We start from the raw sequence: 72,089 nt of genomic DNA, 5'->3' as shown, positions 1-72,089 counted from the left end.
CAACGCATGGTATGCATTGACGCGCTTATCTTCAAGCTCCTCTGCTTTGCAAGACCATCACCCCATCGCATCGAATGCGTCCCGTCGCAAGCCATATCGCATGTCATCTTGTCGGAAGCCATCATCACATGTCATCTCGTCGCAAGCCATCATCGCATGTCAAGATACCAAGTGTTGCAAGACTGAAGAAAACCTCTGTTTTTCTTTGAAAATCTGGGCACTGGACAACTTTATTTCTTACCCCGAATGACTCCAAGCCTCCATCTTCTCTCTAACTTCTATCTAAGGATATATTTATATGGAGAAGGGCCAAGAATTTTCCTTTATACCCTTAGTGCTAATAAATTAAATAACCCTTATTTAATTAATTGACACATTAATTAAACAATCATATATTAAATCCTATTTAATATACATTTAATTAATTATCATAAATATCATATATTTATACTAACCTCCCATCTCCATTATTTCTTAATCAATTAATTAACCGTTAATTAATCAATTAAATGACTATATTAAATCATATTTATTATAGAGTTAATTAATATATAAATATCACATATTTATATGTGTAGATCTCTTTATGAATCAAATTCATATAAATCTAATATTTGAATCTTATTCAAATATATCTCTCTTACATAATTTGGATTATAGATCGTATCTACAATTAACCATTATATATTAATCTCATTAATATAAAATTTCCTCATTTGATTTGAATAATTTAAATCATTCCTCGTTACTATCCTTTAGTGAGCTAAAAAGGGAACCTTATAGACCAGCAGATAAGAAGCTTTGATGATATGAGATTAATTGATTAAACTACTTTAATCAAATTAATCAATATTTATTAACTACCGATCACCCCACTAAAGACAGATAATTGTACTCTTCGCACTGTATATATATTTTTTGTGTCCATGGATATAACCAATCAATATAGCGATGATCCTTCACAAATGCTCATAACTACAGCTGGGTCAAAATACCGTTTTAACTGTTGGGGTTGTTGCCCTAAATCTCGTAGGGTTCTATATTGGTAAACACTTGTATGAACAAACATTTTGTGATGTAATGATATGAGATATCTTATTCACTTCAGTCTTTAAAATATGAGATATTTTAGTTGCATTAACCACAAACCAATAAACTAAGATCCTGTTGGATCTACACCAGCACGCAGCGGAAGAAATCAGGATCCATAAGCATTCTAATTCATTAATTTTGGTTGAAAAGAAACATGCTAAAAACAGAGTATAATGAGTTTCATGAACATACCTTGGCCGAACCAACGAAATCTCCATTTTCAGCTGCAAAATCCTCCGAATCCTTGTGCAGACCACCACAAGATCTTCCCTACTATTCTCTTGGTACTCTAGATTGAGTTGTGAGACTCAAAATAAGCTGGAATCAAAGGGAATATGGAGAAAACTCACTGAATAGAACCCATTGAAGAACACCCTTCTTCATCCGAATTTTTCAGCAAAAATTCAGTCGATTCTCATGCCTTTCTTCACTCCAATCTCTAACATATATTGCAGACTATCATGCAAAGAGATGTGCTGTATGGGATGCAGCTCATGCTTAGTGTAAAGCAAAGGAGTAGGTGGTGGGTTCCTTGTGAGCAAGTTGAAAAAGACTTGAAAAACTCATTTTTCAAGTTTTGTGTAATTTTCATTTCCAAAAATTCATTTTGATTTTAAAATCATATTTTATTTCTAAAATAAAAATTTATTAATTTTACAAATTAATTTCATAAATTAATTTTCTAATAAAATTAATAAATAATTATTTAAACAATTTAAATAATTCTAATTAATTTAATATCTAATATTAAATTAATTTTTACACAAATTCATCTTCATATATTTAAATCATATGTAAATATATTTTTTCCAATTCTGTTTGATTCTAATTTGAACGTTTCAAATTAACTTCTCACGCTACTCTAGAGCTATCCATTTCCGAGCTAGTAGGGAGACCTCGTGGACCTACAGATCATGGGCTCCAACGATCCGAGATTAATCGACTAAATTCATTAGACTGATCTAACCCCCATTCGTTAACTAATGGGTCACTCCACTAAAGCCTATATTTGAACTCCCCTCACTGTAGATATATTATGTCCACACGATATAACCATGATTAGTAAGTTAACCCTTCACAAGTTGTTCGCAACAACGGCTGGGTCAAATATCTGTTTTACCCCCGAAATTACCTCTTGTTCCTTAAGTCCCTACTGATCCCCTAATGAACAATTATTTTGTGATCCAATCACAAAACCGAGTCCCTCTCATGCCAAATATGAGGACGAGGTCCCTTGTTCAAGCCCCAGAATCAACACTTAAGGGAACAACCTCTCTATTATCCCTAAAGTGGGTAGGAGTGAATTCCCTCTTTCACCCTATGTCCCCAGCTATCTATCCAGTCTTACCCCTGAAATGGCAATCATATTGGGCCAGCGTTGTTAAGCCAACCCTCACCTATGCAAATCTAAGGGCAATCTCGAATAAACAGGAATTCATAGTTAGCTCAGGATTAAGGTCAAGTTACCTAGGTCATCGCTTTGAAATAGTCAGTCTTAAATAGTAAACAGCGTTATAAAGTAAGAGTGGCTCATTTCGTGGTCCGATCTTGTACAAACTCTTTTGCACAATGACACCCCCACTCCTCATGTTTAATATGAACGAATTAGGATTACTTCGTTTGTAGCACTATACAACTCCTTGTAACAACTACAGAGTAGGCCGTATCCAATAGTGTTACCAGAATAAGGTACCCAACCTTATTCATGTACTATAGATCATTTTGACTATTTACTCGAACCTGATCCACCTTTATGTCTGCACATAAAGTTCAAGTACTCATCCAATAGTCAAGGGACTTTTAGGTTTATTGGATTTCTATCCAAGCAATAGATCTATTCAATAACACCTTTATTGAATTTTAAGAATAAGCTCCATTGTTTACATACCACGAGTTTTAGGACATAAAACTCAACAAACTCCCACTTGAACTAAAAATCCAGTGGTAACTTATACATCTGATATATAAGACTGAGTTTCTGAGTTTTATAGAGAAATACAATAAGCTAGGGCATCCCATACCCATCTTTTACCATTCGGTATCTCTATACCCGATATTTCTCCCACTTGCCCTAGGTTATCTGGTATTCCTAGTCCTACTAGGTAATTCTCAAACACTTTAGCCGAGAGAATTATTATAAACATTTTAGGTACACAATAGGCTTTAAATAAAACTATAAGGGGATTGCATCTTAATCTCAATAATGGCCAGGAAGCACACTTTCCTCCCACTACATTGAGGTACTCTCAACTCTTTGAGCAAGATGCATCTGGCCTGTCTCAACAACTCTTTGTTAACAGTCAGATCTAGAAATCTTTAAACTTTCTATACTTTGATCTAGCCATTTAGATATCTGAATATCTACAAATGGCTTTTAACAATTTGATTTTTAACAGAGGTTGCTAGAACAAACATAATTTTTGAAAATGAACATTTCATTTATCCCAAAAATATATACAATTTGTTCTATATAAGTTTTAACAATTAAAAACAAGTAGCAACTTCTCCCACTGGATGAGCTGAGCAAATGGTCCCAAGGTCAAGTTAGCCTGGTTACCTTTTCTCTGCTCTCTTCTCGTCAAGAAATTGAGGGCAGTGTCTTCTCCGGTACCCTTTTTCGTTGCAATGGAAACATTTCCCTTTGCAGCGCTATCCTTGCCTTTCAATCCAGTAGACTTCTGCTTCTCTTTCCCTTTGCCTTTCTTCACAAGAATACTCTTACTCTTTGAAGAGGAAGCAACTTCAGACTTGGAGGACATTCCTCACTTCTTGGTAGTAGTAACATTTACTTCTGGCACTAGACCCTTTGTTCTCAACATTGTCTGGTAAGCCTGTAGCTCATTCAGCAGAGTAGTCAAATTTTATTCATTAATGCATTTAGAATTGCAGAAAACTCTTCAGAAGAGATTCTAGAATAAAACCAACTTGACTTCTCTCATTCATGACAGCACCATTTACTTTTGTCATATTAAAGTGGACCATCATGTCCAGGACATGTTCACAAACATTGGTTCTTTGATGTGATTGTTGTAAACGTGCTTAATGGCATCCCTCGTAGAGATTCCATAATCTCTTTGGCAGTACTCATATCCTCATGCTTCTTTTGTCAACACATCAGATAAGTTGGCGAGGATATAAGCACAGGTTATATCATTAGTCTTGACCCATCTGTCATATACATTCCGAACATCTCGATTTGTGTTAGAGCTAGGAATGGGAGGACAGTCCTCAGTTAAGACAAACTGCAAATTGTCTATCACAAGTAACATGTTCAAATTTGATTTCCAATTCACATAATTATCCCCAATAAATTTATCTGTTGCCAACACTTGTATTAATGAACTTTTCATTCTGAAATTAAATATCCAATCAAGTTTTAGAAATTTTAATAACTTGCCCAAGATTATTCTTTTGCAACGATACTACATCAAGACATTCTTGACTAAATACTACCTCCAAAATAACTCATATTTCGATAGTCATTTAGGTACCGCTTTTGGTCAGACATTATTAACAAATAATAATTCTGTAAGTGTAGACCCGCCATTTTCGGACATCAGAGGCCACGAATGACCAAAGAAATCCTATCCATTTCTAAAGCTTAAGTTGTTCTGAATCCTATGTTACAACCCTCCAAGGGGATAGCCGTTGTTAAACGACTAGCAAAGAGCCGCCTAAAGCTAACCAGTAGGCGCAACATAGGAATCTCACGGTCCAAACTAATGGAGGAGACCGCAGGATATATTGACACATTTCCTTCACCCACTATGAACTACTTCCTTCGTTCACCTTGGTATTGACTCATACAAAACACTTTCCGAAGGGAGGTCACTTTCAGGGTGACACGAAGCATCATATGAATCTCACGGTATGAAATATATAGAGACATGGCAGTTGAAATCATACACTTGATCTCTGATCGAACAACTTTCCTTTATTCACCCGAATCTAAATTTAAGCTAAAAAATACTTTCTGAAGGGAGGTCACTTCCAGGGTGACACGAAGTACCGCTTAAATCCAGACTGTGAACTCTTAGGGACGCAAGAGCTAAGAATAACATACCGTGTATGCTATTAATCTTCTGTTGAAGTTTTCTAATAACTCTATTATATAGAAGTTATTCACTACCACTGAAGTGTTCTATTGTTTGGGTAACTACATACTTAGGTTCTTTTCTGGCTAAATAAAAATAACCCTAACTCTATGTAGTTTATCCATGTATAACTCTTATAAATGGGCTTAAACCTACGATGTCTAGGTGATAAACCCTTTTATTACCTCACATCGCTCACGAATACTCATAAAACTGGTTACCAACGCTAAATTATTCAGCCATAATCCCCAGGTAGGAGGTGTTCCATAGACCGTCAACTTAAATACCCCCAACCTTCGACAGGATTATATACCGGTTGAGTTTGTAACCCTAGTTTTACAAGTTTAATGACCTATTTTAACTAATTAAAACAAGTGGTTAACCTATGTGAGCATGCAACTGTTCTTTGTTATGGATTTTAAATGTCTAACCCAATTTTATAGCAACTTATAAAAATTTAGACATGCTAAACATCCACAACATCCAGGCATTCAATATCTAATATAACACTTATGTTAAATACAAGAAACCCTAACATGCATACTTATATTATAACAAATTATAACATACTTTCAATGTATGTTGCATGCTTCCTATGGTGGGATTTTAAATCTAAATGGCATACTATATGCACATACAAGATTTATTTAATTATAATATACATACAATGCATAAATAACTAAACACGTAATGATATGGTTTTAGTTTTGGCAAAAACAAGTAAGCAAAAGCCTAACGATTACAAAAACAGCTTCAACACCGCTCGAACCGCTCCAAAACCACTACAACCAGACCCGAACCGTCTGAACCAGACCAGCAGAGACTGAACTAGACTAACCACAAACCATTTGAAGCTGAACTGGGACCGCAAACCTCAAGAGAAAGCACGATCGAACTTGCGGCTGTGCTCTGCCTAAAACTCTGCTAAGCCATCATCAAGCCAATGACTACCCTTCAGCAATTGGCTATGCATCGCTTAGCGATTTGCTGACGTAGCAACAAATGCCTATTGTTTAACAAAGCTAGACGATCGTATAGTGTTCGGCTTCTAACGTATAGTGTAATTGTCTAGCGCCGGAGGATGCTACACGATCGCTTAGTGTCAAACACTATCGCATAGCTCCATCGTTTAGCACCTCGTCTTGATCGTTTAACGCGCGCCCGAGGTAAGCGTTCACCTAGTGCTATCACATAAAAATCGACGCATCACTCAGCTGCCGCTCATAGGTAAACGATCGAGTAAGCGATCGCTCAGTGCCATCGCATAGCTCTTCACCGCATTGCTTAGCTCCGGATCAAAGGTAAACGATCGTCTAAGTGATCGCAACGCCATCGCATAGCTCTTCGCCGCATCGCTTAGCTCCCCATCAAAGGAAAACGATCGTGTAAGCGATCGCTCAGCGCCATTGCATAGCTCTTCGCCTCATTGCTTAGCTCCCACCCGAAGCTACACGATTGTGTAGTGCCGTCGCATAGCAGAACAACGCATCATTTAGCTCCCGAGGTAGACGATCGTCTAGCACACAACACCTAAATGATTAACGCCCGAAGCTACATGATCATTTAGCTTTTCCTTCATATTGTCTAACGTATGAAGCTAAACGATCGTTTAGCTACTGAAGCTCAACGTCGATATGAATAGAGGTTGATCGTCTGGAATCTGCAACTCGGGCCCTTCGCTTTTTTCTTCGAATTACAGCTTAATTTCAACTTTAATGACTCCAAATAAATTACAAACTCTTGGGAAAACATTAAAGCTCATCAAGTAAGAGTCAATTACAAATTTAAACTCAAAGAGAGATTAAAGGCCAAAACTCAGAAAACCATATCATTACAGCAGTTTCATATTTTCATACAAAACACCCACCAAACCAGAATTAATCCGAACTGAATGCTTATAAGATGCTCTGATACCAATTGTTGGATCTACACCAGCACGCAGCAGAAGAAATCAGGATCCATAAGCATTCTAATTCATTAATTTTGGTTGAAAAGAAACATGCTAAAAACAGAGTATAATGGGTTTCATGAACATACCTTGGCCGAACCAACGAAATCTCCATTTCCAGCTGCAAAATCCTTCGAATTCTTGTGTAGACCACTACAAGATCTTTCCTACTATCCTCTTAGTACTCTAGATTGAGTTGTGGGACTCAAAATAAGTTGGAATCAAAGGGAATATGGAGAAAACTCACTGAACAGAACCCATTAAAGAACACCCTTCTTCATCCGAATTTTTCAGCAAAAATTCAGTCGATTCTTATGCCTTTCTTCACTTCAATCTCTACAATATATTGCAAACTATCATGCAAAGAGATGTGCTGCATGGGATGCAGTTCATACTTAGAGTAAAGCAAAGGAGCAAGTGGTGGGTTTCTTGTGAGCAAGTTGAAAAAGACTTGAAAAACCCATTTTTCAAGTTTTGTGTAATTTTCAATTTCCAAAAATCCATTTTGATTTTAAAATCATATTTTATTTCTAAAATAAAATTTTATTAATTTTACAAATTAATTTTCTAATAAAATTAATAAATAATTATTTCCAAACAATTTAAATAATTCTAATTAATTTAATATCTAATATTAAATTAATTTTTACACAAATTCATCTTCATATATTTAAATCATATTTAAATATATTTTCTCCAATTTCGTTTGATTCTAATTTGAACGTTTCAAATTAACTTATCACACTATTCTAGAGCTTTCCATTTTCGAGCTAGTAGGGGGACCTCATGAACCTACAGATTGTCACACCCCGCCCCAGACTACCCTTTAAGCCTGAGGAAGGGCATGACTGTAGCAGTTATCAACCCTTTCGTTGACACTTACTGCCTAATAACTCTTTCAGAAATAACTCTGATACCAAATTCAACAACCAACTGATTAAGTCAAGGAGGCAAATAACAACTGATTAGGTAGGCCCATTTTATTACAACAATGTAACATTTATACAACTCCAAGACTTAACTACAAAGTTTACAAAAACAACTGTAAAACCCTCCGGAAGTGTAACTGTGGCATGTGGCAGACCTTGACCTTAGCAGCACCCTAGAACTCCTTAGAATGAGTTTGTTCTCACTTCTATCTACACGCACGGTAGATAGTTAAACTGATAACTACTTAGAATGAGTATGTTGTCTACCTACACACACGGTAGATAGATAACTGCTACTAGCTACAACGCTTACTCTTTACGTTCCCTCTGTCTCCTATGTGCACATAGCTCCCCGCTCATGGGTTTAGAAGCTAGGCCTGTTGGCCCTCTGACCATCCCATACGAGGATCCTCCCAAAGGCTCAGGAACTAGACTTCTCGTATCCCTGACCATCCCATGAGGTTTTGCTTACGGGCTCAGGCACTAGGTCTATTGACCCCTTGACCATCTCGATCATATAATCTCATTCTCACGCTAGATACTCATTCATAACTTAAGCATATACAATTTAATCTAAAAGATATGCTTTAAGACTTAAAGGAAAGTACCAAAGTTACCACTCACCTTGGTCGTTTAGGAACTTTTCTCTCTAGAAGTTTCTTGGTCTTCCCGGGCTCCTCTTTTGAACCCTAAATTCCAGATTCAAGTTAAAGCTCAAACTACTCATATTTCTAAGCTTTATCTCGAGTTACTTCCTTCTACAAATACGCTCTAAAATGTCTCAGGAAGCTTACCTTAAAATTTTAGCTCATAACTCTTCATGGTTTGGCCGGAAACATCAAAACATCAAGACTAGCCCAGCTTATCCGACAGCTCAACCCTTCTGTCTTTTCCTCATTCTCCAGTCCGATTCCTTGGAGCTTCTTCTCCAGAAGCCCTACCATGAAAACTAGACTCTCATAGCTTTCATATTTCTTTAGAATCACTCCAAACGCACAAGTAAATTGGGAGAACTCTTCGTCCCAAATTGATACTGTTTTCCAGACTTCACTGTCCAATGCGTTCTCTTTGAAGCTCTATGATCAACGCATGGATTTTTCTCTCAACGCAAGGTTTACTCAACTTTCCCACTCTTTTTAAACATATTTTGAGTTGTGATCTGAAAAATGAAGTCTTTGGCCCTATTTGTAGGCATCTAAACCTTCTCCAAATTCGACACCTCCTACTTGGCTGCATGTCCAAGTGTATCCTCCTCACACTAACAATACAACTCTTTGATCAACGTAATCTAAGTGTCTTTCTCCTATGTAGCCAATGCATGAGCTTCGAATTGCACGTCCTCTGATGCAACCACCTCAAATGCTTAAGGCCTAAGGTTTCCTCTCAAGAAGACACATGTTTGATGACGTTTTCTATGTGATCTCATCCTTTCTATGTGTCCAACTCTTGGATGTTCAACGCATAGCAAGCCAACTCACTGCCATCTCAATCCAACTTAGCCATCGCAAGAGCCAACCATCACCAACGTATAGGATGGCCGCTCATCCTCGATGCATGGCTTACTAGGTATCATCGCACGGCTTGCTTGGCATGGGCGCATGGTGCTTGGCATAGGCACTGGCCACTGACACATGGGTGTGTGGCATAGGTGCTGGGCATTGCTCGCAGGGCTCACTCGGCCGCATGGGCACTTGGCAGGGCACTCGACGCATAGGCTGGGGTGCTCGATGCATGGCCGCTCGGCAGGGCTCGCTCGACCGCTCGACACATAGGCTGCATTGGTCCCTTCCAACCAATGCATGCTTTGCCTACTCTTGTGCTTTCCAATGCGTAACATCCATTACACTTCCTTCAGCCGCATGGATGCATACCATCCTTCCAACGCATCCTTCGCATCCAACATATCCAATGCATCCATCATATAGGTTTATACTTAGCCAATTTCCAAGTTTTTCCCCAAAAGTCAAGCTTCCAAATTCACACTTTTTCTTCTCCCTTTGCCCAAGTAATCTCTCCAAGATCTTATGGCCAATGCATGGCAATGCCTAGTCCAACACTTAGTCAATTTTCATCAATTTAAGCTTAACTCAAAGCTACTTAAGGAAAATCTATTCAACACTTAGAAGTTTCCTTCACTTCAACATAGGATTTAACTTTCACCTAGTTAATTTCCTTAACCACCTGCTTAAGTAGGAATAATGGAAATCCAGGTTTCACACAGATCATGGGCTCCAACGATCCAAGATTAATCGATTAAACTCATTAGACTGATCTAAGCCTCATTCATTAACTAAAGGGTCACTCCATTAAAGCTCATAGTTGAACTCCCCTCACTGTAGATATATTATGTCCACTCGATATAACCATGATTAGTAAGTTAACCCTTCACAGGTTGTTCGCAGTAACGGTTGGGTCAATTATCTATTTTACCCCCGAAATTACCTCTTGTTTCTTAAGTCCCCAATGATCCCCTAATGAACAATTGTTTTGTGATCCAATCACAAAATCAAGTCCCTCCCATACCAAACGAGAGGGCAGGATCCTTGTTCAAGCCCCAAAATCAGCACTTAAGGGAACAACCTCTCTATTATCCCTAAAGCGAGTAGGAGTGAATTCCCTCTTGCACCCTATGTCCCCAGCTATATATCCAGTCTTACCCCTGAAATGGCAGTCATATTAGGGCGACGTTGTTGAGCCAACCCTCACCTATGCAAATCTAAGGGCAATCCCGGATAAACAGGAGTTCATAGTTAACTTAGGATTAAGGTCAAGTTACCTAGGTCATCGCTTTGAAATTGTCAATCTTAAACAGTAAATAGCATTATAAAGTAAGAGTGACTCATTTCATGGTCCGATCTTGTACAAACTCTTTTGCACAAGGATACCCCCACTCCTCATGTCCAACATGAACGAATTAGGATCACTTCGTTTGTAGCACTTTACAACTCCTTGTAACAACTACAGAGCAGGCCGTATCCAAAAGTGTTACCAGAATAAGGTACCCAACCTTATCCATGTACTATAGATCATTTTGACTATTTACTCGAACCTGGTCCACCTTTATGTCTCCACATAAAGTTCACGTACTCATCCAATAGTCAATGGACTTTTAGGTTTATTGGATTTCTATCCAAGCAATAGATCTATTCAATAACACCTTTATTGAATTTTCAGAATAAGCTCCATTGTTTACATACCATGAGTTTAAGGACATAAAACCCAACAGATCCCTTGTTATTGTTGTAACTTAAGCATGTATGTGGAGACATACATGGATCGTGCTTTAAGTGATAACCTAAATGGTCTGTAGTATATGGATAAAGGAGGGATACTGATAACGGGCAGAAATGCACGTTATTACATTGCTAAGTTATTAAACAATGAAGGTTTGCATTGATAAAATATGTTAGATTGCGTCCAAAAGGCATTAAGTTCATAATATTGCGGCCACATGCATTCATCGCATTAGAACAGTTAACTCTGATATTTTTATGTAGAATATGCGTTAACGCAGGGTGAAAAGCGCGATCACAAGAAATCATTGGTCGAGCGCAGCATTATCGCAAGGCTTTGCGGTGATTTGTGCTCGCAAACATCTGCTCAAGAAGGATTGCCGCAATAGAGCCGGCGCAACTTGGTGGCGCATTAGGGTGAAGGGCATAATTAATCATGATGGGACAGAAAGTTGATGATGGTCGAATCCGAATTAATTTGACAAGCCACTAACGATAACAAGTACACTCAGCTTTTCGGTGATAAATATCGGCGCATCAGACAGAGAATTAAAGCCATCCCATCTATGCAATCATAAGAGAAGAAGCCGCCCTTTCACCCCGAAGCTCTATAAATACCAAAGGCATCCTTCAGAAAAGGGGTTCACAAGTTCATCTATTCAAGAGTTCAGCCAGTTCAGTAGTTCTTAGCTTTAGCCATGTTCATAGTTTTTCTTATTTTTTAAGGCGAAGCAAGAGAAGAGTAGAGAACGCCGAAAGATCGCTCAGATAACTCGAGAGAGAACCTGGAGGCGTAGAAAGCAGAGAGTGGGCCAACTCTGTGAGAATGAGATTATCTTTTGAACAAGAGTAGAAAGATAGTGTAAATGCCTGGGAAGCAAGAGATTGCTACCAGGCTCTTTATTCTCTACTTGCATTATTATTTTGTACTTCAACTTTATATTTATGCAATGGAAGTTCTTATTCTACATCTGTTCACTCCCTTAGCACGCATGAGTAGCTAAACTAGTCGAATGGGTTGAGAAGAACTAAGCTAACATGACCTAAGATCTTCATTGCTTGCGATTATCTTGTTTTATGCTGTGCCAAACATCCCTTTAGAGCTACTCGAGAAAGAGTCTAAAAAAAGAACCTAAGACTTGAAAGAGCTAGGTTAGAATCTAGACTCGAGAGAGCAAGATTAGAACTGCATAAACAAGAGATAGGGACTTAGAGATAAGCTCTGTTTTCCAACCTGCATCGCATGCATCCTAGAGATAGGTATGATATTATGTGGTCGCCTTATTTATGTGTGTGTCAGTTTGTCAACGCATAAATAAGAATAGAGGCTTATGTGTAGGTCCTATAGACTTATCGCATATATCGCATGCGTTCTAGCCTTAGAAGCCGTAGCATTCGCACCGAGAGGTGGTTTACTATTGTATGCATGTTGCATGATTGCATAGCATGAATGCATCCTAGGAAGTGTTAACTGAAACCCTTATCAACCCATTCACTGCATACACATCACACCTTCCGTCTTATCAACTCTTCGAACTCCGCCGCATTTGTTTATTTTTATTACTGAAAACAATATTTCCAACAACTACTTGATTTATTTGGTTACTGCAAAGTCTTCTGAGAAATTACCACCGCATATTGTTTTTCAAGTCCCTGAGTTCGACCCTGGACTTACTAGGAAACTCAGTGGGGTTTACACTTGGATTCCACTGAGAAAACTTGAGTACTCAATACATTTTCATCACTCCATTTCATCCATAATTTCACCTCATAAAATAACGCATCAAGTTTTTGGCGTTGTTGCCAGGGACTTCGGCAAAACAGTGTGCTAATGGTAATCATTCTGATTTCTTTGCAGACTCTCAATCTCTGGCGAATTATGACCTAGAGATTGAGAGGACATTCAGATGAAGATTAAGAGACAACTGCCAACAACAAGACAGAACCCCAAGAATGGCAGAATAACCAGAAGCAAGGGCCGCAAACGCGAACAATATAATAGCCAACCCCATCCTTCTGGCGAATGACCGCAATAGACCTATTCGGGACTATGTGTCGCCCAACCTCTATGATTTCTCTCCAAGAATCATGAGATCAGCGCTAGATGGATCGAAGTTTGAAATGAAGCTGTTAATGTTGTAGATGATCCAGGCTGCTGGACAGTTTGGAGGGAGGCGTGGTGAAGACCCGCATGCCCACCTCCGGAGCTTCATAGAAATCTACAACACATTTGTATTCTCGAATATCTCTATCGAAGAAATTCGACTAACTTTGTTTCCATTTTCTCTATGTGATCAAGCAAGAAAATGGACGTATTCCCTTGAGACAGGGGAGATCACTTCGTGGGAATAAGTGGTAGAAAAATTTATGAATAAATATTTCCTACCAACCGAGAATGTCAGAAGAAGAAAATTAATAACAAATTTTGAACAAGAAGATGACGAATCGCTCAGCGATGCTTGGGCGAGGTTCAAGCGGCTAGTAAGAGACTGTCCACATAATGGCTTACCAGACTGCTTGCAGATGGAGATTTTTTACCAAATCCCTCTCTTCGGCAGACCGCCTGCCAATGCGGCAACCGCTGGTGGTCTGGCTAGAAAAAACTATGAGGAGGCTCAGAATATCCTCGATCGCATCTCTAAAAATCACGAGGACTGGAGAGAGAGCGATCGAAGATTGAGAATTAAATATAATGATGCAAACAACGGGGCCATCGCATCTCTGGAAAATCAAATGACTGTGATGATGAGTTTGATACAAGGCATCGTAATTAACAGCACGGGATCGAAGAAAGGGCAGGTCAATACAATTTCTCAAACGACTGCAAGTTGTGTCATTTGCGGAGAAGCTCATTCGATTAAAGAATGCCCAGAAAATTTGCAGTGAGTGTGTTTTATAAAAAAATAACCCCTATTCCGATACAAACAACCCCGGTGGAGAAACCACCCAAATTTTATGTGGAAAAATCAACAACAAAACTTCCAACTAGTGGCAAAGAGAAGGGCCACCTGGATTCATCCCGCAAAATAGCGGTCCAATGCATAACCAAGCTAGCAGCTCACAAACACCGCAATCTTCGTCCTTAGAGAGCTTGTTGAAGTAGTACATTGAAAAAAACGAATCAGTGCTTCAGAACCAAGCAACATCCATTCGAAATCTCGACAAATTGCGGGTGAGCTCAAAAATAGACAGCAAGGAACGTTGTCGAGCTCAACTGAGCTCCCTCGCAACACTGGGGGTACCGGGAAGGAACAATGCTTAGCAGTCTCTGTACTAAGCGACAAAATGACTGCAGAAGTAAGGGAGTAACCCATAGTGATCAATTTGAATGCAGTGATAACCGAGGACCCGTTGACCTATAGTTCGGAAAAGCCCGAGAAAATGAACCCTGAAGTTGCGTCCATCCTCAACCCTCCAGAACATGAGACAAAAGAAGCCCAGCTACCACCAGCTCCACAAAGATTGAAAGAAAAACAAAATGATGAAGACAAGATCTCAACAGTGGCAGCAACACAAAATGTCATTATCCCACAAAAAATGTGTGACCCAGGAATCTTCACGATACCATGTTCAATTGGAGGGGTCTATAGTGGCCAAGCACTATGCGATCTTGGGGCGAGTATAAACGTAATGCCGCTATCAATCTTCAAACAATTGAATATTGGCACACTCACGCCCACAAAGGAAACTCTTCTGCTCGCGGACAGATCTCGAATACACCATGAAGGAGAGTTGAAAAATGTCGCAATCTCAATTGATAAATTCATCTTGCCGGTAGACTTCCTCATTTTGGATTACAAAGCAGACAAAGATGCGCCCATCATATTAGGACGACTATTCCTTTCGACTGGTCGCGCTCAAATTTATGTGCGCAGGGGGGAGATTGTATTGAACATTCATGGGGAAAAGCTCCGGATTAAGGCAGTCAAGATCCCAGAGGACAAAGAAAATAAGGAAAAGCCATCAGGGACGTGAAAAGATCAGCTTGGAATAAGCAGTCCCTGTGTTACTATATAACTCAACCTCATCAGGGACGCAACTCTTTTGAATATGCTTTTTCCTACATCAATACTTCATGAACTTTCATCATACTCGTTATTATCTACTATCGCAATTACTTTGTTATTATTGTTTATCTATCTGCACTTTTCTTATTCTTAAAAAAAAAACGCGATGGTGCTGAACGATTGCGGTAAAAGAGTTTGTTTGTTTAATATTATTTGACCCTCTCTCTGTTTTTCTTGCAAACGATCGAGGCGAACGATTGCGGAGGCGCCACGCGAGAAGCAACTTACTTTATTCCATCACCGCAATCTAAAGATAGTAGATCACCGCAAATCAGGATGCGTCAACAAACAATGCGGGCGACAACGCAAATTTGGGAGTTGTATTTTTCCTTCACTTTATTCCAAATTCTGCACTATCGCATCGCATTTTAATTTTGAAAGCTTTATCACCGCATCCTTTTTGCTTACTGCAACCATTTAACATTGATGAATTTAGTAAGTCACCGCATGTTGTCTCTTTGCCAATTATGATTTCAATGATGAAACACATGTTTCTATTTTTTTCATATATACTAGAGTCAACTTAATCTTAGAAAAGTCACCTCATGAAATATTTCTAGAAGTTAGAGGTCTGCTAGCTTTCTTTCAAACTCTCTTTATGAAGCTTTCTAAGAACATTGCATGACTTCTTTCAATCTTTTGGCAATGTGGGCATTGCCGCATTTTAAATTTGGGGGTGAGGTATTTATTTTCGACCTTGCTATTTTGAAGGGAAAAAAAGGAAAATTTGAGAATAACAACTCCACTGTCAACGCAATGGGGGAAACCCATGTTGATAAGAGTTAAGTTGTGAAGAGCACTTACCCGTAGTTGGATGTCCGCATGACACACGTGGAAGCAAGCCAAAACGAAAGTAAGTCACCAGGATCAACGCATAAATAAATGATCGCAACTTTGCTGCCAAGTAGGTATGAGTTTAGTTTGAGAAAGAGTGCATTGCTCGTAGTTGGATGTTTGCATGACACACGTGAGGGCAAGCCAAAACGAAGGCAAGGCACGTGGATCAGCGCAAGGTCAAAAAAAAAAGAAAAAAAAAAGAATAATAATATGCAAGGATGAAAATCATTTGACACCCCGGTAGAAAAGTTTTCTTTTTGAAATAAATCATGCGATGTCCTGGAATTGAGTAAAGTCCTTTTGAAGGTTAAGCTTGCGGTCCCTAGGTCTTAGAAATATTTTAAGAGGATACTTGAATAAGACTTGAGGAAATTTTGGTAGGATTTAAATGAAGTATCCTTGAGAAATCTAGGAAAATAAATTTGCGGTCGACTTGCTAAAGGAAATCTTTAGCTTATGCTTGAGGACAAGCATTGTTTAAATTTGGGAGTGTGATAACGGGCAGAAATGCACGTTATTACATTGCTAAGTTATTAAACAATGAAGGTTTGCATTGATAAAATATGTTAGATTGCGTCCGCATTAAATTCATAATATTGTGGCCACATGCGTTCATCGCATTAAAACAGTTAACTCTTATATTTTTATGCAGAATATGCATTAACGCAGGGCGAAAAGTGCGATCACAAGAAATCATTAGTCGAGCGTAGCATTACCGCAAGGCTTTGAGGTGATTTGTGCCCGCAAACATCTGCTCAAGAAGGATTTTCGTATAGAGCCGACGCAACTTGGTGGCACATCTAAGTGAAAGGCATAATTAATCACGATGGGACAGAAAGCTGATGACGGTCGAATCCAAATTAAGTTGACAAGCCGCTAACGATAACAAGTACACTCAGCTTTTCGGTGACAAATATTCAATGCATCAGTCAGAGAATTAAAGTCATCCCATCTGTGCAATCATAAGAGAGAAGCCGCCCCTCACCCCGAAGCTCTATAAATACCGAAAGCATCCTTCAGAAAAGGGGTTCACAAATTCATCTATTCAAGAGTTCAGCCAGTTCAGTAGTTCTTAGCTTTAGCCATGTTCATAGTTTTCTTTTATTTTTAAGGCAGAGCAAGAGAAGAGTAGAGACGCCGAAAGATCGCTCAGAGTAACTCGAGAGAGAACCTGGAGGCGTAGAAAGCAGAGAGTCGGCCAACTCTCGCGAGAATGAGATTATCTTTTGAACAAGAGTAGAAAGATAGTGTAAATGCCTGGGAAGCAAGAGATTGCTACCAGGCTCTTTATTCTCTACTTGCATTGTTATTTTGTACTTCAACTTTATATTTATGCAATGGAAGTTCTTATTCTACATCTATTCACTCCCTTAGCACGCATGAGTAGCTAAACTAATCGAATGGATTGAGAAGAACTAAGCTAACATGACCTAGGATCTTCATTGCTTGAGATTATCTTGTTTTATGCTGTGCCAAACATCCCTTTAGAGCTACTCGAGAGAAAGTCTAAAGAAGAACCTAAGACTTGAGAAAGCTAGGTTAGAATCTAGACTCGAGAGAGCAAGATTAGAACCGCATAAACAAGAGATGGGGACTTAGAGATAAACTCTGTTTGCCAACCTACTTCGCATGCATCCTAGAGATAGGTATGATATTATGTGGTCGCCTTATTTGTGTGTGCGTCAATTTGTCAACGCATAAATAAGAATAGAGACTTATGTGTAGGTTCTAGACACTTATCGCATATATCGCATGTGTTCTAGCCTTAGAAGTCGTAGCATTTGCACCGAGAGGTGGTTTACTATTGTATGCATGTTGCATGATCGCATAGCATGAACGCATCCTAGGAAGTGTTAGCCGAAACCCTTCTCAACCCGTGCACCGCATACTCATCGCATCTTCCGTCTTATCAACTCTTTTTGAACTCCGCCGCATTTGTTTATTTTTATTACCGCAAACAACATTTCCAACAACTACTTGATTTATTTGGTTACCGTAAAGTCTTCTGAGAAATTACCACTGCATATTATTTCCCAAGTCTTTAAGTTCGACCCTAGACTTACCAGAAAACTCAGTGGGGTTTACATTTGAATTCCACTGAGAAAACTTGAGTGTTCAATGCATTTTCATCACCGCATTTCATCCATAATTCCACCTCATAAAATAACGCATCAGATACTTTATCCTGATGACGCTACGAGTGTGGCCCGCTTTGTAAATATTACAAGTATTGTAAAGTGTTACAAATGGTCTGATCTTGACATTCATGTATTAGACATGTGAGCGGGGATGCTCTATATAAAAGAGTTTGTATAAGACCGAACCATGAAATGTTTAGTCTCGTTATATAACGTCGTTCATGACAGAGACTTTCATTTCACTAGAATGACCATAAGTAACATGACCTTAATCTTGAGTGAGTTGGGAACTCCTGTCTATGAGGGCAGTCCTTTGATTTTCATGGGTGCGAATGGCCAAATCGCCGACTCAAACCTACCACTTTGGGGATTCATCTGATTGGGAAGCTGGGAACTCAGCTACACAAGACGGAATTCACTCCTTCCCTGATTCAGGGGTAAGTAGATAAATTTCTCAAGTAGATAAATTTCTCCCTTAAGGGCTGATTCTGGGGCTTGAATAATGTGGCGCCATACATTCTCTTGATCTGAGAAGGGTTTACTCATAGTAGGACTATGAAGTATTGTTCATTAGAGGAATTACTGGTACTTAAGGAGTTAGATGTAATTATAGGGACAAAACAATAAATTGGCCTGGTTATACTTACGAGCGATTTGTGAAGGGTCATTGTACTGTTGATTGGTTATATCCAATGGACACAGAAATATATCTGTAACGCGAAGAGTGTAGCTATCAGTCTTTACTAGAGTGCTCGGCAGTTAATGGATGGTGGATATTGTGATTAAAGAGTTTAGTCAGTTATTCATGTACCGTTGGAGTTTCAAGCTATAGGTCCATAAGGTCCTCTTGGTAGCTCAATGAATTCATATTGAGAATTAGTTTTTAGGTTAGTTTGAAGTGTTCAAATTAACAAGAGGGAATTTGATTATATATAATATAATTAAATTGTTTCAATTATATGTGATATAATTGATTTGATGTATTAGATACATTAATTGGAGGAATTATTATTAAATGCCATAAAGGAGAAAAAGAACTATGGTTTATATGTTGCATGAAATGTGATATTAGAACTATAGGTTATGAATATATTATTTATTTGTAATTAAATCAATTATGGAATAATTAGTTTCTATTTTTTCTCCTAATAACCAACTTAGTGGGAAGTTGTGATCAGTTATGGTAACTGATGGATAAAATAAAAATTGTTTTCGATTTTTCATTACACGATTGATAATCGTACGCACAAAAGGAAAAAGCTATACGATAGCTTGAGAGCATAAACGATCGTGCATCGAGTTTGCTATATGATAGGCAATTGTTTTCTAAACGATCGAATACCCAATCTATACGATAGACTCCATATTTCTCCCACTTACTCGATCTTCTACACGATCTTTCAATTCCTCCTTCCCTCTACCAAATCCATATAGAGCCCACAACTCCTGGATTCTCACACCGAGAATACCAAGGTTGCCTCGTGGTGGTGTCTGCTTATTGCTCGAGGGTCAAGTGTTGTTCGTTGTTGTTCAAGGAAATTGCTGAGGCGTGACGTTCGTGTTGTTAGATCGAGGGGAACGAGAAGAAAGTTCTTCAAGGGTAAGTTCATTTGATTATTAGTGTTATTTTTATGAAGCATGTTGTAATTTAGAATTTATGCGTAACTAGTGTTGTTTGATTGTAAATGTGTATGTTCTATCACAATGGGGTTTGGAACGATCTTGTTTCCGCTCACTGGTTCTCTTTGGTAAGAATTCTTTCATTAAAATCTAACTCCTTAAGTACTACTGGTTTCTAATGAACAAATAGTTTATAGTCCAACTATAAACTAGCACCTCTCGAATCAGTGAGAGGTTGAGGCCTCATTGTTCAAGACCCGGAACCAACTATTAAGGAAGCAATTTATCTACTTTCCCAAGGAATGGGAATGACTGAATTTTATCTTGTGTAGTTGTATTCCCAGCTCCCTAATCAGACAAATTTCCAAAATGATAAGCTTATTGAGTTGGTTATCATGGTCATTTTCACCCATATAGGTCAAATGACTGTTTTCATATACAGGAGTTCACAACTCACTCAAAATTAAGGTCAAGTCTCCTATGGTCATCTTAGTGAAATATTAGTTTCTTCAAGTAATGGTGTTATAAACAGAAACTAATTATTTCGTGGTTCGATCTATATATAAACTTCTTTATACAGGATATCTCACTCACATGTCTTTACATGAACAATATGGTTCATATTGTTTGTAACACTTGCATCTCATATAACAATTACAAGGTGGGTCGTATCCGCAATGTTACTAGGATAAGGCACCCAACCTTCATCCATTTTATTACTTGAACATGAACTACCTATATATCAATCACATACGGTTCAAGTGACATCATATAACCTTGGATCTTAGTTTATTGGATTGAATTAATGTTGTCTACTTGTCAAATAAAATACCTCTTATTTTATTAGATAAATAATTTGTGTTAACAAAACTACAAAGCACAAGATACACTAGATTTAGGACATCAATCTTAACTCAATTCAAAAAAAAATCTTTTTTTTTTCTAAAGATTTCAATCTTGAGGAAATATAAAATCAGTTTTAAAAAACCTAGATAAAAAAAATATATTTTTCTTCAAATTTTTGGCGTTTTGAGACCATTTTTTAAAGATATCTTTCCAAGACTTTTTTTCTTTAAAAGAAAAACTCTTCTTTTTATTTTTATTTTTTTTATTTTTTATTTTATTTTATTTTATTTTATTGAAGATCATAGAAAAGATTCTTTTCCAGAGAAAAAACAATCAATTTTGGAATATTTTAAGACTTTTTTAAACTTTTGATTTTTTAAAGAAAAGAAGTATATTTTTTAACTGTAAAAAAATTTACATTTTTAAGAAAAATCTAATTAAGACTCCTATGATTTTTTTTCTATTTTTTTTCTAAGAATCTCCTTTTTTGTAGACTTTATTTTTTTAATAAAAATACTTTTTACATGAAAACTTATTTATGATTTTTTTGCTTTTTTTTTACCATAGCCATACCCTTTTTAGAAAATATTTTTGTTTTTTTTATAGGCCATTAAATTTTCTTCTTCTAAAAAAAATACAAATTCAAAATCTTTGTGAAAACTTTTGGTTTTTTATTTTTTAAGATTTTTAGGACCTTTTTCTGAGGAAAAACTTTTTTAATACTTTTTATTTTTATTTTTTGGTTTTTTTGGTTTTTGGTTTTGTTTTTTCTATTGTTTTTATTTAACAATTGAATGTTCTCCCTAATCTAAGTACTACATTCTTGGGAACAAAATCCAATTTCAAAATCTTTACTAAACAAATGTTTCATTCTTTTTGGAAAAAACCCCTTTCTTAATAAAATAAAATAAAAAAAAAAATGGAAGACTGTAAAACTCTTTTTTACAAGAGACCGTGGTCTAAAAGAAATTAGAACTCTTTATGAGAGAAAAAAAAAATCTGAACTTGTTTTTTAGACTTCCTTTTTATTATCCTTTCTTTTTTTTGTAAATTGCAACATCAAAGATGTTTACAGCAAGCAAATCATGGAATAACTAAATGGAAATAATGCATGTGATATAAACAAATCTATGTTTCCTAAAATTTAAATTTTGGAAAATCATTGATTGACTCCATAATGTATGATAGCGTAGGTGTGGGCCCTAATATTCTTAGAGTAATGGTCCCCAAGTCTTCCAACTGCATTTACAGCATAGTTGACTTGAGTGGAGATTTTCATGCGCCTGCACACGAACCAAGTTCCACGAAGGTCACACTACTCAGTCTCTGAATCTAATCCTATAGGATATAATCAGGGTAGGAGGCTTGTGAATGCATCTGGAATGCATGACAATACTAGAGAGAACTAAATGCATTTTAATTACCTAGATAATTATAAAGACAAAGTATAAACATGGAACAATGACTAAAATAAGATAACATCACAAAGAATCTTACCAACAAAACCAAAATAAAAAAAAATAAATCCGCTTTCACAACATAGTTGATTTGAGTAAAGATTTTCATGTGCCTAAATGGGAATCAGATTCTACAAAGGTCACATTACTCAACCTTTGAATCTAATCCTAAAAGGTACTGTCCGGGTAGGAGGCTCATAAAAGTGTGCGAGAAGACAATTTAACCCTTTTTTCTAGGTCAATAACATGCATGTTGGAAACCGAACATATATTTAATAAAGGGAAAATCGAGATATATACCTTGTTTTTGTGATTTTGTTTACTGAAATGTGTTGCAAAGAGAAAAATAAACCCAAAAATGGGGAGGAAATTTTTAAGACTCAAAATATGTAGAGCAAACCAATATGTGGGTTTCTGAAACAATAATGTAACAATAATAATAATAAGATAGTATAATATCTGGAGGCATTATGGTAAGATAGACGTTTTATTAATAAATCAAGGCACGTGATGGAGTACAAATTTTCACATTTTAACTAGATCTCGATCTCGACCAAGATGGCTCGACAAAAAATCTTTTAACAAGTTTTTAAAAAAAGTGCTTTTTGGAAATATGAAAATTGTATAATTTTTGCAATTTCCCCAAATTAATTAAAGAGATCATTAATAAATAACTAAAAACAACAGGCAGATTCAAGTTCATAACTTATTCATGTTCCATCACTAATGCATGGCCATTACAACATACCAATTGTTAATGATCTTGAAGGCTTCTTTCTTGACGTAGCCTTCTTGATACCTGAAAATAAACACCTTAAAGATCCAACAACGTCATCTTACAAACAACTTCCTAACTCTGATTCACAAAAGCAGTCAGAGTACGCAGTCTTGCAAAAAATAATCAAATCTATTTCTATACATAACTCAGGACCAAGTATGAACATGGACTATCCAAACCGACCCTGTTTAAGCCATATTCTTTGAAAGTTTTCCTAAAAAACTCAAGCGTGTCCAACAAACAAGACCCTTCAACTTCAAGCTCTGCCCTGCATCAACTATAGTCTCCTCAATAATTTTTGCATCTTCAGCTTCAAGTTCCATAGAGCATAAAAAAGGGAGATTTCTTAACTGCTTGCTTCAAGAATGGACATATCACATGTATATGACTTGATAATACCAGAGTCTCACTTTAATGAATCTATAAAAAGTCTTCACCAGAAGAAAATGGAGGGGACAGTATAGAGAGAGAACACATGGACCAGCAAAAGAAAGAAATGAAACTTACTGTGTTGTTAGCACTGGCACTCCATGGTAATAAGATTAGTAAATTACCTGTTTCAAAATAAATAAATAAATATGACCTGTTAAGTTTATAAACATCACTCTTCCATATAACTTTTTTTTATTCCCTTCCTATCGATGTTTTTCAGATAATAAGCCAATTTTTTGAAAACTATAAAGTATTTTTCAAAAACTTATTGTTTTTAGAATTTGACTAAGAATTTAAATTTTAAGAAATGTGAAAACTATACTAAAAAATTTAGAGAAAACAAGCATAAATTTCAAAAACAGAAAACTAAAGACAAAATCATTATCAAATGAAGCCTAAATAAACAAGTCAACGAAGAAGCAAGATTTCGACAAATAAGAACAGAACGGGTATTAATTATGAACTTCAAACAAAAAGATAGTTTCAACCGATAAAAAAGTTATAGGACTTCCCAACTGATAGCACCTAAAATGTGCTATCTTACCCAACTTAACTCAGATTCATTGTGTGATTTAATATGTTTAATTGATGATTTCATAAGTTTCAAGTACTGGAGAGGTAGATTTGAGCATTTGGAAGAAAACCAAGCTAAAATGGAGCATTTGAAGCCTAAAAGGAGCATCTAGGTCAAAGTGCATCAAAATTACGAATTTGCCATTGAAGGACCTAGCGCCGCGATGCTAATGGAAGGCGTTGAAGGAAGAAGCTATGCAAAGGGTATGGACTGCAGCACCATTATATATGGAAACCGTCACACTTGCATTCTTTAACATAGCACCGTGGTGCCATTCCACAACTGACTTGCAATGAAGATTTTGACATCGGGATTCGAGATTCGAGATTCGAGATTCATTGATTGACTAGGCCCTAAACATCGATTTAGAGGTTTGTTGGCACTTTGTTTACAGATTTTGTGAGATTTTGATAAAATGTTTACAGGTTTCTCTAGTTTCATTGTTTTTTACTCCCTTCTTGAATTTCTAGGATGAGTACGTTAGGTGTATTAAATTGACAATTTATGTTCATGATGCTTGCTTTAAGTGTGCTCTTCATTCAATTGTCAACTATCCCGAGACAAAGGAAAGCTGACTAAGAAAGCAAACTTTTAGGCCGCACGATGTAAAGGTAAAAATTTTATATTTAAAATTTAACCCCGTGACGGTATTAGAGCATCGTTGAACACTTAACACTTGTTCGAGTTGCTTCACTACGTAGAATGCAATGGGTGAAATGCTGATTTCTTTTGATTGTCTTTCTACAGATGGACAATTCAATGGAGTCAACAATATCAAAGTTGGATCAGGAATTCAACCAACCAAAAGGCAGATTCATGAGTGTGTTGAGAGAGCACCGGAGCGTAATCTGCTCGACTCATTCAAAAACTGCAAAACGAGAAGCCATAAGCATCAGATCAAGACTTTTGAGTCATCACTTGATCGAGGTAACTGCATCTTTCATTTCACTGGAGGATTTGTTGCTAAAAGTGCAAGAGCAAGTGGCAGCGTGTTGGAGAGGTGGAGATTTTCGAAGAGTTCGCAAATCCATCTCCTGTGCACGTACAAGAAACTCTACAAGAAGAACATGTCTTAAGTACCAGAGCTTAGGCAGAAGCAAAAAAGTAACACTTCTGAGATATCGCATCCAGATGATGAAGAAATGGAGGACCCCGAAATGGATCCTAAAGAGAACATGTTCGAGGCTATGTTCACATTTAGCGAGTGTCGACCATCTAACTTTATCCATTCTGCAACAGAGTGTCCAGGAAAGGCAGCTCCAAGATTCTACTATGGAGGAAACAATCTACTCCACCCCTAACTGAAAGGAGTTGTATAGCCTTGGGGCTCTTCTTCATTACCGTAATATAAGAAATAGTAATGAGATACCTTATACATTGGTATCAAAGCCGTCATCCTGGAAAAAATCGAGAACATGGCCCAAAAACAAATTGAAGAAAGGTTGGAATCAACTGATCAAGAGTTGTTGAGCATTAAGTGCAGTGTAGAGAAGTTAAAAGTATAGAAGAGGGAATGGCTTCATTAACAGAAACAGATGCATCTTTGGCCCCCGAAATGGAGTTCATGAGAGGTAACTTATGCGTGTCTGAAGGAGTGCCTCTAAAACGAAGAAGATGACTAGAGATGAGAGGGATAAAGGAGACGAGGAAGGAGAACAGTCCCCGTAAAAGACAGGAAGAAAATGGCAATCATAGTAAGTTCAAAAAGGAGCAAATGCCAGTGTTCGGAGAAAAATTTTGTGGGGTTTCCTTTGTGGAATTTGCAAGAGGGTAGCCCTCTCGAAAGTTAGGTTATCTTGTAACTTTTCTTCAGATATTACCACATATTTTCATGAATTTCCATATTGAGTGTTCTTGAGTTTTCTGTGTGTTCTTGAGTGTTTCCTACCTGCAACCTCAAGTAGCCAAAAGGATACACAATCCAACACCAAAATACTCGAACCCAACCTAAACAAACACCAATCATCAATAAAAAAAATGGCATCACAGAAGCATGAGAATACTCAAACTTAGCTACCAATTTCCAAAACGGAAAATAACTCAACTAGAGGAAGGCATTTATATCACCATCTTTAATTTAAGGTCCAATCCAGTAAGACAAAATTAGAACTTTTTTGGCCCGATCAGCCCAGAAATGAATTCTCACCTATTTCCTAATGAAGCACATACTACTTTAACAAAGATCTTTCTAATTCCCATCAAGAATCTGTTTTAGTTTCCTATTGGCACGAAAATAGTTAAGAGGTGGAAGCAATACCATCAAGTATCAACTGGTTGTGGCAATCCCTTGCAAGTGATCAGAGTCCTTAATTAATGGCTCAGTGCTTTCAGGATCACGTTGAAATGAAACCCTTGATGCCTTGATATGATATAATACAAAATGTTGATAGAAGAAAATCAGATCAAACCCTATAGAGACCTGCAGCACAGTCTAGATGTAGTAAGCATATAATGCAAACGAAAATTACACGAAAAGGTTTAAATGCCATATTTGGCTCCTAAATGATATCATCAGCGATAACAAGGAATTAGAATTCTACAAGAGAGAGAGATCATACCAAAGCTAGCAAGGGCTTCCCTATGTTTCCAAAAAAGTTCACCCAAGAACCTGGAAAGAATCTGATGTCAAAATCTAGATGGAATTTAGGATAACAATACCAAGTATCAATTATTTAGTCCATCAAACTTAATATTTGGTTAAAAAAATACGTCTGGTCCATCAACTTCTTAGCATGTAAGAGACTGAGTCCATGTACCTTAAAGTTTGTGATAATTTAATCCATAAACTTTAATATACAGTTCAAAATTCGTAGCAATCTAGTTTTAGCTGCATGAAAAATCCAGTCAAGGTGCAAGGAATTTGTTAAAAATAGAGAATAGGGAAGAGAAGAATAACAAGATTACGTGGAAACCCTAGTGCAAGGAGAAAAACCACGATATGAAGTCTTTTCTTATTTGTTTTTAAAACTGATACACTAAATACATAGAGACTCACTGTATAAATAGATAGTAGGAAACCCTAGGGGTCTTACACAATTACATAAATGCCCCTAGGTTAAAAACCCTATTTCCAACACTCCCCTCAAGTTGGTGCATAGATATCAACAAGCCCCAACTTGCTTACACAATAATTAAAATTTTGTCTCAATAACCCTTTTGTAAGTACATCGGCAACTTGTTGATTCGAAGGAATATAAGGGATGCATATGTTTCCACTGTCCAACCTCTCCTTAATTTAGTGTCTGTCTATCTCCACGTGTTTAGTTTTGTCATGTTGAACTGGGTTGTTTGCAATACTGATGACAGCTTTATTATCACAAAATAATTTCATTGGAAACTCATTATCTTGCTGGAGATCTGATAATACTTTCTTCAACCAGATTTCTTCACAAATCCCTAGACTCATGGCCCAATACTCTGCCTCAGCACTACTTCTAGCAACAACTCCGTGTTTTTTTACTTCTCCAGGCAACTAGATTTCCCCAGACAAACGTACAATATCCAGACATAGATCTTCTATCAACAACAGACCCTGCCCAGTCAGAATCAGTGTAAGCTTCAACAGATCGTTTATCGGTTTTCCTGTACATTAGGCCTTTACCAAGAGTTCCTTTTAGATACCGAAGAATACGTTCAACTGCTATCATATGATCCTCACAAGGAGCTTGCATGAATTGACTCAACACTTACTGCATAAGAAATATTTGGTCTTGTGTGAGACAAGTATATCAACTCCCCAACTAACCGCTGATACCTTTCTTTATTAATAAGAATTCCATCATTCTTATCACCGATTTTCACATTGTATACTAATGGCGTGTCAACAGGTTTACACCCAGTCATACCTGTTTTCTTTAGCAAGTCCAGTGTATATTTTCGTTGAGAAACTGATATACCCTCTTTTGAGCGAGCCACTTCCATTCCCAGAAAGTATCTTAACTTCCCAAGGTCTTTAATTTCAAACTCTCTAGCCATCTCTGTTTTTAGTCTTGTGACTTCTACATCATCATCCCCAGATAAAATAATGTCATCAACATAGACAATAAGAACAGCTATTTTCCCTGATGTTGATCTTCTTATAAAAAGAGTGTGATCGGAATGTCCTTGAACATATCCCTGTGCTTTCACAAACGTCGTGAACCTATCAAACCAGGCCCTTGGAGACTGTTTCAATCCGTATAGTGATTTCCTCAATCTACACACTTTATTTTTAAATTGACTCTTGAACCCGAGAGGGGGACTCATATAGACTTCCTCCTCGAGTTCCCCGTTCAAAAACGCATTTTTAACATCAAGCTGGTGTAGGGGTCAATCTTTATTCACAGCTACTGACAGAAGCACTCGGATCGTGTTAAGTTTAGCCACAGGTGAAAACGTCTCAGAATAATCCACTCCATATGTTTGGGTGAAGCCTCTTGCAACAAGTCTAGCCTTGTATCGGTCAATCATCCCATCTGACTTGTTCTCTTATACACATCTAGATGTGTATAAGAGACAGGTGTTAAGTTTAGCCACAGGTGAAAACGTCTCAGAATAATCCACTCCATATGTTTGGGTGAAGCCTCTTGCAACAAGTCTAGCCTTGTATCGGTCAATCATCCCATCTGACTTGTACTTTATAGTAAACACCCATCTGACTTGTACTTTTATAGTAAACACCCATTTACATCCTACTGTTTTGTGCCCTTCAAGCAAAGTCATCGATTCCCAGGTTTTATTCTTTTCCAGAGCCCTTATTTCTTCCATAACAGCAGACCGCCATTCTGGTTTTTTCATTGCAACACTTATGTTATCTGGAACCACCTCAGTGTCTAAGCTAGTAGTAAAAGCCTTGAACTCGGATGTCAGATTACTATATGTCATGTAACTATGCATAGGATATTTAGTACATGAACGGGTACCTTTCCTCAGGGCTATAGGAAGATCAAGTGACGCATCACGTTCTTTCACCTCTTCAGGCTTCTCACCATGTATCAGAAACTTCAGTAGTATCTTCCACATCATCATTAGCACGGACCATTTCATCCTCTGTAGCTTCAATCATTTCATCCTCTACAATTTCCCTTTCTATCACTCTCTTAGTATCATTGCTCCCTTCCCCCTTGTCATGCCTGCCTTCATCATTCTCCATACATAAATCAACATCATTAGGAATATACGTACCTGGACCTGATGACAGTTCTGACTCCTGCACTGGAGCCGACAGTTCTGGTTCAACAAGTGACACTGCTTCTTTCCTGAGATTCTTCCTGTAGTATGTTTTCCAAGGAACTTGATTGGTAGGAAGAACTAGACTATCATGCTCAGGACTAGGTTTAGACAAGGTTTGAAAGGGCGCTGACTCTAAAGGAATAGCATAAGATGACCAATTAGTCTCTTCATTTATGTTCTCCCCCTGAAGATGATTAACAGGGAAGAACGATTGATCCTCGAGAAAGGTGACATCCATAGAGTCATAGTATTTTCGAGATGATGGGTGATAGCACTTATATCCACGTTGATGGAGTGGATATTCAACAAAGACACACTTCTGAGCACGAGGAGTAAATTGCGTGCGGTTTGGACCATGGGAGTGAACAAAAGCAACACAACCAAAAACCCAAAGAGAAACATCAGAAATCAACCGAGTAGTAGGGAAAGACTCTTTAAGCAATTCTAAAGGGGTATGAAGATTAAGAATACGAGAGGGCATCCGATTAATGAGGTGAGCAGCAGTAAGAACTGCATCTCCCCAGAGGTATGACGGAAGGGTGGCGGATAACATAAGAGATCGGGCTACTTCAACCAGATGCCGATTTTTACGCTCAGCTACTCCATTTTGTTGCGGAGTGTAAGCACATGAGCTCTGGTGAACAATACCTTTAGAGTCGAGAAATTCTCTGAAAGAGGCATTAAAGAATTCTCGCCCATTATAACTTCTTAAAATCCCAATCTTTGTTTTAAATTGAGTTTCGACAATTGTGTAAAACTGTTGGAAAATAGGGGACACTTAAGATTTATCAGTGAGCAGGAAAACCCAGGTGAGACGGGTGTGATGATCTATAAACGTGACAAACCACCGTTTTCCCATGGAAGTAGTAACCGGTGCGGGACCCCATACATCACTATGAACAAGAGAAAAAGGACTTGAGGGTTTATAAGGTTGAGAATGGAAAGAAACACGATGTTGCTTGGCACGAATACAAACATCACAATTAAAAGAAGAAGTACTAGCATTACGAAATAAATGAGGAAATAAATATTTCATATATTGAAAATTCGGATGTCCTAAGCGAAAATGCCCTAACATAACATCATTTGTTAGAAATTTAAAGACATAAACCCCGATTGGTGATCATTCCTAGAGGAAGTCTCGTCAGAAAGGAAGTAGAGTCCCCTATCGTGCCAGGTAGTGCCAATCGTTATCCCCGATTTCAGATCCTGAAATAAAACTGAATCTGATGAGAAAATCACTTTACACCTCAAATCTCTTGTTAGTTGACTGACAGATAACAGATTATATGATATTTTAGGCACATGTAAGGTATCACGTAGAATTAAACCATGAAATGGAGAGATATTGCCCTTTCCTGCAACAGGGGCAAAAGACCCGCCGCAATTCGAATCCTCTCATTACTAGCACTCGGATTATATGACATAAATAACTCTGAGGAACTCGTAAGGTGATCAGTAGCCCTTGAATCCACAATCCATGGTTTCTTACCATTCACACTAATTAGGTCAAAAAGAAGGACAATTACCTGACTATGCAATTGCACTCACCCCAACTATACTCGAGCTGTGTTTACCGTCACTAGGAGATTTCTTCTGAGTTTGGTCATCTACTGAATCACTTGCCAGGGCACGACTAGTATTAGATTTTTCATGAGACTGTCGTCGCCTGCTATTTGGGGGCTTCCCGTGTAATTTCCAACATTGATCCTTCGTATGCCAAAGCTTTTTACAATGTTCACAAACGGGAGGAGGTTTCTTATCACCATCAGTACCGGACGGCTTGGCAACGAAAGCGGCTGCATCAGTAGTTGAGGTGGTATTATTCATGGCACACGACCAATCTTCTTCCAGCCATATTTCAGAACAGACTTCTCGAAGTGAAGGAATCGGGCGCTGGCCCAAGATCTAACTACGAACCCCATCAAACTTTAAAATAAGAGGTAACATCCATAGACCCTTGCTTGGATTCATGAACCTGTTTATGGAGTGTATATAGCCGAGAGGCATTCTGTCGTTTAGAATATAAATCTTGCGTCGCCTCCCAGATATCCTTGGTTGTGGCAGCATATAATAGCGGTCTTCCTATCTGGGGTTCCATACTGTTTACCAAGACAGACTGTAGCAACGAATCTTCTCCTTTCCAAATTCGTTCTTGTGGATCACCTGGGGCTGGCTTTGGAATTTCCACTGTCAAATATCCAAACTCTGTGAAGCGCCCTTCCAAGGCCATCCGGATAGATTGAGACCAAGAGAAATAGTTCTGGCCATTTAATTTTTCTCCGACGATAAATCCTGCAGAATTACCCATCGAACCAGATAAGTAGGAACGTTAGGCACTATAGGAATTAGTTTATCGGATTTTCTGAATAAACCGGTTAAGGATTTGCATCGAGCATCATATCCAAATCAGAAATCTGCCTGTTGCAGGTAAGCCAACCGTTGTCTCACATCGTCTGGTCTGGATAACGAGCTGAACCACAATTGATTGGAAACAGATGCTGGTTGCTTGGGCTGCTCGAGACCTCGCCTGTTGGATGTGAAAACAACCATCGGGTCGGCTGTTGAAGGAAACCGGATCACTGGGTCGGGCTGGATGGGCTGAAAGTGGATCGGCTAGCGCAAAAAAATGGACAGATGAGCTCTCGGGTCGGGCCAACCATGGGTCGAATCGCGGGTCTGAATTAAAAGCTGCGTTCTCGAGTTGGGCTAGCCTTGGGTCGGACCGGTTGCGGTCGATATTAAAATCAAAATTACCGGGTCTGGCTGGTCTGCCCTAGTCAACCGAACTGGTCAGGTTTGCTCAGACCGGTACTAACCCTAATCAAAACACTCCTCTGCTTCTTCACCTCCGACGCTGCTCACTCTGCCTCTGATAGCTCCGATCGACGGTCAACATACTCCTCGCGGCCAGCCTGTTCACGTCCAAGACAGCCGACTCTGCGTGACCGCCGCCGACTCTGCCATGATCATGATAGCTCCGATCGTGAAATCGTTGGTTCCTTGCGGCCGACTCCAGCTCCGATCGAATTCTGACTGGTTCCGAAATAGTGATACCGCGATTGGCTAAGGGCGATTTCCAAGGATTGTACCTGAACGGCAGATATTAATTCCAGTAGGGCATCCTGAAACATTCCTTTACCGCTGCTCGGATTGCCGTTCTCATGTCAAAAACTTGAAAACCCATCAATAGAGGAGGATTGAGGTTGATTCTCTTCCATAATGGCTAAGTTTTCGTCACCCGCTCTGATACCATGTTAAAAATAGAGAATGAGGAAGAGAAGAACAACAGGATTACGTGGAACACCCTAGTGCAGGGAGAAAAACCACGATATAAAGTCTTTTCTTATTTGTTTTTAAAACTGATACACTAAATACACAGGGACTCACTGTATAAATAGACAGTAGGAAACCCTAGGGGTCTTACACAATTACATAAATGCCCCTAGGTTAAAAACCCTATTTCCAACAGAATTAAATCAAAACAAGCTAATATTAAAAAATTAAAACATTACAAATTTTAAATTTCAGGAATTTAATTTTTATCTGCTAAACTTCAAATGGATAAAATCATTACTTCAATAAAATGATGAAAGTATCAGGCCAAATATGTTTATTTAACCCTATAGTACAGTTAACAAAAGAACATAGATAAATATTTTTTTGGAAGAGACAAATTTTATTGAAGAATGAAACAAAAGGAGCAATAGCTCTAAACACCAATTTTTTAGATGATCAACTTTCATTGAGAAAAAATGAATGAATACAAATGCATCGAAAAAGACAAGCCCTAAAAAGGAAACCCTATTCAAGGAAATGGCTCTAATTGTGCAAAATAGAACCCATAGAACAATTACAAAAGCTCTTTAAAATCGAAATCCCAAGAGAAACATGAAATCTAACAAAGGACGACACATCCTCAGGATCCCTCTTCAAACTTCTAAAAATTCTACCATTTCTCTTCCCAAAGATCTCACAAAATTGCAAACACCCCAAGAAACCATAAGAACCGGTCCTAATCGCAAAAAGGCGGATTGAGGAGACATGAAGGCTTTCTAATTGAAAAGCAATTAAGAAAGACTAAAAACGGAGAAAGAAGAATAACGTTTACACAAATAAAGGTTATACTGATAAATATGAATGTTGCATATAATAGGAACACGTTCAAAATAGTTTCTTGTAAACTCATCCTAGCCTTGGGATGAACAACCATATTAAAATCATAAGCTTGGTGTATTTTGCATTTATCTTGTGATAGATTAATATGTCATATGATTTAAACATTAAATTCACTTTTTCATAATAAAATTATACGGTTGAAATAAAATATGGCTCTCAATACCAAGCTAAGCATAAATATAAATTACGATAAAAGTATTTGGAATATGTTTTGTTAAAAACCATTAGACGACCTTGGTCAATTGATTGCACACTCATCTGAGCCAAAGTTCCCACTCCTCCAGTGAAGTCAAGAACTATATTACCAATGCTAAATCCCACTGTACTCTTTCTGGTGAAGTTCAAAAACGCCTGTATGTAAATCACAGAGACTTCATGAAATGCAAGCTTCTTTGTTCTTCATATGCAAATTTATATCAGTAGCATACATATGCACAAATTGTTCTCTCAAATCACTTTACAAGTTAAAAGAGCAACATGGTCATGATGCGTACGTTTGGTTAGCTAAATAATCCCATGACTCACCGGGCTAGATAATTCTATGAGCTATCAACTTACTTGGGGTTGGACATTTCTTGTAGTGTTGGAGATCTCAAATGTATGCAAACTTTGTGCCTTTCCAGGGAGATGACTAAATGTAAATTTTATTTTCATATACTCGGCCTTTCTGTTACCATACAAGAATACATTAAAACATTTAATCTTGTTCTACTACTTTTTAATACATTGATCCATTAGTTTTTACCAAAACTAAGCATAACTAATGGAAACTGGATCAATGTCAAAGAATTTAGCTATCAGAGATGAAAACTGTTAATTAAAAAGATATGAACATAAGTGTGAATTGTGCCAAACTTTTTCTCCATTACCTTCTCTTTGTTCTCATCTACAAGACCACACACATGAAAATTAATTTGAAATGTGTAACTTATTGTGGAGAGAAAAAAAAAACATTATCAATAAAAAGGTTAGTATATATATCAAGTTGAGTCGGTTTCTTACAAAAGAATATATAAATTAAGTTGAATCATGGAAAAAGTTAGTATATATATCATGAAGAACTAAATGTGTGGTTTAGCCTACTTTCTACTGGGCAGAAAGCCAAACCTGAGGAGAGTATTTGATGAATGTCATAAAAACTTGAATTGAACTGCAACACATTGACAATGATCCTCACTGAATTATTAGGAAATCAACCAACATAGCTTCACAATATTTTAAGAGATGGGGAAATGATTTACTTGAATATGGAGACGAGCCAAAGCCATGAATGGGTTGGCAGAGCCATAAAAAAGCAGGCTGCTGCGAAGAACCATACTGCAACAAAGATAGCAATGGATGTCTTCGAGACTTTCTGGTTGCCACGCTGCACCAAAATCCAATCAATAGAATGCAAAATAGTTACCCGTATTGAACCAAAACAAGATACAAATCCAAAAGAGAACAAACCACTAACGTCAAAAAATACAATTTGAACTGAAACGACGGAGATCAATAAAATCGAGTGAAAGGGGAAAAACACATCGCTTAAAGCCACCGGTATCATCTGCAAGAAGCAATGAAATCTGTTCAGATTCAATGTAACGCAAATGCCTTCAACACAACAGCACAATCATAAAACCATATCATTCTTCTTCCTTTTCCCTTTGCTATAATGCTAAAATTTCTCGAGAAATCAACGCATGTTTGCAGATATGTAAATCAAAATAAGAGTTGCTTCAATCCGAATTCATCAATTTGCAGCAAACCCCTACAAACTACGGATTATTTATCATGGTAACTTATTGGGGTTCAAATCATCAGTCTCAAATGAGGTCCATTACAATCGAGGTAATTGATAAGTAACAAAACTAAACCCAAAGTAGAACCCAAGTAAAAGACCTCGTCCATGGCTATATTTCTCCAAGTAATGCATGACGCAAAGCAGAGTAAACATGACGATTGTTTCGTCAAACTCAGAATCTCGTAACCAGGAGCTCAATCCTACAACAAATTGGGGGAAAGAAAGGTGAGCGGACATGGAAATCGAGCTCCGGAAATTCGGAATTACCTTATGAGGATAAGAAAGCACGCGGGAAGTAATTTTTATTCTAGGGTTTCATCGATTTTCCTTTTGTTTCGAAGTTTTAATTTCTGGATTTGCAGCAAATTTCCAGCAATTGAACGTCGTCAATCCCCGCAGTTGGCAAATGGGTATAGTGAAACTGAATTCCATTTCCAGGAAGCCATAGCCATCTCTTTCTCCCTCTAAATCAGCTTCAGCAGCGAGGAGAGATGATTGTAATTTGTGAGTTTGGGATCTCCAAGGCAGCGTAGCCATGAAGTGGTCACGATGAAGGCTGCTTCAAATGCTGTTTGTAAACTTAATTAAAAGACCCAATCTCTATGAACTATATCAATCATTCCCCACTTTAAAAGTTTTTTTTTTACATTTTACTTCATTTTCAGGTAATTCCAAAATTACCCTTATTTCTCTTTTATTCTTCTTGATGCAACCAACTTCCACAAATCCACATAAACAGTTTTGGTCGTCGTCTTCTTTCCTTCTTATTCTAGGAGAGAAAAGGGAGCAAGGGAGCAAGAATGCTAGAGCGAGAATAAGAAGACAAAAGAACCCGATACGCTTGTATGGAGTTTCTTTTTATAATTTCACTCAAATTTGATATCATTGAAATCTAATGAAATATCATTTTCAGAAACTTGAGCAAATTCCATTTCCTCCTCAAATTAGATCATCATTCGATATTTTGGGACTGAAATTATGTTTTCTTTATTTGGTTTGATAAAAATATAAAAATAAAAAAGTTTAGGTTGTATTAATTATTTTTTCCATTTATAATTTTTTTTAATTAAATTAAACAAAGAACACATTAACTGAAATAAATTTTAAAAACATAGACCTTAACTGAAAACATGGACAAAAAATTCGGCTTAGAATTTTGAACTTTTGGAAATAACTTTTGGTTTAAGAGGTTGAAAAGAACGTTGCAGATGGTTGGTGAAAATTTGAGGAAGGGTCATCCTAAGACCCTAAAAAACAAATTTAAAAAAAATGGGTCCATAAATGAAAATGGAAAAGCCCATTTCCATCAATTATAGTGTTTTCACATAATCAAGAATTTGCTAAATTTGTTTTTCTAAAAAAAGCTTGAAATTTTGTCTCCCTTTTCAAAAATAAATAAATAAATATTTTTATACTTTCAAAAATTACAATATTACAATTATAATTCATAAATAATTTAAAATTATGTATGGAATAGTTCTTCACAGAATATAAATCTTTTGGAATTTAAGACTTAAAATGATGTGGTAATGATCTAGAATAGAAATTTAAATTGTCACACTATTCTAAATCACCACCATATCATTTCAAATCCTAACTTTTGTTTGAAATTTTTGAAAAAATTTTGAAATGTTAAAGAAAAATTAAGAGTAATATTGAAACGTTTAAAATAATGAGGTACTTTTGAAACTTAAATCATGGTTCATGAGCACTTTTCATAATTTAGCCTTAAGAATAATATTTAATATGATTCTAAGTCCTAGTTTGATAAACGATATTATAACTTATAAGATTCTCAATTTTAGTTGTTTAACATGTAGACCTCAGCTTTCAAATTTATTAAATTGTACCTAAGACCATGGTTTAAAATGTCGATGTCGATAGAAATAACGATGTCTTAATTTTACGAAAGTTCCGACAGAAATATTGAAAAAATGTATGATTTCGATAGATATTTTTGAAAAATTATAAAAACAAAAAGTTTAAACGAAATAAATTTAAATTAATAAGATGTATGATTTCGATAGATATTTTTGAAAAATTATAAAAACAAAAAGTTTAAACGAAATAAATTTAAATTAATAAATAAAACATTTTATAATTTTCAAATAAGTTAAAGTGTCTGTTATTTATATTATATTTATATTAAAAATATTTTGATACTTATTTTTTGTGTTTCATAGATTTTTCTATGAAATAATGGAAATATCGATTCACATCTCATGTCGATGTTAATCCATCAAAACATAGAAATATCAATGTGTTGTTGAAAATTTAATACGATGCCTAAGACATAAATAAGACTCGATTTTATTTATTAAAGCATATTTGAGCGTTTAGTTAAATGATGGGGTTTGGGTGCATAATTATTCTGTTTCAATGGGGTAATAAATTTCAGCTTTGAAGATATGTGGATAAAAAATGGATGATCAAGGAATCGCAGTGTATTGAAACAAAGAAATTGAAAGAAAGGAGAAGAAAAACCTGATCGTAGCCATATTTGTCGAAGTATTGCCTTTGAACAGTGGAGCTAAAGAATAGAGTAGCGTTGTAAATCAAATATGACGATTGTTTCGTGCAATTCAACATGACATAATCGAAGCTCAATCCTACAACACTACCAAATCAAAATCTCTTTAATTTTTTCACCGAAAAAGAATAAGAAAGAAGAGGATTGATTTCGATGAAGGTGGTTGAATTGATGATTAAAATTAGACTTGTTACCTTTTTCGTCGAAAATTCAAAATGACCTGTGGATACGAAGCAAGTGCCCAACATATGATGGAAATCCATCCTAAGACCTGATATATGATCTCCATTGAAATTGAATTCCATGAACCCATCTTTCTGTGTCTCTGAGATGAACTAATGGTGTGAGTGTGATGAGACTGACGTCTTTTGTACTATATTTTTCCTTTCAACTTCCTTTCAATCTGGACCATTCATTTTCTTTACATGGCCGACGTAGTGACATCATCCTTCAAGTCTAAAACGGTGTGTCCTACTTGAATATAATTTGGATATTTTAATTATAGAAATTTTAATAATAATATAAATTTGAGGATTTAATTTTTGTGGAGGGTCACATTTTTACCATTATTATAAATTTAAAATTTAATTTTAACCAACTTAAACATTGATTTTTATAACTAAAAATTTGAGAATATAATTATAACTATCACCATAATTGGTTTATATTAAAACAATTATCTACTTTATCTTTTTTATTTTAATTGATAAAGCAAATGTTCCCATTCTTATTTTAATTAATAAAGCAATTGTCCCATTTGATTTTTTTTATTTTAATTAACAAATCAATTGTCATACGTTATATATTTTTTTTAATTGATTAAGCAATTGTCCTACTTTATTTTTTTTTATTTTAATTGATAAAGTAATGGGTCTATTTTTTTTTATTTTAATTGATAAAGAAATGGGTCTACATTTTTTTTTTAATTGATAAAGCAATTGTCCTATCTTTCTTGCTTATGTTCCATTTTGTTGGGTGTCTGATTATTTAATTTCATCAATAAATATAATATTCTATTTTGTAGGGAAATTTAAATATTTAATTGTTAAGGTTCTGTTTGCTAAACATTTTGTTTTTAAAAATTAAGTTTATGGACACTACTTCCACATCCAAATTTCTTCCTTTGTTATCTACTTTTCATCAATGGTTTAAAAAACCAAACTAAATTTTGAGAACTAAAAAAAATTATTTTCCAAAAGTTATTTTTGCTTTTGAAATTTGACTAAGAATTCAATCATTGTACTTAAGAAAGATGAAAAACTTTATAAAAATGTAAATGAAATAAGCTTAATTTTCAAAAACAAAAACAAAAACAAAAAACCAAATTGTTATAAAAAGGGCATAAATAATAAATATGCATTCCAATCCTTCTCCATTTAGTAGGCATATAGTGTAAGCTTTCAAATCTTGGATCAACTCCCCTTATATAAATCTGGCTGGAAAGAGATACACTTTAGCTTAAAGGACCTAAGATTGAACTTAGAAAAAAATAAAACAAAGTGTTGGATAGGGTTGAACTCCACCTATGCCGCATGCATGGAACAATTAATTGAAACGTATTTGGATACTTCCTACTCAGTGGTTAGTTTATATTTGTTTAAATTGGTTTCTATAAAAGTAATTTGTTAGCCCTTCTTTCCTAATTAGTTACGCTTAAATTTCACTTAATTAGAATTAGAAATTGAGTGGAATTAATTAAGTGGAGGTTGGGAAAAATTGGGTCTTAGAAGTTGGGAGTAACTTTGGATATAAATTATTCGAGTGGAATTAATTAGGATAAATTAAAAAAGAATTGATTGATATAAAATAGGATAGAAATTAAGTTAGGAGAAAATTAGACTAAGTGTTTGGAAGTTAGATGGAGGTGGCTAAGTTTAGGTAGGTGTGGAAATGAAGTTGTTTTAGGTTAAAGACACTTCACTCATGAGAAGTAGGGGTGGAAGACTTAAATGTGGGCTGAGGACACCTCAAGGAGGTGCTAGAAGAAGGGTATGCATGAGGGAAAGGAGGAGGTAGCAAAGTGATGGAAGTAGAAGGTGGATGAAGATTAATTTAATTAAGGACGCTTCACCCCTTTGAAGTAGGAGGTGGGGGGATTATTTTTGGATTAAAGACACCTAAAAAAGGAGATGGAAGATGGTTTTGCATGTTGAAGCCATGTGGAAAGAGAGAAGCAGAAGTTGCCAGCATATTACTTAGGGTGGTGCATGTTGAGTTATGTATAAAAGGGAGAAAGAAGGGGTTAGTTCTTCCAAACTACTCATGCAAATTCAAAAAATCTTGAGCTAAATTGAAGAACAAGGAGTGAGGATGCCAATCATGGGATACTGTTAAAGATTGAGGCTGGAAAGATTGAAAAAACTTGAAGAAATCTGAGGGTGGTCGGTGAAAAAGGCAAAACTAGACAACGTTGATTTATAGGGTTATTTAGGGTATTTTCAATGGGTTTCAAATCCCCAAAAATTAAGGTTAGTAAGTTCAAAGGTCCCTCTTAGTTCTATAAAAGTTATTTGAAGTGATGTGGCTAAATTTTATAAAATTATAAAAGGTTGCTGAAAAATCAGGGTCAAGGAAGATAGCCCAGGGTGCCTAATGTAGACACCAAACCTCATGCACATGCCACTCACCCTGCACACCCACGACCACCCACGTGCACACACGTCCCGTCCGTGCATGCACCCTATGCCCACATGCCCGCACTCAGCCCAACGCGCCCACAACCCCAGTGCCCATCAACCATGCCCGTGCGTGTACCCCAGTGCCCATTAGAATAAACTAGATTTTATTCTTGGATATATTTGAGAAAATTTGTGATCATATCTTTTACTAAGTTGATACATTTATCTATTGATGCTCGTGTTTTGGAACTTGAATTAATATTTCAATACTGTACTGTTGGCTTACATTTAAAATGATTTTCTAAATGTTTAAAAGAAAAACCTATCTTCGTATTAAAATACCACTCACTAGGCTTCTCAGCTCATTCTTTATGTTTTTATTCCCCCTCCCCTCCCCCCAGGTAGCGGAAGATGAGAGTTTCGGGTGCCACACAAAGTCGAGTTTTGCCACACTACAGGGCTAATTCTTTGTCTTAGTTGTTAATGATCTTGGGGTTTAGGTTGTATGCATTTTTTTTTTTTTTTGGAGTTTAAAATCATAAATTGGATGAACATTAAGTTTGTTTTTAATCAAATAAGAAATTGAGTTAAGTTGTTACTTAGTTATAAAAGTTAATTGTTAAAACAGGTTAAGGTGGACAATAAGTATCACAGGAAGATGATATATGTTGTCTTCACGTCCCCTTCTAAGTGAAAGAGGTAAATTTGGGAGGGGGCGTGACATATATACTCTATGCTCTTTAATGACGTTTGGTTAGTGGCCTAAAAAAAATGAAAATAAGGGTTTAATGAAAAATAGTGTTGTATTTCATATTTTATATGTTTATAGATTGCATTTTTTCAAACCAAAAATTCATTGAATCACACTAGATACAACCACTTCTAGTTTCCTCATTAAGAACAGAGGTAAGTCATATTAGGATAGGAAGTTCGAAAGCCACCTAAAAAGAAAAAACTTCTTCATCCAAAGTGGAATTAGAAGATTAAAAAAAAAATCAAAGCCTAAAGACTCTCCAAAGGAGATTTAGTATACAGGAGACTTAGTATACATTCACACCCTCCCTCAAACTCAAGTTGGTAAGGTAGGAATCAACTCGAGTTTGTTAAGTAGTTGGAGAAAACGACAGGAGGCAAAGCTTTGGTGAAAATTTCGGTGGGTTGCTCAGCGGTGGAAATAAAGCGTAAGAATAGAGTTTCGCTCAGGAGATGATGACGAACAAAGTGATAATCATTCTTAATATGCTTGGTGCATTCATGAAGACATCATTGTGAGCAATCTGAATGACACTACGATTGTCATAGTGAAGTATAGTGGCAGACGAATGAGGGACTCCCATATCAGTAAGAAGCCAACGAAGCCACAAGAGTTCTGACATAGCATTAACCAGAGCATGATATTCAGACTCCATACTAGAACGGGAAACAACGTTCTATTTCTTATTGCGTCAAGAAATGAGAGAATCACCAAGGTAGAAACAATAACTGGAGATAGAATGTCGGTCAGTAGAATCACTAGCCCAATCAGCATCAGAATAACCTGATAAAACCAGGGAAGACTAGGCAGAAAACCGAAGTCCATGCCCCAAAGTACCTTTGACATAACAGAGGACATGAAGAACAATAGTAAAATGAATGATCCGAGGGGTAGCCATGAACTGACTAACAATGTGAACAACATATACAATGTCAGGACGGGTGACTGTCAGATAAATAAGACTATCGACAAGTTGACGATAGAGACTGGCATCCTCAAGTAGAGTTCCATCAAACAGAGTCAAGTGAACATTGGGATCGAGTGGTGTTGGAGCTGTAGTAGAGTCAGTAATACCAGAACGCACTAAAAGATCCGAGGCATACTTTACTTGAGACAACGAATAACTGGCAAAGCTCAATGATACTTCAAGGGCAAGAAAGTAAGTGAACCCAAGTCCTTCATCTCAAAGTGTTCGCCAAGATAGCATTGTAGATCAAAGATAGCTTAAGGATCATCCCCAGTAATAATCATATCATCAACATATAGGAAAAGAAGAACAATACTATGAGTTGTCCGTCACGTAAATAGTGCTATGTCATGAGAACTGGACGTACATCCAAGTTGAATGATAGTGGAACTAAAAGTTGCAAACCAAGCTCGAGGGGTTTGTTTCAAACCATACAATGCTCATCGGAGGAGGCATACTTTCTGGGTTGGACAAGAGACACCTGGGGGGCGATTGCATGTATACTTTGTCACCATTAAGGAAGACATTCTTGATATCCATTTGAAAAAGTGGCCATTGTTTAGTTGCAGCAATTGCTAAGAGAAACCAAACAGATGTCATTCATGCCACAGATGCGAAGGTCTCTTTGTAATCGATCCCATACTCTTGATAATATCCTTTTGCTACCAATCGAGCTTTATAACGCTCAACAGAGTCGTCAAAGCGAGTCTTGATCTTGTAGACCTACTTGCAACCAATGAGTTTCTTTCCGAGGGGTAAATCTATTGAGATTGATGTCCTAAATCTCGTAGGGTTTAGTAGTTTATAAATACCTGTATGAACAAATATTTTGTGATGTAATAATATGAGATATTTTATTCACTTCAATCTTTGAAATATGGGATATTTTAGTTGCATTAACCACAAACCAATAAACTAAGATCTCTGGTTGTCGTTGTAACTTAAGCATGTATGTGATGACATACAAGTGGATCGTGCTTTAAGTGATAACCTAAATGGTCTGTAGTATATGGATAAAGGAGGGAAACCTTATCCTGATGACGCTATGAGTGTGGCCCACTTTGTAGATGTTACAAGTGTTGTAAAGTGCACAAATGGTATGATCCTGACCATTCATGTATTAGACATGCGAGCGGGATGCTTTATACAAAAGAGTTTGTATAAGACCGGATCACGAAATGTATAGTCTCGTTATATAACACCGTTCATGACAGAGACTTTCATTTCACTAGGATGACCATAGGTAGCATGACCTTAATCTTGAGTGAGTTGGGAACTCCTACCTATGAGGGCAATCCTTTGATTTGTATGGGTGCGAGTGGCCAGATCGCCGACTCAAACCTACCACTTTGGAGATTCGTCTAATTGAGGAGCTAGGAACTCAGCTACACAAGATGGAATTCATTGCTTCCCCGATTCAGGGGTAAGTAGATAAATTGCTCCCTTAAGGGCTGATTCTAGGACTTAAACAATGTGGCGCTACACCTTCTCTTGGCCCGAAAAGGATTACTCATAGTAGGACTATAATGTATTGTTCATTAGAGGAATCGGTAGTACTTAAGAAGTTAGATGTAACTACAGGGAAAAACGGTAAATTGGGCCGGCTGTACTTACGAGCGATTTGTGAAGGGTCATCGTACTGTTCATTAATTATATCCAATGGACACAGAAGTATATTTGTAACGCAAAGAGTGCAGCTATCGGTCTTTAGTGGAATGCTCAACAGTTAACGGATGGTGGATATCGTGATTAAAGAGTTTAGTCAGTTATTCACGTATCGTTAAAGCTTCAAACTATAGGTCCATAAGGTCCCCTTGGTAGCTCAATGGATTCATGTTGAGAATCAATTTTTGGGTTAGTTTGAAGTGTTAAAATTAACAAGAGAAAAATTGATTATATATGATATAATTAAATTGCATCAATTATATGAGATATAATTGACTTAATGTATTAGATACATTAATTGGAGGAATTATTATTAAATGTTATAAAGGATAAAAAGAACTATGGTTTATATATTGCATGAGATGTGATATTAAAACTATAGATTATGAATATATTATTTATTTGTAATTAAATCAATTATGAGATAATTGGTTTCGACTTTTTCTCCCAATAACCAACTTAGTGGGAAGTTGTGATCAGTTAAGGTAACCGATGGATAAAATGAAAATCATTTTCATTTTTTCATTATGCGACCATTAAGCGATTGATAATCGAACGCACAAAAGAAATAGCTATACAATAGCTTGAGAGTATAAATGATCATGCAATGAGTTTGCTATACAATAGACACTTGTTTTCTAAACGATCAAGTAATCGGTCTATATGATAGACTTTAGTAATCTTCCACTTAGTCGATCGTCTATACGATCTATCAATTCCTCCTACCCTCTATCAAATCCATACAGAGCCCATAACTCCTGGATTCTCACACCGAGAATACCAAGGTGTCAACCCCGTACTCCATTTTTCCTACATAAGTGAGTAATAAGCGTGTTAAGTAAAATTGTGAAAGAAGGTAAAGAAAGTAGGCAGATGGAGGAAGAAAATTCTAAGTGTTAGAAATACTTAGTCAAGGGTGAGTTTTAGATAATAAAACAAGTGAAAATTGGCTAAGTTTGGAAGCAAAGTGTAAGCATGCATTGATGGAGAAGTGTGGACGCATGGGGTTGCGTGTGTAGCGACCAAGGCTTGTAGAGGCTAAGTGTTGAAGGCAGGGATAAACTATGTGTTGGTACTAAGGATGAACGCATGAGTTGAAAGGCATGATGCATTCATAAGGCTTGTGGCAGCCTCAAGTATGTACGAGTAAAGGCGTTGAACGATCATGTAGCAGATGAGCGACACTATACGATTGGGTATGCGATCGTCTAGTAAGTGAACGACACTACACGATGAGGTAGGCGATTGTGTAGTAATTGCGTGGAGCTAAACGATAGCGCTATACTTTGGACGATAGCGCTAAGTGATAGGGCATTGGCACTGCACGATTGGCATCAGCGCTAGACGATGAGCTGCACGACAAGCGCTAGATGATGAGCTGCATGATAAGCACTAGATGATCGGCATCAGCGCTAGATGATAGATGTTGAGCGCTAGACGATAGACATTGGGCGCTAAATGATGGAGTATGTGATGCATGCTAGAGTTATGCTATGAAAACGAGGAAGGCCTAACGATGGTTGAATATGATAAGACGAGCTATGCATGGGCTAGGACATGCGTTGGCTTAGAAGTATGCAACCAAAAGAGGGACACAATAGCCTCTAAGTGAGCTATGCGTTAGCTAGATTGGGCGATGCATTGAGGAGGAGGTATGCGACCATGTGGTTGCAAGCGTTGGCTTGGGAGCTAACCCTTGCATCGATAACCAAGAGGGAAAGATCATCTTGGTGATTGATCAACTAAACCAGCTATCATACTCAAGTTTGATATTATCTTTTAAGGATGAGATGGCAGCTTGATGTTAAAAGGAGAACATACAGCTGCTAGTTTAAAAAGGGAAGCTCGACTTCAAACAGAGGTTTGGAGAAGTTCGCTCGTGCAAATGAAGTAATTCCAGAGCCATTCAAACCTCGAGTATGTCTAGTTGCTGAGGTTGAAATGTCGGAGGGTGATTCTAGCGGAATCAAGTTGGAATATGAAGAATCCGGTTGGAGGTCGAATTCTCGGGTAAGTTGGGCCAGTCTTTATAATCTGAGGATTCCAGCATAACCACGAGGAATTCTGAACTGAAATTTTAAGTTAAGCTTGCTAAGACATTTCACAGAGTGTTTGTAGAAGGAAATTTCTTGAAAAAATTCCTGAAAAATTAGTTATTAAAATTTAAATTTAAATCTGGAATCTTGAGCAAGCAGGCAGCTGCTTGGGTTGAACAAGCAAGCAACTTTAAGGGCTTGACGATGATGTTGAGCGTATGCGTTGGAGGTTGAATTGGCGCAAGGACGCGCTGAGAAGCATTAGACTATGCAACACATATTGAAGCGGTAAGTGCATGAATTGAATGATGGGCGCAAGGTTGCATTGGAGTTTATGGGCGCAACTAGATGAACGCATGGGGCATGCGTTAATGTGCCACAAGATGGGCGTATGAGCTGAACGATGGGCTCAACCAGACGAGCCCATGGGGCATACGTTGATGTGCCACAAGATGGGCATATGAGCTAAACGATGGGCGTAAAGGTTGCTATGTGATGGGCAATAGGTGTGAGCTGAAAGCTTGGTCGCATAGGAGACTTGAACGCCTAACGCAAGGCATGGACGTATGGTAATGAAGTTGTTGCCTAGTCAAGTTAAGGCCTAAGAATTTGGCTAAGTGTTCAACGTACAGTAAGCATATACATGAAGAGGATTTCCAAAGACTATGAGTGACTCTAAATGCTTTAAATGTTTTAAGTAAATTGTTAATGCTTATGAATGTTTAGCATTGCATGTTTACTGAAAGCTATTTATAACATCTATTTTCAAATAGTTACCAAGCAACGCATCTCACATAAATGTTATACTTATACTATGCTTTTCAATGACCATGAGGATGCGTTAGTATAGAATGTTTTTGGGTAACTAAGTCATTAAGAGATAAGAATATGCAAATTGAGTATGAGTAGCTCAGTACTAAAGGACTAGATGAGAAGGTACTGAAGCTCAGTCTTAGAATTTGAATAGCTCAGTACTGAAGTACACAGAGAAGGTACTGAAGCTTAGTCTTAGAATTTGAATAGCTCAGTACTGAAGTACATGGAGAAGGTACTAAAGCTCAGTCTTAGAATTTGAATAGCTCAGTACTGAAGGACACGGAGAAGGTACTGAAGCTTTGTCTTAAAATTTGAATAGCTCGATACTGAAGTACACGAAGAAGATATCCAAGCAGCTCGATACTGAAGTACACGGAGAAGGTATTTGAGCAGTAATACCTAAGGTATGACGATACTTAAACTAGAATCACATGAATGAAAGAAAACTTGTTATTGGTAGTGTCGAGATCACTCCACACTAGCTATGGAATGACGTGGAGGAATTGAGTAAAGGTTCTCTCTCAACTAAGGATGCAAATTATGTTTTTAGGAAGTGTACAAAATGGTTCTTTCCCAGTTAAGTAGTAATGTAGTAAAGAATGATAAGGAGTGAGCAAAAGGGCCACTCTAGACAAATAGACTAAGGCATAGTCTAGCAAAGTAAGAAAAGTGTTATGTGATGTTGATGATGACATGAATAATAGTTGCCAAGGTTATGTTTTCAGTTACAGCTTTCAGTTTTAATATCAAATTTATGTATGAAATTTATGAATTAAATGTTAGTCACTCACTGGGCTTCTAACTCATATTTTCAAATGTTTTCCTTTCAGGTAGTGGTCAGCTCTCAAAAGACTTTTCTGCTATTGCTCTACCACTCAAAGAAACAGATTGAAGGAAACTTAATTGAAGACCTGTATTAGTTAGAACACATGTGTCTGTCTAATGACTAGTATTCTAGATGGGGCTCACTAAGTTGTAATATTTATGTATGAACAATACTGTGAAACCCTATAATGTAAATGTGTTAAGTTTTGAGTTAATTTGTTCGTATATTGATGAAAGATACATATTCAGGATTTGAGCAAAATTTAACAGGTTAGATAGGCAGTAAGTGCAGCAAAAGAGTTGGTAACTGCTGCAGTCACCATTCCATCCAGGTTAAGAGGGTAAGCTGGAGCGGGGTGTGACACAAGGTAGCATTCTGGTAGTGTCTACTTATTGTTTGAGGGTCAAGTGGTATTTGTTCTTGTTCGAGGAGATTGTTGAGGCGTGACGTTCGTGCTGGTAAACGATCGTGCTGTTAAATCGAGGGAACGAGAAGAAAAGTTCTTCAAGGGTAAGTTCTCTTGATCCTTAGTATTTTCCTTTTGAAGCATGTTGTAATTTAGAGTTTATGCATAACTATTACTGTTTAATTGTAAATGTGTATGTTCTGTCACAATGGGGATTGGAATGATCTCACTTCCGCTCACTGGTCTCTTTGTAAAGAGTTCCTTCAAAATCAACATAGTCCCATATGCGCATTTTATTGAGAGCCTGCAGTTCTTCTGTCACACCCCCTCCAAGATTTCGTCTCTTAGCTAAGAAGAGGCGTGAAAACAAAAGATGTCACTATTTAAGGGCACCTATTGCCCATTCAGTACTAGTTTCCTTTTAAAAACATTTCATATTGCAGTGGAAAACTTAATAGAATGAATGAAATCACATACTTTGTTTAGGAAACCAGTTTACAAGTTTCAAAATTATATTTACAACCGTAGCCCCATCCCGACTACAAAACTTTTCTTTAGTAATAATTCTATCTTGTGGCAGACCTTGACCACTCCCTGCAACCTAGACTCTTCTGCTACCTGTAAGGAAAACACGAAAATAAAACATGATCCGCTTGGGATTGCTTTTCCTTCCCAGTTCACCCGGTTTCCCTTGATCTCCTATTGAACCCTATTTCAAATTCAATTTCAAGCTTAGATTACTCATCCTTTCGGACATTATCTCAAGACATTCCCTTCTACAAAGATGTTTGAAAATGTCTTAACTAGCTTACCTTAAAGTTTTGCCTTGAGTTTCCTTTTTGAAAGTTTAGAGTCTCAAGTTAACTTTACCTGGTTTGACTGTTTTCTCACTGGTGAACACCTATCGGTTTTCCTTAATTTTGACAGTCTTAGAGTTAGAATTTCCTCATAGCAGCCCTCAAACCAAAACTACCTTCAACTTAAAAGCTTTTGGTCCAAAAATCACCTGATTTGCACTAGTTGTTTGGAATAACTCCTCGTTTGAACTTGGCCCAGGCGTCTGTCCGTACACTCTGCTCCGTCCAACGCCACTGTTTTGATCACCGCTCCGATCAGCGCTGCTTCTTCTCCATTCAATGTACGGATTCCTATTATTTACTCTCATTTATTCCATTTTAAGTGATCTTTCAGAATAGAAATATTTTATGAATTGAAGTGAAGTATCCTGCCCTATTTATAGGTGTTTCACCCTCCACCTTTGAGCATATCCAGGCGTTCTCCTTTCAATCTGCTAATGCCCAACCTCACCACCTTCTATTTGAAGTGTCTCCTTCCTCTTTTTCCAGCTTAACTTAGCCGATTTACATGTTTTCTCCTTCGCCCAGCTCAATCTGCATGGTCTTCAGGCATTTCCTTCGATCGCCATATGTCTGATTAACTTTTTCAGCCCACAGCTCTCAGAACCTTGTCGTGTAGTACATCGTATCATACCAGACCATCGTATAGTTTTATGCCCCATCGTATAGCTCGATCGTTTAGTAAACTCTCGCTCTCAACGATTTCGCACAACCCATCGCATAGTTGTTACGCCCATCTTGTAGCGCCGATGCCTTATCGTCTAACGCATCTGCTTATCATCTAATGCGTCTGCTTATTATTGTTGGGTTTTATGTCTTAAAACTCGCAGTTTGGAAAATAATAAACATTTTCTATAATCAATATACTTATTATTGATTTCATAAATTGTATGAAAATCTAAATCCAATAAACTAAGACCCATGACTATTGTATGAGTACTTGAACTTTATGTGGAGACATAAGAGTGGATTAGGTTCGAGTAAATAGTCAAAATGATCTATGGTACATGAATAAGGTTGGGCACCTTATTCTGGTAACACCATTGGATGCGGCCTACTCGTAGTTGTTACAAAGAGTTGTAAAGTGCTATATACGATGTGATCCTAATTTGTACATGTTATGACATGAGGAGTGGGGGCGTCCTATGCAATGAGTTTGCATATGATCAAGACCAAGAAATAAGTCACTCTTACTTTATAACGCTGTTTACTGTATAAGACTGACTATTTCACCTAGATGACCTAAGTAACTCGATCTTAATCCTAAGCTAACTATGAACTCCTATTTATTCGAGATTGCCTTAGATTTGCATAAGCGAGGGTTGGCTCAACAATATGCAATGAGTTTGCATAAGATCGGGACCAAGAAATAAGTCACTCTTACTTTATAACGTTGTTTACTGTATAAGACTGACTATTTCACCTAGATGACCTAGGTAACTCGATCTTAATCCTGAGCTAACTATGAACTTTTATTTATTCAAGATTGCCTTAGATTTGCATAGGTGAAGGTTGGCTCAACAACGCCGGCTCAATAAGACTACCATTTCAGGGGTGAGATCGGATAGATAGCTAGGGACATAGGATGCAAGACGGAGTTCACGCCTACCCAATTTAGGGATAGGAGAAAGGTTGTTCTCTCAAGTACTGAATCCAGGTCTTGAACAAGGAACCCCACCCTCTCATTGGGCTAAGAGAGTTTGGTTTACTGATTGGATCACAAACCAACTGTTCATTAGAGGATCAACAAGGACTTGAGGAATAAGACGTAATCTCGAGGGTAAAACAGATATTTGACCCAGCCATTATTACAAACAACCTGTGAAGGGTCGACTTGCTGATTATGGTTAAATCATATGGACATAATAGATCTACAGTGAGGGAAGTGCAACTATGGCTTTAGTGCAGTGACCCATCAGTTAACGAATGAGGATTAATCTGGTCTAATGAGTTTAGCCAATTAATCTCGGATCGTTGGAGCCCATGATCTATAGGTCCACGAGGTCCCCTTACTAGATCGTAATGGACTAGCTCTAGAATAGCGTGATAAGTTAATTTGAAACGTTCAAATTAGAATTAAGGAAATTAGTAATTATATGAGATATGATTACATGTTTAATCTGAGAACTAAACGGAATATGAGAATTTATATATTTAGATATGATTTAAATATATAAAGATAGATTTGTGTAAAAATTAATTTAATACTTTATATTAAATTAATTAAGTTTTATTTAAAATTAATTTTATTTTTCAGTTTTAAAATCAAAATGAATTTTAAAATCAAATTTTGATTTTTGAGATAAAATTGAAAAAGAGAAAACAAAACATAAAAATGGAAAAAGCTTGTTTTCCATTATCCATCTTTCAAGTTGCTCACACAAAATGCATTCTCTTTGCCTTGTATTCTCTAAGCATGAGCTGCAACTCATGTAACTCTCTCCTTTGCATGTTGATCTGCAATATAATGAAGAGACTGGAGTGAAAATTGGGCATGCAATCTATAGAGAATTTTAGAGAAAATTCGGGTTGAAGAAAGGGTTCTTCAACAAGATTATTGCAGTGAGCTTTTCTCCTTCATCCCTTGATTCAAGCTTGTTTTGAGTCCCACAACTCAATCTATAGCTCCAAGAGAATAGTGGGGAAGATCTTGAGGTGGTCTACAATAAGATTCGGAGAAGATAGCAGTTGGAGAAGGAGCTTTGAAGAAGTTCTACAAGAGGTTTGTCTTGAAACTCACTTCTTTTCTGCAAGAGCATGCTTTATATTTTGCCAAAATTAGTGAAGATCCGAAAGGGACACGACACGAGATGATGATGGGTCAACCGCGACTGTCGCAGCTGGTGGAACTGCTGCTTTCGCTCGGTGAATAAGAATCAATCCTCAAATTGTTCTTTGGATAAACGACTGGATTTTGATCTTCTACTTCATTCCTATATGCTTCGTGGATTAAGCGGTGCTCTTTCAGGTCTCATTTTCTTTCTATCTGACAGGACAAAAAAATAGGAAGGGATGGTTCTTTCATTGCATTGATAGAAGTCTAACTAGAAAAAGATCTCTCTATTACTTTGAGAGGAGAATCTCGTTGGTTTGACCGACGAACTACGTGGGAAAATGGACCTTCCTTCTTTCGTTGATTTTCAACAAGCATTTTTGTATAGAGTGCTTAGATGATCCTTGTGCTTCCGCTATTGCCAATACAATCCTACGATCATGCAACGCCATCGCCCAGTGTTTGTGTCTATCGCGCATGCCCATCGTCCAACGTTTGGCCTATCGTGTAGCATTCACACTCATCGTGTAACGCCATTGTGTAGTCTATCGCTCAGTGCTAGCGCATCGTCTAGCGCTCAGCTTATCATCTAATCCCCATTCATCGCTTAACGCTATCATTTAAAGCTATCATATAATGCTATCGTCTAGCTTCTACGCTTATCGTCTAGCACTTACACTGATCGTGTAGTGCCATCGCCCATCGTATAACTCTATCGTGTGGTGCATTGCTTCACATTGTTTAGTGCCGCCTGAAGCTACACGATCGTCTAGCGCATCACTCAGCACCTGCACATAGCTATATGATCTTCCACCTCAGTGTTTTATGCTTATTATCTCGCTCTCGTAGCCTCAACGCATGAGCAACTCTTGGCAATGCCTTTTGCCAATGCTTCGGCCAACATGCGTCCAACGTCACAAACGCATGGTTGTCTTTGCTTCAATGCTTAATCCTTTTTAAGCTTCTACTAACTCAGCCTTATCTTATGCGTTTAATGTTTCCTAACACCACACGCATGGTTTCTTTTTTACTTCACACTTAGCCAAATTTTCACTGGTTAAGGCTTATCTTGAAGCTATTTCAAGGAAAATCTATTCAACACTTAGAAATTTCCTTTTCTTCAACATAGGATTTAACTTACACTTAGTTAATTCCCTTAATTACCTGCTTAAGTAGGAAAATTTAAATTCGGGTGTTACATTTACCTCCCCCTTAATAAAATTTCATCCCCAAAATTTGATCATTACTGGAAACATTACTTTATTACTCCTTTCAAAATATTTACAGGATTTATTTTACTCAAGTAGAGTTTCTTTACAGGCACCCCTTTTTCCACCGCTATTTGACTACCAAAAATCCTTCCACACTTGGTTCCCCCCTGAACCACTGGCAGAACTATTGGTTGGACAATTTTTACAGTGATGCCCTGGTTGTTCACACTTTAGGCACAATCCCCCTTTTCTCTCTTGATCTTTTATATGACTTCTATGACATCTACGACAGGGGAAATCCTTCTTAGGTTCGAATGTTGGTTCCTAATGGCTGAGGAAATGGAAAAACTCTGGGCATTGCTTCTCTTTATGCCCTGCTCGTCTACAAATATAACATTTGTCTGTTCCCTTTAGGCATTCCCCGGGATGGTATTTCCCACATCTCTCACATAGAGGATTTCTTTCTTAGCTTGATCCCATCTAGCTGGTAATTATTTCAACAAACAAACATAGATTGTCAAAATATACTTTATTTATCATAATGTAACAAAACATATTTACATGAGAGTAATTTTAATTAAACATGTATAAACAGAAAATAGTGTGCATCTTCCTATGCTTCCGGGGATTTTCCTTTTCCTTTGTCCCCTTTTCCCGTCCGAGGGCAGTTCCGTTTGTAATGATTAATTTCTCCGCAGTTATAACACACATTTTCTTCTCCATAGCAGCGCTCAAAATGATACCTTCTACAGTTTGAACACCATGGCCTTTGGGTACTTGCTATAGATTCCTTGGAAATGTGTACCTATTCTTGGATAGGTTCCATCTTTGTCTTCTGTTTCCCAGAATTGGTCTTACTTATTTTCTTATTTAGAATTTTTAAGAAGAATTTCTAATTCTTTTCTTTCCATTCTTCGGATTTTGTTTCTGTTGGTTCTTCTAGGTAGGCCTCTACCCGTAACGTCGTTTCCATTAACTTTGGAAATTCTCTCCATCAATACGGGCAGTTACGTGTGTTCGTATCTCAGCTTGCAGCCCCCCTTTGAATCTTATGCATCTTTCATCTTTGTCTTGAATTATGCTAGTGACATATTTGCTAAGTTTGGTATACTTTTGCTCATACTCGGCTACTGATAATAAGCCTTGTATAAGTTTTAGAAATTCATTTCGCTTTACATCGCGAAATGTCCCTTAAAGGCTGATTCCAAGTATCGAACATAATGACCACAACTTCTCTTTGGAAGAGAGAACTCAGTCATAGTAGGACTATGACTTATATTCATTAGAAGGATCAAAACGCAGTAAAGCGGTAAGATCAGGGTCGAATGCACAGAAAGACTATTGATCTGCTAGGATAATTTAATAATTCCACATGGAGGGAGGTTGTTGGTTTTGTGAAATAAATTGACAATCAAATAGAGAAAATAAGAATTAGCACAAAAAAAAGTGTTTGAATCAAATTGATAGAAAAATCTTGGAAATAGTTTGTATGCTTTTTGTCTTCTATATTAGGCACTAGTTAATTTTACTAATTTTGTGAACCCTTCAACGTATCAGAAAATCTAATAGCCCAATTAGCCAATTTTTATAAAAATCTAAACCAGCACTAATTCAGTTCAAAACTTTTCCATTTTAGCGACATACAAGTTAAAACTGAAAAACATCACGAAAGGGTTCAATTATTGAGACATACTACAAGCCGAAAAAGCCATATCTTATAGCATGATTTATTGGGAAGGATTATACTAGGGTATACATGAGTTTGGCCAGAAAAATTCTAGACCCTAAACATGCGATTCTAATACGTGCAACTCAATCAATCAATATTGCATAGGTTATGATGATTTTACATACAAGAACTTTAATAAATAAATTTATCAGATCAATTCAAAGAAACTCTATTAAAATTAAAATAAATCCACCCAAAGGGTTCACAACAATTAAGTAAACTTAACTAGCAATCCTTCAAGAATTAAGACATATAAACTATCCCAAGAAAATTACCTAGCCTCTAAAAGACATATCGGAACTACAATGATCGAAAGAGAATCGATGTTGACTATGACGACAATTGTTCAACAATTTGACATCAAAGGCTCCTAAAACTAGACTAACTCTTTAATTTTTGCTCTATTCTTCGTTTTTCTGAGATTTTGTGAATGCTTAACTCAGACGTCATATTTGTAGGCTTGTCGCAGCGTCGCAATGCTCTGGGAGAGCGTTGCAATTTGCGGTGCAAATTGGTGAGCGTCAAGGAAGCGTCACAGTGCTCCCCCCTGACGCTCAGTTGCGCGCGTACGGGCATAATCGTCCTTTGTCATCTCAGCTCAATTAGGTGCGTTTGACTCTTAGCTTTTCCTTCCTTTTTGCTTGATTCTTCATCATTGCAACGTGCTTGCTCCATGGGATCAATTCTCCTACAAAATAAGACAAATATAACACAAGAATTACCCAAATATAGGAAAGTTAAGGCCATAAACTTAACTCTTTTTTAGAGCTAACAAACACCCCCAACTTTAGACTCGATCGCCCCAAGCAAGATTATAACACTCAATCATGAAAATTGACAAGAAAATGTTCACTCCATCCATCGAATCCTTTCCTAAATCTCAACAGTCTTTAGGGTCACACAATAAATCACATATCAAAATTAAACAATCACTCAATTGAGACTTGTTATAAAAGGTCTTTTTTCAATCACTCATCGAAGGGATTGAATCCCACAGGCGAAAGCGATTTATTGCTTTTATCTTGAAATTGGATGAATGAGAATACATAGTGAAAAATAAATTTTAGGCTAAACATATATTCAAGAACATAAATTAAGTTGAGAGGAATTACCTTTGAACACTGTTTTCTTAAAAAATTCTCTTATTATGAACAAATCAACATGGCACTTTCGAGATGCCTCTAATTGATCTTTCCTACTATATCTCTATCAAGGACGGGATAATGGGATCTTCTTTTTAAAAAGTAAAGATAATTTTTATTCTTGGAGAGATTTCACAAAGAACTCATTTCTCTAAAATCATTGAGAGAGAAGAGAAGGAGATGGAAGTCATTTCTCTATCATAACCAACCACTGAAAACTAACATGAAGTGGGGTGGTTTCTCTAAACTCACACTTCACATTTTAATTTAATAAAATTGAACATATTTAATTTAATTAAATCAATTATTAATTACAATAATTAATAATTAATTAATTTACAAAATTAAATATCTTATATTTAATTTATTAAATATTTATCTCTCTCATAACCTATAGTTTTAATATGAATCTTTTTCACATTAAATTTTAACTTATAGTATTAACATCAATCTTATTCATGTTAATTATTTGAATCATATTCGAATAATAAATCTCCTTTTATTTTAAAATTTAGTTTTGAATCTCATTCAAAATTAACTTTATATTACAATGTATCTATATACATGATATTAAGTGTACCATATATGATTAATATTATTCCCTTATTTAATTTGAACAATTCAAAGTCTTTCAAAAATTTTGGTCCTTATTTATCCATTGTGAGATAGCAGGGAGACCTGATGGACCTACAGATTAGAAGCTCAAATGATTCAATATTAACCAATTAAACTCTTTAATTATGTTAATGAATATTCATTAATTGCGGGTTACTCCACTAAAGACCCATAGATGCCCTCTTCGTACTGAAGAATATTTTCATGTCCATGGATTTAACTATTACAGGAAGTCAATCTTAATGGAATGAACATATGCATAGTGGAAGGGAAAATGGATCTAAAGTACTCTAATTAGGTTAATTTCAAAGAATAAGCATGGAATTAAATAAACTGCAAAGGGACAGAAGAAATACAACCTTTGTAGACTCAAGTCTTCTCCAAATGAGCTTCAATCTCCTCACGAACGGTTCGTAGACTACCCCGAGAGTCTTCCCAACTATTCTCTGGCCTTAGAATAAAATGGTAGGATTTCATGAGTGACTAATTTGGAGAGGAAAAAGGCTAAGTATTTGAGATAAAATGAGGGTTGAGATTATCAAATAATCTCATAAATTTCCACTTGGCCAAGAGTTGTAAAAAACATAAAACTCTTCATTTTAAAGGCCATTTCATGCAAAACATTCAACTTTGAGTTTGATGAGAATTTGACACTAAAAAATTCACTAACTTAAAGTGAGATTAGTGGGGCAAGTGTCTTCAATTGAAGACAATACTTAGCAATGTAAATGTTGGCATTTTTCATTCACAATTGTTGGATCTTTCCATTAACTTGGTCAAAGGTCAAAGTTTGACTTTCAAAGTCCAAAGTCAACAATTTTGACTTTTTGACTTTCAAAGTAAAAAATCAACAATTTGACTTTCATTACATTTTTTACCTAGTTAACAATTTTGACCAATTTCTTTTAATTTCAAAATTAATTCTAATAATTAATTTTAAAATTAAATTAATATTAAATAATTAAATTAATTTTATTTAATATTAAATCCAACACTAATCTCAATCAATATGAATCCCTATTCATAATCTTGATATTTAAATCTTATTTAAATATTTACTATTTTTCCTCTCTGTATGTTTAATTCACAATTAAATATTAGATTAAATATATCGGATATATTTAACGCTTTGCTCCAAAAATCGAATTTGAACACTTCAAATTCGTTCATCACACTGTTCTAAGACTTAGTCCGATATGAGCTAGTAGGGGAATCTCATGAACCTACAGATCATAGGTTCCAATGATCCGAGATTAACCGGCTAAACTCTTTTAACCTAATTAACCACCATTCGTTAACTACCAGGTCACTCCACTAAAGTCCAATAGTTGCACTCCCCTCACTGTAGATATATTATGTCCACTTGATAATACCATGATTAGTAAGTCAACCCTTCACAGGTTATTCGTAATAACGGTTGGGTCAAAAGCTGTTTTACCCCTAAGATTACATCTTGCTCCTTAAGTCCCATTGATCCTCTAATAAACAATTAGTTTGTGATTCAATCACTAAACCGAGTCTCTCTCAAGCTAATGAGATGGTGGGGCCCCTTGTTCAAGACCTAGAGTCAATATTTAAGGGAATAACCTCTTACTATCCCTAAAAGCGAGTTGGAGTGAATTTCATCTTGTACCCTATGTCCTCAGCAATCTACCCGATCTTACCCCTGAAATGGGAGGCTTATTGAGCCAGCGTTGTTGAGTCAATCTTCACCTATGAAAATCTAAGTATAATCCCAAATAAATAGGAGTTCATAGTTAACTTAGGATTAAAATCAAGTTACCTAGGTCATCACTTTGAAATAGTCTGTCTTAAATAGTATACAACGTTATAAAGTAAGAGTGACTTATTTCTTAGTCCAATCTTATGCAAACTCATTGCATAGGATGCCCCCGCTCCTCATGTCAATATATGAACGAATCAGGATCACTTCGTTTGTAGCACTTTACAACAAATTGTAACAACTACAGAGTGAACCATATCCGATAGTGTTACCAAAATAAGGTACCCAACCTTATTCGTATTCTATAGACCGTTTTGGCTATTTACTGAACTCGATTCATTCTTATGTCTCCACATAAAGTTTAAGTATTCATATAATAGTCGTAGATCTTTAGTTTATTGGATTTATTCTTCATTCTAAAATGAAATGAGCAATTCATACATTCAATAACAATTTTATTGAATAAAACCTAAAGAACATCTTTATTGATAACAGAATAAGTTTATTGTTTACAAACCATGAGTTTAGGACATAAAACCCAACAAACTGCCACTTGGACTAAAACTCCAGTGGTAACACATGTATTCACATAATGTTGAGTTGTTTGAGTTTTAGAGAGAAATTCAATAAACTAGGGCATCACATACCCATGGTTTGTCTTTACTAGGCATCATATACCCATCGATTTTTCTCCCACTTGTCCTAGATTATACAACTCGTAGTCCTAGACTCATTAGAGATCCTCAAACACTTTAGCCGTAAGGATCTTTGTAAACTCATCAGCATATAACAGATTTCTAACTTCAAATATAGAAGAACGCTTCTTATATCCTCAACTCCTTGAGGTGATTCTTGATGCAATTATAAAAAATTGATGACATGAGTTTCTGGTAAACCCATGTTATGGTCAAACTATCACATAACCCTTCCACTATATCGAGGCAATCTAAACTCTTGAGAAAGATGTATCCGACTAGTTCTAACAACTCTTGCTATAGAACCAACTAAATCAACAACACTTGTTGATTTTCTGTAACTTATATGAAAATCTTAACACAATCTTAGCTTATCACAGGATGGATGATCTCTCATGTGATCTTCTTAAAGAAAAGCAGCATTTGTAAATACAAATACTTTATTTTCTTTGAAGAAGTATTCAACTTTTGGGTAGCCTACAGATAGGCATACTTTTGAACGACATTCCATTTACTTAAGGTTTTGCACCAACACATGTGTCGGCCGTTCCCAAATTTTGAAATAACTTAAACAACTTTTACGTATTGTAAATAACTTTTAAGTGATGGAAAATAGGCATGCGCAGCGGAAATGTGGATCAATTTTACTCTAATTGCATAAATTAAACATACACCCCTAAATTAATTAATTAGTATTTTTTTTTTAAATCTTACCTTTGAAGCTCCTGAAACTCGCTATCTCTGCTCGAACACGAACCAGACAACCACTAGAGCTGACCTACTATCCTCTGGACTCATAATCAGGTTGTGGGACCCGATGGATGAAGAACCCGAGAGAGAGAAAGAGATGGACATAAAAGAATGAATTTTGGGTTGGGTTTGGTTTTTTTTTTCAACCCAATTTTTTAAAAACTAATTTTTTCAAAATGTCAAAAGTCTTTAATCCAAATTCAAAAGTTCATATTTATAGAAAAGGGTCATGCAAAATTGCATGAAGCAATTTTATAAAAACCCAACACCTAGAACCACTATCTAAGTGGGCTTAATATCTCCACTATAAGCTAACACCTAGCCCACTATTTTGTTAGTGGAATTATCCAACAAAAGTTTGGATTTTCCCACTAACTTTAGTCAAAAGGTAAATTAGTCATTTTATCAAAGTCAAACTTTGACCTAAAAGTCAACATTTTGACTTTTTATAATTTTTTCCATGTTGACTAATTTTGACCTCCCGAGCATGAATCCACATTCATTTTCTCGAAATTCAAATCGCATTTAAATATAAGGTTTTCAAAGTCAAAAGTCAACTCTTTGACTTTTTACATCTTTGACCATTTCCATTATTTTTGAGCTTCCGAATATGAACATATTCATATTCTTGATATTTAAATCACATTTAAATATTAAAGTTGTATCTCTAAACTGAAAAATCCGACCACTATATCACATATACTTGTCGGCTTCTCTCTCTTCACCTAATTCGAACAATTCGAATTATTCTATCATATTGTTCTAGAGCTAGTAAGGAAACCTAATGAACCTATAGATCATGGGCTCCAACGATTCGAGATTAGCTGGCTAAACTCTTTAGATAGAGCTAATCAACATTCGTTAACTAACGGGTCATTTCACTATAGTTTCGTAGTTGCACTCCCCTCACTATAGATATATATGTGTCCATTTGATATAACTATGATTAGTAGGCTAATCCTTCACAGGTTATTCGTAATCTCGGCTGGGTCATAAAAACCGTTTTACCCCCAAGACTACATCTTGTTCCTTAAGTTCCACTGATCCTCTAATGAATAATTGGTTTAAGGTCCAACCTATAAACCGAACCCCTCTCGGGACAAGAAGAGGGTGGGGCCCCTTGTTCAAGATCTGAATTCAATACTAAAGGGAACAATCTATCTCCTATCCTTATAACGGGTAGGAGTGAATTCCATCTTGCACCCTATGTTCCCAGCTATCCACCCGATCTTACCCCTGAAATGGGAGGTTTATTAGGCCAACGATAATGAGCTGCCCTCACCTATGCAGATCTAAGGATAATTCCGAGTGAATAGAAGTTCATAGTTAGCTCAGGATTAAGATTAAGTTACCTAGGTCATCAATTAACGAAATAGTCAGTTTTATACATAAAACGACGTTTAGAACGTAAAAAGTGACTATTTTATGGTTCAGTCTTATGTAAACTCTTTACATAGGATGCCCCCACTTTCATGTCTCCACATAAACAATTTATGATCACATCGTTTGTACTAACTATAAAATGGCCACATCCATAGTGTCCCTAGAATAAGGCGCCTAACCTTATTCATATACTATAGACCATTTTGGCTATATATTTGAACTTGATCCACATTTATGTCACTACATAAAGTTCAAACTTGAACTTAATAGCCTCGGATCCTTAGTTTATTGGATTCATGAATATAGAATTTAAATTTACTAAAGATTTTCAATAACAGCTTTACTAAACAAGAATATGATATTACAAACTACCAGTTTCAGCACATAAAATCCAACATTAAGACCTCTCCTAACTCATATGAAGTTTCAGAAATCCTCTTGATGGAAACTACGTTAAAAAAAAAATATATATAGTAGTCTCTACTGAGTATCCCAAAACTGATTAGGCAACTGAGCATAGCTCACTTATCAATCGAACCATGTCTAACAGGATTCTATTTCTTCTTCCAGATACACCGTTTTGGTGAGGTGCCAGGTGTAGAGAGTTGTGACCGGATTTTATGTTCTATCAAAATAGTCCTAGAATCTAAGGTCTATGTACTCTCCACCTCGATCTAATCGAAGTGTCTTCAATGTTTTACATAATAAGTTTTCAACTTCAGTATTATACACCTTGAGTGTTTCAGATCTATGATGAGTTTAGGTAAACACAATCATACCTTAAATAATCATCTGATGAAATATTCATACCCTTCTTAAGCTCTGACATTCATCAAACCATAGAGGTCTAAATGCATAAGCTCTAAGAGTTCTTTGGCTCTAAGACCAGTTGTCTTTTAACTAGTTTAAATGACTACTTTTAACCAATCTCTTAATCTTATTGAGATTAATGTGGTCATGGTTTAACTACCAAAGATATGTACTTGAAGAAACCTTTTGCCTTTTATTTTGCATTTCAGCTGTTTTAAACTTCTCGATATTTAAAAAGGCTTATATTTTGGTTGGTTTTAACATATAAGTTGTTTTCTGGTAGAACAAATAAAAATACTTCTTTTTCTAATGAACACTTTATTTATGTCAAAAGATACTTTTAATTGTTCTAACAAGAGATAGATATAAGATTTCTTTTCATTTTAAAAAACAAAAAGTACATTATCTAATATAATGAATCTATCTCCGGATAACAACTTAAGAAACTTCCATCAATTTTGCTGAGATAATCTCTCATGTTCAAAACTTGGAGAATGATCCTTTCTTCTGCAAGCAATCTTCAGGAACTAATTTCCTTGTTTTGCTTTCTTTGCACTATTTTCTGCAAGGAACTTTAGGTAGTTTCTTTTCCAATGCCCGTCCTCATTGCAGTAGAAATATGTTCCTTTATTTACAACTTTAGCCTTGCCTTTGCAGTTAGTAGGAGTCTTCCCTTTCCCCTTACTCTTTTTCATTGGAACACTATTGTTCTTAGAAGAATAAGGGCCAGACTTTATCCTAGAGAACAATCCTCTGTTGACCTTATTTGTGGTGAAAACATTTACCTCCGCTTCCTGTCCCTTAGATTTCAAGAGGGATTGATAAGTCTGAAGCCCAATGAGAAGAGTAATCAAGTTATATTCTATCTTGTTCATCATTGCATTAGTGTGAAACTGTAAGAAACTCTTCGGAAGCGACTCTAGAATAAAATTGACTTGACTTTTCTCATCTACGATAGCTTCATTTACTTTTACCACATTGAAATGGACCATCATGTCCAGGACATGTTCTCTAACAAAGCTCCCTTAGCAGTTATAAATGTACTTGATGGAATCATGTCTAAGGGAGAAGGACAGTTGTTTGAACATCATCCACAGAGATTCCATAATCTTTTAAGGTACACATACCATCGTGTTTCTTGGCCAAAACATCAGATATCCTGGCAAGAATATAGACTCTGGTTTTTTCATTCTCCCTAATCCACTTGTCATATGCATCTCGAACAGTCCGTTCGCATTTGAGTCGGGGTTTTGAGGACATTCCTCAGTTAAAACAAACCTAAGATAATTGATTACCAGTATTGTGTTCAAATTTGATTTCCACGTAGCATAATTGTCCCCATTAAGCTCCTCGAAAGCAAGTAATTGTACTAAAGAGCTAGTCATGCTGAAAATATAAACAAATTCTACTAATAAATTGCTTTTTAAACCTAACCAGATTTTAGCAAAGTAATAATGAACCTAAATTTCATCATTTTATTTGCAACGATACTATAGTGAGTGAGAATAAGTGCTACTGAAGGGCAATCAAATACTCTTTACTAAAGCAAGACATTCTTGACTAAATACTATCTCCAGAATAACTCATATTCCGATAGTCATTTAGCTACCATTTTCAGTCAAAAACTTACTAACACTTAGTAATTTTGTAACTGTAACCCTCCGGTTTTAGATCTCAGAGATTAGCGGTCCCAATGATGCTACCAAATTGAAAAGTCAAGGTTGGAAAAAGACCTAAGAAATCCTATCCATTTCTGGAGTTTGAGTTATTCTGAATCAGGGGATAGTTGTGGTTAGCGACTAGTTAATGGCACCTTAAGGATGACAAGCAGGCGCAACATAAAAATCTCATAGTCCAAACTAACAGAAAAGATCGCATGATACGTTGACACACATCTTTCACCCACTTACTATGGACTACTTCCCCTATCCACCTTGTTATTGACCTATGCAACACTTTCCGAATGGAGGTCACTCCTAGGGTGACACGAAGCATTGCATGGATCTCACGGTGTGAGCTCTTAGGGACGTGAGAGCTAAGAACAACATATCGTATATGTTACTAATCTCCCACTGAAGTGTTCTATTTATTTTTGGGTAAATATTTACTTAAGAATGTTCCGACTAATTAAACAACCTAAGTCTATGTGATTTACCCAAATATAACGTTTATAATTGGATTTAACCTACAATGTCTAGGTGATAAACCAATTTTAACACCTCAGGTCACTCACATGTGCTCATAAAATCGATTAATAACGCTCAATTATTCGGCCATATTCCTCAGGTAAGAGGTGTTCCGTAGACCGTCAACTTAAGTACCCCCAGCCTTAGACATGATTATATACCGGTTGAGTTTGTAACCTAGGATTTATAAGATAACGACCTATTTTAACTATTAAAACAAGTGATTAACCTACGCGAGCATGCAACTTAACTTTGTTATATATTTTAAAGTCTATCTCTTTTTATAACACTTATAAACATACAACAAACCTATACCAAGCATCTAACATGCTTTATATAACAATTATATAAACATTTGTTCCATAAATTAGTATAACAACTTATATAAAACACCATGGAATCCTACACATGTATACTATATATTATAACACTTATAATATACTTGCAATGCATTCTACATGCTTATTCTATGGTGGGATTTTAAATCTACATGGCATAGAACATGAAAACAATAGATAATTTATTTAATTCATACATTCACAGTGCATAATTAAATAAACACACTAAAATGGACCGGTTTTGGCATCCTAAGCTAGCTAAAAGCTAAAAAAATTACAATAAAAAAATAAAAACCAGCCTCAAACCACCTCCGAACACTTGGAACTAGCTCGAACCACTTGAAAAACGCTTGAACAGGCCTTCAAAACTGCTAAACTCCCCAAAATTTGTCAAAACTAGTCAAACCAGTCGAATTGGACCGGTCCAGACCATCTGGACCGGTTGAGCCACCAAACCGGGCGCATGGATCGTGCTCGGGTCTGCTGGAGCTCCAAACGGGGTGCGGGTCGGCTGGAGCAGTCGCAGGTCGTGGGATGGGTTGGGCTAGAGCGCTGATGCGGGGCGAGCTGAAAATTGGGCTGAGCCAGCACGCGCTGGGTCGTCAATTGAGCGGATTTGGGCAGGGCACCGAAGAACGGGTCAGGTCTGGAGCGGCTTTCTGGTCCTGGTTTGGGTCTGGGATAGCTATACACGTCAGCCACCATTTACGCGGGTCAGGCACCACTCCGGGTCAAGTCGCGGGTCGTGAATCGGGTCTGCGAGGTGCATTCGGGTCTATGAGCTATTCTTCACTAAATCTGAAGCTGTCCACTTTCTGAAACCGAGCAATTACAGGCTAAAAACAAATAAAAATGACTCTAAAAAATTATAGGCCCTTCAAGACACGTTAAGCCCATAAAACACTGAACAATTACAATAATTATTACAACTGAATAGAGAATTTGGATGCCAAAACCGAAATTATCCACTTTAGCACACAAACATTCATCACATGAATTAATACCCACCATATGCAAAAATTAACAACAAGTGGGTACTTTAAGCATGCTCCAATACCAATTGATGGAACGAACACATGCACAACGGAAGGAAAAACGGATCTAAAGTACTCTAATTAGGTTAATTTCAAAGAATAAACATGTAATTAAATAAACTAAAAGGGATAGAAGAAATACAACCATTGTAGATTCAAATCTTCTCCAAATCAGCTTTAATCTCTTCACGAACGGTTCGTAGACTTTCTCGAGAGTCTTCCCGACTATTCTCCGACCTTAGAACGGGATGGTGGGATCTGGTGAGTGATTAATTTGGAGAGGAAAAAGGCTAAGTATTTGAGAGAAAATGAAAGTTGAGATTATCAAATAATCTCATAAATTTCCACTTGGCCAAGAGTTTTAAAAAAACATAAAAATCTTCCTTTTAAAGGTCATTTCATGCAAAACATACAACTTTAAGTTTGATGAGAATTTGAAACTAAAAAATCCACCGACTCAAAGTAGGATTAGTAAGGCAAGTGTCTTTAATTGAAGACAACACTTAGCATTGTAAATGTTGGCATTTCCCACTCACAATTGTTGGATCTTTCCAAAAGTTGTCTCTTAAAGTCCAAAGTCAAAAACAATATTGACTTCTTGACTTTCAAAGTCAAAACTTAACAATTTGACTTTCATTGCATTTTTAACCTAGTCAATAATTTTGACTTTTAATGCAATTTTGACTAATTTCTTTTAATTTCAAAATTATATTAAATAATTAATTAAATTTAATATTAAATCTAACACTAATCTCAATCAATATGAATCCCTAGTCATAATCTTGATATTTAAATCTTATTTAAATATCTCCTATTTTTTCTCTCTTTATGTTTAATTCACAATTAAACATTAGGTTAAATATATCGTATATATTTAATGCTTTGCTCCAAAAACCGAATTTGAACACTTCAAATTCATTCGTCACACTGTACTAAGGTTTAGTCCGATATGAGCTAGTAGGGGGATCTCATTGACATACAGATCATGGGCTTCAACGATCCGAGATTAGGCTATACTCTTTTAACCTGATTAACCACCATTCGTTAACTACCAGGTCACTCCACTAACGCTCAGTAGTTGCACTCCCCTCACTATAGATATATTATGTCCACTCGATATAACCATGATTAGTAAGTCAACCCTTCACAGGTTGTTCGTAATAACGACTGGGTCAAAAGTTGTTTTACTCTCGAGATTACTTCTTGCTTTTTAAGTCCCACTGATCCTCTAATGAACAATTGGTTTATTATCCAATCATTAAACCGAGTCCCTCTAAGGCCAATGAAATGGTGGGGCCTCTTGTTCAAGACCTAGAGTCAGCATTTAAGGGAACAACCTTTTTACTATCCCTAAAAGCGGGTGGAAGTGAATTCTGTCTTGCACCCTATGTCCCCAACTATCTACCCGGTCTTACCTCTGAAATGAGAGGCTTATTGAACCATGCTATTGAGCCAACCCTCACCTATGCAAATATAAGGATAATCCTGAATAAACAGGAGTTCATAGTTAACTCAGGATTAAGGTCAAGTTACCTAGGTCATCACTTTGAAATAATTATTCTTAAACAGTAAACAACATTATAAAGTAAGAGTGACTTATTTTTTGGTCTAATCTTATGCAAACTCATTTCATAGGACATCCCTGCTCCTCATGTCAATACATGAACGAATCAAGATCACTTCGTTTGTAGCACTTTACAACAAATTGTAACAACTACAGAGTGGGCCGCATCCGATAGTGTTACCAGAATAAGGTACACAACTTTATTCGTATACTATATACTGTTTTGGCTATTTACTAAACTTGATCCACTTTTATATATCCACATGAAGTTCAAGTATTCATATAATAGCCATGGATCTTTAGTTTATTGGATTTATTCTTCTTTCTAAAACGAAATGAGCAATTCATACATTCAATAAAAACTTTATTGAATAAAACCTCAATGACATCTTTATTGATAACAGAATAAGTTTATTATTTACAAACCACGAGGTTTAGGACATAAAACCCAACAAATCCTTCACGAGCAGTTCGTAATTACTCTTAATCCTTAAGTATCACTTATTCCTCTAATAAACAATCTGTTTATGGTCCTACCAGAAACCAAGTCCTTCTTGGGCTAGTGAGAGGGTGGGTATCCTTTGTTCAAGATCCGGAATCAGCATTTAAGGGAACTACTCATCTACTAATCCTAAAAATGGGAAAGAGTAAATTTCATCTTATGTAGCTATGTTCCCAACTCACTACTCGGACAAATCCCTAAAATGATAAGCATATTGAGTCGGCAACTCGGGGCACTTTCACCTATACAAATAAAATGATTGCTCTAATAGACAGGAGTCCTTAGCTCACTCAGGATTGAGATCAAGTTACATGGTTATTCTATGAAATAGTAATCTTTTCAATTAACAACGTGTTAGGAAACTGATTCTTGAAATTCTTTATTAACGTAACAGTTTGGTACAACCTTCTGGTAAAGCAGTCAAACGATGAACAACTTCTTTTATAGACGATAAGAATCAAACGAGACTAATCAGTTGCTTACAAACTATTACTTAATCGCTTTCCAAACGCTAAACGATCGTTTACAAGTTCTACACGATCACTCAGTATTACTAAACGATCGCTTACTAAATCCTCCATGATCACTCACAAATCCTTATATGATCGCTTACAACTAACTATTACACGCCCGCTTACCAGTTACTATATGTTCGCCTACCATTTTCTATACGATCGCCTATCAAATGGTACACATCGCTGAGCTCTGCTACACGATGACTTAGTTTTGCTACATATCGTCTAGTAGAAGTAGACAATAAGCGGCACACTGCGATGGATTCTCCACGACAGCGTCTTCCGAACTCCCACCCTCGAGAGCCCCTCGTCCTCACTCCTACTATTCAGAATTCACTTCTCCCTTCTATTTTCTTCATTCTTTTTGAACCTCAACTTCTCCCAATAACCTTGACAATAACTCTTAACCGATTCAACCGCCGATTTCCCCTTTTCTCTTTTATTCTTTTTGTTTTGATATTGCCACATAATTGGAGTCCTATCATTACCTTCGCCCTCCACTTTTACCTTGTCCTCAAGGTAAAGTTCTGTTTGTTCAGCTACCTCTTTGACAATCTTCTTCATTTTCTCTTGAGTCACCCTTCAATGTTTCTGAAGTACTCGCAGAGCCCCATCCCATATCCTCATCGTACATTTCAGACTAACCCCGACCTCTGTCCAACTTGGATTCTCTTGCAGAGTAATCTTTTGACCTTCATGAACAAATGACATTGTTAAGTTCTGCCAATCGACCTCTGCCAAAAAGTGTAGCCATTGCATCCCCAAAATCATGCCAACACCTTCCAACTCTAGTGGAATGAAATTGTCACACATTTCCAATCTCCCAGCCTCATTTCCACATTTTGGCATACTCCCTTGCCTTGCAGAACAGGTCCTGATCCCAAAATTATTCCATAACTGGTCGTGGTTGTGATGTTCAACTACAGACAATTTGTTAAACCCTTTAATATGAAGTTATGTGTCAATCCACAGTCTATCAATACCACTACCGATTCTCCTAATATCCCATCTAATCTTCATTGTTCATGGGTTCGTCAATTCCACAACTGAGTTCACGGACAGTTTAGTAACAGATGAAATTTCCCTACTCAGCGTCAGCATACACAATTCTAACGTCGCTTCTTTTGCTTTGTCTTCCTCATGCAATTCCCACTCCTCTCCGGATGCCTGCACCACCAGCAATCTCAATTCTCTTGACTGTCGCCCTTTGCATTGATGTCCAACAGTGTATTTTTCATCGCCCTGGAAACAGAGCCCTTTTTCTCTCATCGACTGAAATTCAGCATCTGTTAATCTTCTCGCCAGAATTTCTCTCCGGTTATCATTACTCGATGTTCCTCACAAGGTAATGATCCTCATTAGGAACGACTTTCCGGTCTTCTCTCCCTTTTTTGAATCATTTTCGCTTACCGATTTACTCACATTGTCAGTATTGGATTTTAAAGCGTTTGAATTGTGGAACTTACCCCCGTATGTTTGTGCTCGTTCGGCTTCGACTTGCGCATTTTCTCTATCTTTAACACGTTATGTCAACGACATCATTTGCGCTAACCCGGTGGGTTCCCAACATTCAAATTCTGTCTTTATCCATGGTGCCAAATCATTCATGAATGTCTCCTTAAGAACCTCGTTCGGCAGATGCGGCAACGACGCTCCTAACTTATCGAACAGATTTCGATATGCCTCTATCGTTGTTTCTTGTTTAATAGCCAAGAACCTTCCACAGATCGATCCCCTCTCTTAAAGATCAGAATTGCACAAGCATCCTTTTCTTCAAGTCTTCCCAGTCCTTGAACGACTTTCTGCCCTTCTTCAACCGGTACCAATCTAATGTGACGCCGTCGAAACTCACAACTCCCACTGTCATCTTCCCAGTTTCAATCAACTTATGAATTTGAAAATAACGGTTTGCTCTGAATAACCACGCGTCTGGATCGCTCCGCTAAATACCAACATTTTAACTTTCTTGAATTTGCTTCGGTCACAAATCGCATCTTCTCCGACGGCTTTCCTCGAACTATTTGCTTCACACACATTACGAGTATTCGATCTTTCTATCTCTTTCGTCACTTTTGCCTTTTCCTTGGCCAGTTTCGTAACGTAAGAAAAGAGCATCTGTTGATGCTTCTCTGCTTGCAATCCTAAGTTCTCTACGCTCTTCGCCAACGACGCCAAATTCTCCCCTATGGTCAGTAATTTCTATATTTCGACTTTGAATCCAGAGATCTCTTATTCTAGTAATTCCAGTTTCTCTTCAAAACGTTTCTGAACCATGCTGGCCCAAGTGGTTGCACTGACCAATTTGTTAGGAAACTGATTCTTGAATTTCTTTATTAACGTAACAGGTTGGTACAACCTTTCGGTAGAGTAGTTAAACAATGAACAGCTTCTTTATTAGACGATAAGAATCAAACGAGACTAATCGGCCACTTACAAACTGTTACTCAATCGCTTTCCAAATGCTAAACGATCGTTTACAAGTTCTACACGACCACTCAATATTACTAAACGATCGCTTACTAAATCCTCCACGATCGCTCACAAATTTTTATACGATCGCTTACAACTATTACACGCTCGCTTACCAGTTACTACACGTTTGCCTACCATTTGCTATACATCGGCTACCAAATGCTACACGATCGTTGAACTCTGCTACACGATGGCTTAGTTTTGTTATACGATCACCTAGTAGAAGTAGACGATAAGTGCTGTCTCTTATACACATCTAGATGTGTATAAGAGACAGCTCCTACTATTCAGAATTCACTCCCCCCCCCCCTCCTCCCCTTCTTTTATGTTTTCTTCCTTATTTTTAAACTTTAACTTCTCCCAACAACCTTGACAATAACTCTTAACCGATTCAACTACTGACTTCCCCTTTTCTCTTTTATTCTTTTTGATTTGATATTGCTATATAATTGGAGTCTTATCACAATGCGACAATGAGAGATTAAACATTTCATTGTCTGGTCTTATACAAATTCATTGTATAGAATACCCCGATTCTCATGTCTTTACATGAGCGATATGGATCAAATCATTTGTAACACTTACAATATTTGTTACAATTACAAAATGAGTCGTATCCATATTATTACCAAGACAAGGCACCCAACCTTAATCTATATACTATAGACTATTTAGGTTATTACTTGAAATATGATCCAACTGTAGTCCACTACATACTGTTCAAGTCTCATGAAATAACCTTAGATTTTTCCCATAATGAATAACTAATTATTGCATATATAAAATAATCAATTATTATATCAAATAACCAATTAACTATTAGGCTTTAGGGCATAAAACCCAATAATCTCCCACTTGCACTAAAGCCAATAAGCCAATAAGAGAGACATGTATCCTAGGGCATACTCTCTACCCTACATGTTCTCCCACTTACCCTAGTGCATAAGTGACATGTCTCATAGTCCTAGACATTCTAGGTGACCCTCACACACTTTAGCCTAGGAAATTCTTTTATATAAATCAAAATATATGTCATAAAAATATCTGTGTCATAACTATGATGCTTTCTCTCAATCTTCCTTTATCTTTTAGATCGGTGTTTACTAATCTCCTTAATGTGTGATAGACTGATTCATGTCTAAAACAATTTTCATATATATAAGAATATTTTATAGCTATACTAATTATTTATATTGCTTCATAAGCAAAACACTTATCTTATATGCCATTTTGCACCATTTTAGGATAACATAATCTCTACATGGATTTTTTTAAATCTATGTAAGATTTAGTGAATTTTGTAAAAGATCAAATCTTTAACTCCATATACATAAATTTCTCATCGTACATAGACATCTTGACAAAATTTTAAATTTTTATACTCAATGTAGTACCATTGATATAACTAATATAACTAACCAATTGTATATTTAATGCTAATTTAGTCTCATTTGTTAATTATCTCCTACTTAAAGAAGATAATTAATCATATTTGCACTTGAGGTGTCTTAAGAAACTTTTCCTTAGACTTTATCAACTTCACCTTAGAATTAATCATATATGCTTTATAGTATCATTCTATTTGAATTTATTGCATCTAATATTTAACAAACAATTTTTGTAAAATGTAAAATACTTGAGACAGGTTTAACATTGTGTCCTTAGAATCTCTATTTGGGCATCAAATATACAATGTCATTTCAAATAATCCATTTGAAATTGGTTAGTCAAACTTTTATATTGAAATTTTACTTCATTCATAATGAGTAATTAGACATCGATGATAAAATTTCCATTTAATATTTAATAATTTTGCTATTGGGTCTTTCAACATTTCCAAATTTGTGTGGACACATTAAAATTCTTTTCAGAATAGAATTAATTCATTTTTGCATATCTCAAAGGCAACAATGAATCAAATAATACATAAAGACTCCATTATAGCAACAAGTAG

At 36.6% G+C, this 72,089-nt stretch overlaps 1 protein-coding gene and 1 non-coding gene across 16 annotated transcripts; both read right to left on the bottom strand.

Moving 5' to 3' along the window:
• Nucleotides 1-13,696: 13,696 nt before the first annotated feature.
• Nucleotides 13,697-13,803, bottom strand: LOC120070365. The gene has a single exon (XR_005479861.1). It is a non-coding gene; the product is annotated as a small nucleolar RNA R71 (small nucleolar RNA).
• Nucleotides 13,804-22,936: 9,133 nt separating this feature from the next.
• On the bottom strand, nt 22,937-38,103 carry LOC120075124 (cystinosin homolog). 15 transcript variants are annotated; one of them, XR_005481200.1, is made up of 9 exons: nt 37,943-38,103; nt 37,703-37,835; nt 34,677-34,981; nt 34,543-34,585; nt 33,669-33,786; nt 26,604-26,653; nt 26,303-26,464; nt 23,547-23,593; nt 22,937-23,349 (listed from the first exon to the last, which is right to left on the bottom strand). XR_005481200.1 is itself a non-coding variant. In XM_039028332.1 (9 exons), exons 1-8 carry the CDS (start codon nt 38,059-38,061, stop codon nt 26,312-26,314), a joined length of 831 nt encoding a protein of 276 aa, XP_038884260.1. In that variant the 5' UTR covers nt 38,062-38,103; the 3' UTR covers nt 22,937-23,593; nt 26,303-26,311. The 15 variants fall into 15 exon arrangements, 13 of the variants coding, with proteins under 13 accessions (XP_038884260.1, XP_038884293.1, XP_038884317.1 ...); XR_005481201.1 differs by having other exon boundaries at nt 22,937-23,060; XM_039028332.1 differs by having other exon boundaries at nt 22,937-23,593; nt 34,677-34,801; nt 34,892-34,981.
• Nucleotides 38,104-72,089: the final 33,986 nt, after the last annotated feature.

The sequence above is a fragment of the Benincasa hispida genome, chromosome 1 (genome assembly GCF_009727055.1).
Source record: "Benincasa hispida cultivar B227 chromosome 1, ASM972705v1, whole genome shotgun sequence".
Lineage (NCBI taxonomy): Eukaryota > Viridiplantae > Streptophyta > Magnoliopsida > Cucurbitales > Cucurbitaceae > Benincasa > Benincasa hispida.
Note: the sequence above shows the minus strand (reverse complement) of the source record. Positions and strands in the feature narration are given on the sequence as shown.

Excerpts from the sequence above, each read along its gene's own strand:
- LOC120075124 (XM_039028302.1), bottom strand. The coding sequence starts at position 38,061 with ATGGGTTCATGGAATTCAATTTCAATGGAGATCATATATCAGGTCTTA. Across the intron at positions 34,982-37,702 it reads ACAAATATGGCTACGATCAG|ATGATACCGGTGGCTTTAAG; the intron begins GTTTTTCTTCTC and ends TGCTTCTTGCAG. Across the intron at positions 34,586-34,676 it reads TGGCTCGTCTCCATATTCAA|TTCAATTCAAGTTTTTATGA; the intron begins GTAAATCATTTC and ends AATGTGTTGCAG.